Source organism: Peromyscus maniculatus, chromosome 17, assembly GCF_049852395.1.
Source record: "Peromyscus maniculatus bairdii isolate BWxNUB_F1_BW_parent chromosome 17, HU_Pman_BW_mat_3.1, whole genome shotgun sequence".
Classification (NCBI taxonomy): domain Eukaryota; kingdom Metazoa; phylum Chordata; class Mammalia; order Rodentia; family Cricetidae; genus Peromyscus; species Peromyscus maniculatus.
The window spans coordinates 44825026-44897114 of NC_134868.1; the positions used below are offsets into that span (position 1 = coordinate 44825026).

A 72089-nucleotide genomic window follows, 5' to 3' on the forward strand; every position below is an offset into this window, starting at 1 on the left:
GGATAGCAGTATCATGGCTGCATGGCTGTTCCTTAGACATAGCTGTGAAGAGCAAGGGGAAAACAGAATCAATGGAAGTGTTGTGAAGCCATTTAGATTCACAATACAGAATCAATCCTTTAGCACTTAATGCTTGTGGAGAGAAACGAGATGGCCAGTAATTGATAACAGAAATAATTTAGTTGGACATAAGGTAGAAACAGAACCATGTGGTAGCACAGAGTTTAGAAGCCAAAAATAATCCAAAAAAGCAGACTCTGCAAGATTATGTCATTCCCATACATGATAGCTCATCCTAAGATGCAGAGTGGGCCTGACAAAATGCTTATATAGTACTGATCTGGCTTCTGTCTGGAAGGTCCCTAGGGGCTCGTTTACTATATGCTTATTTCCTAGGACAGCCATGTTCAGAGCTAGAGCCATTAAAAGGTTCATGAATCACAAGGGCTCTAACCTTATCAATGGACTAACTCACTGTTCAGCTCATAGTATTAAGGGTTATTCACAGAAGGAGCCAGTTAGAGAAAATAGGTGACTGGTTATGACTGCAAGGGTTATATGTTGTCCCTAGCCCCTTCCTTTATCTCTGTTTCTTGACTAGCATGGGGTTAGCTGCTTTGTTTTCACACGAGTTCCCTTCCATGACGTTCTACCCCAGCATAAGAACATAACAATTGAGCCAAGTGACCACATCCTAGGAGCACTCAAAGCATGAGTCATAATAACCCTTCCCTGCCCCTCAGTTATTTCCCTAATATATTTTGTCACAAAGACAGAAGGATGACAGAGGAGCTACTACCAAGTACTATACCTGATGACTTCGAAAGCTGAATGCTCATGGAGAGAAAATAAGGTAACAGGACTCTCAACCTACCAGACTTGATAACAGCTTTGGTCAGTGTTAAGTAAGGCCACCCTTTTCTATCTTAAGACAAAGAGTGTCCCAAAGCAGGCTTCCCTTGCTTTCAGGACAGTCAGGTTTCTAGAATGAAGGTTGAATCCTGTAGCTGTGATTGGAATGACTTTAAGAAATAATGAAAGCCAGGTCTTCTTTTTGCTGTCAGGGCAACTCTGGGGAACAGCTTTCTGGTAGTGCTTCCATCCTGGCTCCAGGTACAAGCCACCGGGATACCTCTGCTGTTTGAAACTGCTGTTCACCTATAGATGGACCTCAAAATGCAGAATCCCCGAAAGAGAAGTCAATGCCCGCTTCTGCTGGGGACAGGCTCTTTGTATCCACTGGCGAGCTGCTGAGGATGTTAACAGTTTCATTTTTCCACTACTGTTTTAACTGCTGTGAAACATATTTAAAACATTCCTAACAATAAAAATAAATTGCTTAGGCCTATCAAACCGCCCCCCCAACTCTAATTATTTCCCAAAAGAAAGTGAGCGAGGGAGGAGGAAGGGAGGGAAGAAAAATGAAGCATACTCCTTTTTTCCTCCTCCCCATGTACTCTCTGGAACGGAGGTACTGAGGGGGTGAGGGGTAGATAGGTATTATTTTCTTAAAGGCAGTGATGGTTATCTTCAGTCCTGTGGTCATGTGGGACATCTGTTTAGTGTTCCTTTATGTGCAAAACTGCCTGCTTCCTGGCTGACTTCATGCTGCAAGGGTTAACATGCAGGCAGGCAAAGTTAACAAGGGACAAGCCATAAATGGCTCCAGCTGTGTATAATTAACTGTAATACTGCAGAGTAAATGACTTTTATTGGCCACCATGTCATAACTTCATTAAAAGTCATATTTACAGCCCTCTCCTATGAAATGAGTCCTCCTGTATTCTGGAATTTAATGAGCATTCATTTTCACCTTGTTCAATTATCTTCAAATGCCCCCCACCTCCCTTCCTCTCCCCAGTGTAGGAAACAAGAAGGCAAAACACAATAGGAACGCAATTAGCACCTGGCAAAGGGTTCCTCTTCCAGGGAGCATTTCCCAAACCTCAGTATAAAAAAAAAAAAGAAAGAAAGAAAAAAAGTTTCTCCTTGTTTTCAATTATAAATAGGTAACTTCCTTACACAAAACCACTAAGTAACAATCATAAAACACCAGGTTGATTTCATAGAGAGCTCACAGAGATGAATCCTGTGAAAAGAGGTCATGTCTGAGTCAATGAAGAACAAAGTCCAAATCTGTCAAGTGTGGATGCAGCCTGAATGGTGATTACAGAGGAGAGGAAGAAAAGCAAGAAGCAGCCGAGTAAAGCGTGGATTTTTAATCAAGCCTGTAGCCCTCATTATCTTTAAGTACACATCTTATGCTTTTCCTCCTTGTGTGATGTATCTAATTAAAAGTCTTCCTCCCAATTTCCTCTCTCTCTCTCTCTCTCTCTCTCTCTCTCTCTCTCTCTCTCTCTCTCCCACTCTCTCTCTCTCATATCACGTCAATCTTAGTTCCAGAGGGAATGCTTGCCTGACCTAGCAGGTAATCTAGAAAAGTTCTCATTAATGCCTCTCCCTTCTGTTTCTGTTCACTTTCAGATGCCTCCTTGGGCTTCTGGGTGCTCCAGTAAAGAGGCATTCTGAGTGTAGGGGTACAATAGCAAGTGCTGCTGCTCATCATCTGTGGCGATTTCTGTGATTCGGCGTGTGATCTGCCTGTGTGAGTATCAGGGGAAGGGCATGCTCCAGCTGAAGTGATTCTGAGCCCTTTCTACCCACTCACGTCACTACATCAGGAAATGTAGGTCAGCCCCCGAAAGGCCCCTTTCATACACGTAAGATCAAGTACCATCTCTTCTAATGGGATGTTAGAAGCAATAAAATATTTTTGACTTCATGTTCTAATGAGGAGGCATCCAAATGCTTTTATGTGCTATAACTCTCTACTTCTCTCCCTTTATTCTTCACCGTGCTTCCTTCTGTCTGGGAGTTTATCATTCCCCCTGCATGTTATTGTTATCTAGAGTATTTAACATTATTTTGAGCTCTAGATGAAATGAGGACTATTCTTGACAAAGGGTGCGTGATGGCTGACAAGCCAGAATCTGTAAAGCATGTTTGACTAAAATGAAAAGGATGTCATGAAAAGTAATGGTGCCTAACTCAGTCTGGTGGTGAGAAAATTAATAGCCATGGCTGGCTTGGAACATGAGGTCATCGCTCCTCCCAGGAACCCCACTGGTCTCAGGGCCTGGGCAGGGTGATAGGAAGGGGACCAGTGCCCAGGAGCCATACAAGCAGAGCCAGCAGTTACATTTGTGGAGTAGAGTATCCTTGAAAGTTGGTGTCATTTTAGACATAATGCACTTGCCAGGCATCACTTTCTGCTGCCAGGCTTGCCTCCTCAGCAAATTCCACTGCACATTCTTGCTGCTCTCTCTGCCCCGCTGTGTTATCTGATTCCAACCTGACCCTTTCTAATTAGCACTTGGGGCTGCAGGTATTGTTAGAGAACAGTTTCCATCACTCACGTAGGGTTTTAATGAAGCTCAGAAATACCAGGCGCCGGAACAACTTCTAAGAGAATTTTCTTTCTTTTTCTAAAATTTTAATTGAGGATCAAGACTTGTAATTGAGTTCTAACTGGTTTGCAACCAGAATTTCCACATTTAAAAAAAAAGGGGTTGAAAAGAGAACAAAACACTGTAAACTGAAAAAGAAAATGAAGTATAGTAATAAAGGAAAGGATAAATTCATGAAATAGTGTATGCATACTGTGGGCATGCATACGTATGGGTGCATGCATAATGCTGTGAAATATGTACATACAAATCTGTTCCATATCCAAACTGGACAGCACCAGTCTTCAGGGAGATGGTCATACCCAACATCAATGACTTACTGTACTCTAGTCTTCTAATTGTTCTTATTTCATTTGCTCATCAGTGCAAGGAGCCCCCTGTAGCTAGAGTTTTCCTGCCTTGCCCACTGTCAGGACAAATCTCTGTCACCCACCAGTCCCACAGCCACTCAGACCCAACCAAGTAAACACAGAGACTTATATTGCTTACAAACTGTATGGCCGTGGCAGGCTTCTTGCTAACTGTTCTTACAGCTTAAATTAATCCATTTCCATAAATCTATACCTTGCCACATGGCTCGTGGCTTACAGGCATCTTCACATGGTGCTTGTCCTGGCAGCAGCTGGCAGTGAGTCCTTCTGCCTTCCTGTTCTTTCTTTTCTCCTCTCTGTTAGTCCCGCCTATACTTCCTGCCTAGCCACTGGCCAGTGTTTTATTTTTATTGACCAATCAGAGCAACACATTTGCCATACAGAACATCCCACAGCAACCCCCCCCCACCTCCCGTGACCAGAGCAGTGGTACAAAATGTTTGAAAAAATTAACAAAGCTGGGCAGCAGGAGGATTCTAATTGAATCCAGAAGGGAACGGTCCAGTTGTTACCCACCTGTGCTTCTGCAGTTAATCAGCCACAACCTCCAAGGTAGAAAGCCCCATCCTTTGACTTATCAAGTTCAATACAAATCTCAAATACAATAACTTGCATTTAGTGAGCTGATCTGTGTGTTCCTGGGATACTTAGGCAGCAGTGTGCAGTGTGGCATTTAGTCGCTGTTTTACCAAGTATTCCTGTATGGCTCATTCCAACTGAGAACCTTCAGGAGAGTTCCACGGTGCATGTCAGCACACACACACACACATGTGCTGGCTCAGCACTGGCCTCCCGTTCATGTAAGGGGACAAGCAACAAGCAATACCAAGGAAATGGAAAACTTGAGGAATATTTTCAGAAGTCTCCACAGAAGAGTTCCAACCCTGATAGTCTCCAGATCAGACAGATTTTTTTTATCCTGTCCCATATCTTTGATCTTACACATACACACTTGCTTTCTGACTTCTACCATACCCTCTCCAAGAAGCTGAATATTAGACTGAGTCCCCTTCCCTTTTCTGACTGATACTTCCTGGGCATTCTTTTCATATACCTAATCTGGATCTGAAGCGGCAATGATGGGATGGTTTCACATCCAGACAGATGATTAGACAAGACAGCAGGATCAGATCTGCCCCCATCTCTGGCCAACCAAGCAGAGAGAATGTGCTCTGGAATCTGGGGCAGGTCTGAGGATCCCTGTGACTTTCTACCATACACGAGTTTCCTCCCTTGTCTCTTTGTTCTTTTCTGCTTGACTTATTCATGCTCTAGTGCCAGTTTGGGGAATAAGAAGTGAGAGAAAATAATAGGCCTTTCTAATGTTATTAAAATAAATAGAATGGGGAATAATCAAAAGCAAAAACAGAGAAATCCAAGGGGGTGTGGCAGATGAGAGAGAAAGTCCAAAGATAGAAATCCTCTTTAAAGGCCAGTACTTTCTCCTTCCCGGTTTACAATTACTTTTTTTAAACAACACAGACAATGCAAGGGAATACCCAGTGACCTGGAGATGAAAACACACTAATAAAACAACTCATGACAGCAGCGAGAAACTGCCAAGATATTCTGAAGAATGTAGAGAGGACCTTGTCCTGTACCACCTCTCTTCACATGTGGTTATTTGAGGCTTTGGTCTTTGCAACCTCCCTCCCCAGGCATCACCTTGTAAGACCACCCACAGCTCCCCAAGTTCTCTCTTCTTCGGCATTTTCAAAAGTTCTAACTAGAGATGACAGATGTCTGTTTCATAACTAGGGAAATTGCCTCTGCCACATTCATTAAACACTTTAAGAATTCTTTGAAAACATTAGTGTTGTGTCACTGTGGACTGAGAGAAGGTGAGCTTGCCTTTTATGGGAACATTGACTCACATGTATCAACTATTACAAAGTTTCCACAAGTCTGTAAAAGACTAGCTCTGCTGAAAGGGTCTGTGTGCTGTTACTGGGTACTCCACATTTCTCTTATTGTTTACCCTAAAGTGATAGTAATGATATTTATGCATACTGTTATTATGAGGATGGAATCAGTTCATTCATGCAGCATACCTATAACAGTGCAGAGCATACTTTCAATAGTTAGCTATTACATCATGAGGGGAAAATCCAACAGAGACAGGCAGTGGCAAACATTATGAAACCTAAAACATATGTAAATTTCTGCATCTTTCCTATAAGACAATTCATGTGTAAACTCGGGTTTTCTTGGGAAAAGGATAACGAATTAGAAACAAGAGTTGGGAAAGCAATGTGCTAATTAATTTTATGTACCAACTGGAGATGATGTCCAGTTTTAAGCCAAGCACCAGTCTAGAAGCAGATGTGATATTTCTTTTGGATGTGATGAACACAGAAATATATTGTCTGTGAGGAAAAATTACTAACTTCTACAATTTCAGGGAGGCCAATTCCAATCAAGTGAAACTCTCAAGAGAAAAACAAAACAAGAATCATTTTAAGTACCCCCCTAAGCAATGAGTTTTATTTTTAGATTGCCTATGGATTCAAGACCACAACATGTATTCCTTCCTCCAGAATGCTGGCTTGCTCTGATATTGGACTTTCCAGTCCCCATATCATATATAACAATTCTGTCTCTCTGTCCCTGTGTCTCTTTGTGTGTCTCTCCCTCCTCTATACCCCTCCTCTCTCTCTCTCTCTCTCTCTCTCTCTCTCTCTCTCTCTCTCTCTCTCTCTCTCTCTCTCTCTCCCTACCTTTCTCTTTCCCTCTCTCTCTCTGTTTTGTCTCTTGGAAGAACCTTGATGGATACAACTTCCAAAGCTTATAACTGATCCCAGATTATGGAATGATCAACCCACTTAGAGCTCAATTTTTAACTGATATTGAACTGTGATTGCTGTGTGAGCTCCCTTTGTCCTGTTTTGAAGGGAACTATCCACAGTATCTCATACCTACTCCACCATTGTTTGGTTACTTAGTATGTCAGTAAGAAGAGTTCACAAATTTTCTCTAGCAAAGAAAGTACCTAACATACTTGAGAAGTTTCATGGTTACCTGAACTTGATGTAGATGACATATCCTAGTCTTGGGACTACAAGTTCAAAAAGATCTGAGATCTCCACTGAGGGAAGAATGATATTTTCCATGCATCAAAACATACAGATATTCCATGGAATGTTTCAACTTATGATTTTTTCTTTCTTTTTTTAATTTTATAAAATATGTCATACCTTTATATAGAAATGATGTTGTTGGTGACATTTAAATATTCATATGAAATTCTGATGGTTATACCATATTTATTCATGAACAAATTTATATCATAGAAACTTCAGTTTCTGAGATAATGTGTACATTCAATGAAAGTTTAATTTTTAGATTACATTTATTTATCTATCTATTTATTTTTGTTCCTACTCTTTTTTAATTTTATAATTTAATTCAATTTTACATATCAGTTGCATATTCCCCTGTCCTCCCTCCTCCCGCCTCCCCCAATTCACCCCCTATTCCTATATCCTCCGGGGCAAGGACTCCCCTGGGGATTCAGCTCAGTCTGGTAGATTCAGTCAATACAGGTCCAGTCCCCTCCTCTATTCACCCAGGCTGAGCAAAGTGTCCTAGCATAGGCCCCAGGCTCAAAAAAGCCAGCTCATGCACTAAAGACAGGTCCTGGTCCCACTGCCTGGGCACCTCCCAAACAATTCAAGCTAAATGACTGTCTCACTTATCCAGTTCCAGTTCCATGGGGGGGTCTGTGGTGATATTTTATTTGTACTGAAATGTTATTTTAATTTTATATTAATAAATAAAGTTGCCCTGGGGTCAGAGCTATCAGAGCCATAGCAAGAGCGTGGTGGTTAGAAGAGCTAGGTAGATTTCTGTGTGTTCAGGGATACAGCCAGTATTGGAGACATACGCCTTTAAGACCTGGAGGGCGGTACTTACAGGCAGTGATGAGGCAGTCATGTGGTTGGGTTTACAACCAATGAGAAGGCAGAACAGAAAGATTATTTAAACAGAGACACAGGAAGTACCTCCCTCTCTCGGGGAAGCTAGGAGCACTGCAGGAGGTAAGATTTTATCTCTGAGCTCTGACCTCTGGGCTTTCTCTTTTACATTGGCTCTGTGTTTCTTATTTTAAAAAGACGATTGGTTACATCTACATCTGGCGCCCAACGTGACAAGAATCCATTAAAAACTGCTTGGGGCCGGCTCCCTAGCCGGAGCAGCCGGCTCCCTAGCCCCGGCCCAGGTCTGCTTGGGCTCAGGCTGGACTGTGAGCTGCTTGCTTAAAGCCAGTGCTACAAACAGCTCAGGCCTGCCCTGCTAAACAGGGCCCCTGCCTGTAAAGCCAAGCCTTGACTCGGCTCAAGAGGGAACAAGTGGCTGGCTTTAAGCTTTAGCCGGCTACCCCTTCACTTTCACTTTCACTTTCGCTTTCGCTTTTGCTTTCTCTCTTGCTTTCTCTCTGTCTCTCTGTTTCTGTCTCTCTCTCTCTCTCTGGATTCACACCTAGGACACTAGGTGGCTTTTTTGAAATTCGCTCGGATTTCTACTGTTCTACACAGATTTGGTAAGTCATAAAGGAAAAAATAGGTTTTCTGTGTACATTGGAAGAAAATTGGGTTTTGTTTGAAATTTTAGGCAGTCTGACAATGGAACAACTATATGAAAAGATGAGTATTATGGGAATTATGCAGTTTATCACCATGCTTATTCTCATTTTAGTATTTAAAAAGATAGTCGATTTAAGTGCCAGGATAACAGCTTTAGAAAAACCTGTTAATTTTAACAGTGAAGTTGGTTCAAGTTTGGATCATAAGGTTACAGAAAGAAAGCCTGTTTTCACACAGTCATCCTTAATTTATCCTGTAACTGTACAGCAGATGCCTGATCAAATGGCTACACAAAATATCTGGGCTCCAATTGAACTGATGGATTTTAAAAGGTTTAAGGAGGCAATAGTATCTTATGGCATGCATTCCCCATATGTAAAGCAAATGTTAAACTCTTGGTCAACATATAATAGGATTATACCACAGGACTGGCGGGACCTTGCACAAGCTGTTCTGGAACCCAGCCAGAGAATTCAATTTCTAACGTGGTATAAGGAGGAAGCTAGAAACGTAGAAACACAATGGAGGGATAAAGGAATACAAGTTTGTCAGGATCAGCTTATTGGAGAAGGCCAATATGCTTCAATACAAACACAATGTTTATATGATGTTCAAACCGTAATTTTATGTCGAATGGCAGCCTTGAATGCATGGGACAGAGTTGATGAACCAGGAAAAAAACCTGAGTCATTCACAAAGGTTATGCAAGGCCCAAAAGAATCTTTCACAGATTTTTTAGAAAGACTGGCTTCAGCAGTAAACAGAATGGTCTCAGGATCAGAAGCTAATAAGGCAATAATTGAAGCTTTGGCATTTGAGAATGCGAATGCAGCATGTAAAAGAATAATCAGGCCGTTAAGGGCAAGATCTGCACCTTTGGAAGATTGGATTAGAGAAACAATTAATGTTGAGGCTGATGAGCATGATGATACGTGGGTAGGAGAAGTAATTTCAAAAGGTTTGAGGAGTGTTAGATGTTTTGGGTGTGGAAAGCAAGGACATTTTAAAAGGGACTGTAAACAGGTCATTCCTAGAAGCAATGTTTCTTCAAGGAACAATGGCAACAGAATGCCCCTTCCTTCTGGAGTATGCAGAAGGTGTGGTAAGGGAAAACATTGGACCAACGAATGTAGATCAACAAAGGACAGACAGGGTAATCCTTTGCCTCAGTTTTCGGGAAACTCCCGGAGGGGCCTCATGCAGGCCCCCATAGCAAAACCAGTTCAAACCTTTCCTGCAGCTGTAGAGGAAATCCCTGCTCTGAGCGATTAAATAACCAAATGACTATTGGAATAAATCATGCTGGTCAGGATGATGAAAAAGAGAGAATAGAAAATTCAGGAGAAAACATAAAGAAAATTTTTTGGCAAACTTCTATTAATGAACAGAGACCAAAATTAACGATAAAAATAAATGGTGTTTTGTTGTCTGGTCTGGTAGACACAGGTGCGGACATTACCATAATTGCACCAGAATTTTGGCATCCAGCTTGGCCTCTTCAAGAGGTAAACGTTCAACTGTTAGAAATTGGGACATTATCTGGAGTGAAACAGAGTGCAAGATGGCTGGAATGTATAGGTCCAGAAGGACAGAGAGGAAAATTAAAACCATATGTCGCTAACATAGCTATGAACCTGTGGGGTCGAGACTTGTTGCAACAATGGAATACTCAGATTAAAATCCCTCCAATCTCAGAAACAAATCATAAACTAGCACATGTTTCTGAGAGAAATATTAGAAGGCATTATTTTGAGTGGTCACCAGCCATCCATATTATACAAGAACAGGGCACAACAACTGATAATCCTCCAAAAATACCAACAGCTCTACCTTTAAAATGGTTAACAGACAAGCCTGTATGGGTTCAGCAATGGCCTTTAACAACAGAGAAACTCCAGGCTTTAGAAGAGCTGGTAGAAGAACAGTTAAATGCTCAGCATATTGAACAGTCAACCAGCCCTTGGAATTCTCCTGTATTTGTTATTAAAAAGAAATCTGGTAAATGGAGAATGGTAACAGACCTTAGAGCAATTAACAAAGTAATTCAGCCGATGGGCTCTCTACAATCTGGAATTCCTTTGCCTACTCTGTTACCAAAAGGATGGCCTCTCATAGTTATTGATTTAAAAGACTGTTTCTTTTCAATACCCTTACAAGAAAAAGACAAAGAAAGATTTGCTTTCACAGTGCCTACTTATAATAATTCTCAACCGGTTAAAAGATTTCAATGGAGGGTCCTCCCACAGGGAATGTTAAATAGCCCAATTCTGTGCCAATATTTTGTACAACAGCCATTGGAAGTGATACGTAAAAAATTTCCTAAATCTATAATTTATCATTATATGGATGATATTTTACTAGCTGACTCAAATGCAGATACTTTAGAAAGAATGTTTGAAGAAGTAAAGAAAATTTTGCCTTGCTGGGGATTACAAATTGCTCCTGAAAAAATACAAAGAGGAGATTCTATTAATTATTTAGGATATAAAATAGAGCTACAAAAAATTAGACCCCAAAAGGTGCAAATTAGGAGAGATAGACTACAGACTCTTAATGACTTTCAAAGATTATTTGGAGATATTTCTCATCTACGAACTATTGTTGGGGTAAAAAATGATGAACTGACTAATTTGTTCAAAACCTTAGAAGGTGACAAGGACTTAAATAGTCCGAGAGAATTATCACCTGAAGCTGAGAAAGAATTGGCCTTGGTAGAAAAGAAAGTACATGAAGGGCACGTGGATCGTATTGATCCAAAGCTGGATTGCATTTTGGTTATTTTACCTTCTAGGCATTCCCCTACTGGAATATTAATGCAGAGGGAAGATATTATATTGGAATGGATATTTTTACCAAATAAACCAAATAAAAAATTAAAAACTTATGGGGAAAAAATCTCTGACTTGATTTGGAAAGGAAAATTGAGACTTCGTCAATTAGCAGGAATAGACCCAGCAGAAATTGTCGTACCTTTAACTAAGGAGGACATTGAAAAATTATGGACAGAAAGTGAACCTTGGCAAAGAGCTTGCAGTAATTTTTTGGGAGAAATTAACAGCAAATATCCCAAAAGCAACAGGATTGATTTTATAAAGAGAGCTGATTGGATCTTGCCTCGAATTGTACGGCAAAAACCCATATCTGGAGTTTGTACATTTTATACAGATGCCAACAAACAAGGAAAGGCAGGTTACAAATCAGAAAATTTAAGTAAAGTGGTACAAAGTCCTTATAATTCAGTGCAAAAATCAGAATTGTATGCTATTCTGTTGGTATTAATGGATTTTTCAGAACCTCTCAACATAGTAACTGACTCTCAGTATGCTGAAAGAGTGGTGTTACATATTGAGACTGCAGAATTTATCCCTGATGCTTCAGAATTAACTTCACTATTTATTCAATTACAAGATACAATCAGGAAAAGGAGTCATCCTTTATATATAACTCACATCCGATCTCATACTGGTCTGCCAGGCCCTCTAGCACAAGGCAATGATGAGATTGATAAATTATTGATAGGAAATGTGCTGGAGGCCTCAGACTTTCATAAAAAAACATCACGTCAATAGTAAAGGTTTAAAAAAGGATTTTTCCATAACCTGGCAACAAGCCAAAGAAATAGTAAAGAAATGTCCTACTTGTTCTTTCTATAATCAAACGCCATTACCAGCAGGATGTAACCCAAAGGGTACTCAGAGGAATGAAATTTGGCAGATGGATGTGTTTCACTTTGCAGAATTTGGAAAATTGAAATATGTACACCACACCATTGATACTTATTCAGGATTTCAATGGGCAACTGCTTTGAGTTCTGAAAAGGCTGATTCTGTAATCACTCATTTGCTAGAAGTTATGGCCATCATGGGTATACCTGCACAAATTAAAACTGACAATGCTCCATCATATGTCTCTGTTAAAATGAAACAGTTTTTTGCTTATTACAATATAAAGCATATTACAGGTATACCACATAATCCTACAGGTCAAGCAGTTATAGAAAGGTCAAACAGAACTCTAAAGGATATGCTAAATAAACAGAAAGGAGTAACAAAAACCCCCAGAAATAGACTGCATAATGCTCTATTAACTTTGAATTTTCTGAATGCCAATGAGAAAAGAACAACAGCTGCAGAGAGACATTGGGTAATAGAAAAAACTACAGAATTAAATCAACCTATATACTTTAAGGATGTGCTGACCTCAGAATGGAAGCCAGGGTATGTATTACGTTGGGGACGAGGTTTTGCTTTTGTTTCTACAGGAGAAGATAAGCTGTGGGTACCATCAAAATTGATAAAGGTTCGATTTGAACAAGAGAAACCTCTTAATTAGAGGAGGTGATAGTTCATCAACCAGCATGAACATCCAATTTAAACTAACTTGTACCTATAACACATGTCTTTTCATTTAATCAGATAATAACTTGCCAAAAAGGAACATCCCCAAAATTAGTCTTGGGGGAAGGTTTTTGTTTTTGTCTTTTAGGAGAATGAAGGTTAAGGAATCTAAAGAACACAAGACAAATGAGACAACTGAAGAAAAGGGACAAATCATCTATCCCAGGAAACAGAGTGAAATGGTGTATGGGTATATATTATCTAAAAAATTTTATGTCTTCTTAAATGTTTGTTTCTGCTTTTCTCTAAAGATTTAACACTATTGGTTTTCTAATAGTCCCAGTTCAATTAAAATTTAAAGCTGACTTTGGAGTTGGAGAATGGCTCTCTCCTTCTTTAAACTCAAGCATGTTGTTAAAAGGAAAATGCAAACTCCCTGTATCATGCCAGAAAGAGCCATTTTCTGCTATGGGACAGGACAAAAGCCAAATTAATTAAGGGACTATTCTATTACTAATCTCAACTCTTTGATTCTATTCTGATTCTTTAAACTTTTCTTAAAGTATAAATTTTATATCAAAATTTACAAGATTTATATATATATATATATATATATATATATATATATATATATATATATATACATTTTAAACTTTGTTAAGATATGAATGGTCATATAGAGTACTAACTAATTCTAGAAAAAAGGCTTCAATTAGCTGCATATATATGTCTTTGTGTTCGAGTCTCTTATCAGTTTTCTGCAGGAAATCATGGCCAGGCCTAACATCAACTGAAGTCTCCAGGAAGAAAATGGGGCCCCACAACAACAACAACAACAACAACAATTCCACGTGGACAATAATAATATCACTGAACTGACAAACATCATCTATAGATCAGCTTTGAACTACAAGGTGCTCAGAGCAATTTTGAGATGACTAGCTGAGATGATCCAGTCTCAAAGACTACTTGAATAAGGACTTGAGATAAACCCTGAACTTTGGCATTATACACAGACTGGATAATAATGAAGGATATAGTTACCTTTCCTAGAATTTGACAATTAACTTAAATTTTTCTTTCAGGATAAAGATAACTTCGCCCATACCCAGCAGGAAGCAATTTTAAGAATAAGGCCCACATTCCCAAAGAGGTGGTGTGGGGCGGGTGGTTTTTTTTTGGTTCTTTTAATGGGTTTTGGGTCTGGGATAATTTTCATTATTTAGGGGGGTAGGTTACAAGTTGTCAAGGGTTAGGAAAAAGGCTAAGCAAAGGAGATTAGATTTAAGGTTCTTGTTTAAAAAAAAAAAAAAAGAAAAAGACAATTACTAGTTTTAAATACTTTACATTATTACCAACTATTAGGATATAAAGAAATGAAAGTTAGTAGTTAGACATTACAATAGAAATTGTAGTCATATTAGATATGTTTTAAAAATTGAGCAGATGTATTTTAGACAGGTCATCTTCAAACCCTTCAGAGATCTACAGAATATGGCATTTAAAATGTTTTAATAACTTAGAAATTTTTCTTTTTTGAGACATGTCGGCTACTGGCAGTACCAATCTACTTCAGAGAAAATATGGGCATTGAAGAAACTGCATATGTAGTTAATTTTCATTGTGGCAAAAGTTAGCCACTGGACAACAAAGTATCCTCAAATCAACAGAAAAAATGGACAGACAGAACACGAAACAAAGGACTACCAATTCCTGCCAAAACAAGTGTGGTTATGGCTTTATCAAAAGGCATCTTCTGAGGCCAGGACAATATGGCACCATCCCTGAAGTGGACTTCACAATCCGGAAAAGGTACAGTGTCCTTTTCTTAGAAGGCAGCTGAACAGGCAGTGGGCCGATGGCTTCTGTTGTGCAATGGAACAGCAACTGAAAGCTCACGCCTCTCAATAGTAGACTGGCATTTAATAGAGGGATGTGGAGAAGAAGGGGATGCTGAGATGAAGCCATATATACACAGCCAAGAAGAATGGACAGCTGAATTCAAAAACCATCAACAATTTCCAGAATTTAAAATCCTGAATCATGACATGACACTAGTGGAATTCAGGTGTTTCTGGTACATGGACTGCTCTCACCCAATGTGAGGTTGAACTGTTGACCTTGTGTACAACCTACTTCACAAATGAGTCTGTCAGATACGATAAGCCTATAGGCTAAAGATGATGCCCCAACACTGTGGAGAAACCTCAGGTGACTGTCCAGGCAGCTGGCTGTTTCTGGCAACTCACAAAATTTTTGGAAGTTGCTTTTGTGCACTTCTTGTTTTTATTTTTGTTAGCTAATATTATTTCCTTCTTGGGTCTCTGAGGGAGTTGAAGATTAGTTAGTTATAGTTGAAGATTAATTAGGATAGAAAGTGAATTAGATACATTTTGAACTTACTAAAATAGGATAGATAAGGGAATTATTTTCTCTGATTTGTCAAATACAAATGGACTAGACATCGTTTAGGTATTTGTTACTTGTATATATTGTATATAGTTATTGTACTTTTGTATATAGTTTTTCTTTTGTTAGTTATAACCTTTTGCCTTTTTTCTTTTTATTAAAATAGAAAAGGGGAAATGTGGTGATATTTTATTTGTACTGAAATGTTATTTTAATTTTATATTAATAAATAAAGTTGCCCTGGGGTCAGAGCTATCAGAGCCATAGCAAGAGCGTGGTGGTTAGAAGAGCTAGGTAGATTTCTGTGTGTTCAGGGATACAGCCAGTATTGGAGACATACGCCTTTAAGACCTGGAGGGCGGTACTTACAGGCAGTGATGAGGCAGTCATGTGGTTGGGTTTACAACCAATGAGAAGGCAGAACAGAAAGATTATTTAAACAGAGACACAGGAAGTACCTCCCTCTCTCGGGGAAGCTAGGAGCACTGCAGGAGGTAAGATTTTATCTCTGAGCTCTGACCTCTCGGCTTTCTCTTTTACATTGGCTCTGTGTTTCTTATTTTAAAAAGACGATTGGTTACATCTACAGGGGTCCTCAGCTATTGGTTCATAGTTCATGTGTTTCCACTAGTTTGGCTATTTGTCCCTGTGCTTTTTCCAATCTTGGACTCAACATCTCTCACTCATACAATCCCTGTTCTTTCTCGCTGATTGGACTCCCAGAGTTCCACCTGGGGCCTGGCCGTGGATCTCTGAATCCATTTCCATCAGTCATTGGATGAGAGTTCTACCAAGACAGTTAGGGTATTTGGCCATCCATTCACCAGAGTAGGTCAGTTCAGGCTTTCTCTCAACCTTTGCTAGTAGTCTATTGTGGAGGTATCTTTGTGGATTTCTGGGGACCTCTCTAGCACTTTGCTTCTTCCTATTCCCATGGGGTCTTCATTTATCATGGTCTCTCTTTCCTTGTTCTCCATCTCTGTTCTTGTTCTGGCTGAGATCTCCCACTCCCCTAAGCTCTCTTTCCCCCAAACCATGCCCTTCATTACCCCCCACCTCACATCCATTTCTCTGTCATTGGGTGATCCCTGTGTCTTTCTTAGGGTCCTCTTTACTAGGTAGCCTCCCTGGTGTTGTGAGTAGCAGTCCAGTCATCCTTGTTCCACATCTAGTATCCACCTGTGAGTGAGTACATACCATGTTTGTCTTTCTGAGTCTGGGTTACTTCACTCACGATGATTTTTTCTAGATCCATCCATTTGCCTGCAAACCTCAGGATGTCATTGTTTTTCTCTGCTGAGTAGTATTCCATTGTGTATATGTACCACATTATTTATCCATTCTTCAGTTGAAGGGCATTTAGGTTGTCTCCAGGTTCTAGCTATTACAAACAATGCTTCTATGAACATAGCTGAGCATGTGCCTTTGTGGTATGATTGAGCATTCCTTGGGAATATGCCCAAGAGTGGTATAGCTGGGTCTTGGGGGAGATTGATTCCCAATTTTCTAAGAAAGCACCATATTGATTTTCAAAGTGGGTAAGGAAATAGAATCAGTCATTAAAAATCTCCCAACCAAAAAAAGCCCAGGACCAGATGGTTTCAGTGCAGAATTCTACCAGATCTTCAAAGAAGAGTTAATACCAATACTCTTAAAATTGTTCCACACAATAGAAACAGAAGGAACATTACCAAACTCCTTCTATGAGGCTACAATTACCCTGATTCCTAAGTCAAACAAAGATGCAACGCAACAAAGAAAGAGAACTACAGACCGATCTCCCTCATTAACATTGATGCAAAAATACTCAATAAAATACTGGCAAGAAAAACTCCAAGAACACATCAAAACAATTATCCACCATGATCAAGTAGGCTTAATCCCAGGGATGCAAGGGTAGTTCAACATATGAAAGTCTGTCAATGTAATACACCATATAAACAAACTGAAAAACCCACATGATCATCTCACTAGATGCTGAAAAGGCATCTGACAAAATCCAACACCCCTTCATGATAAAGGTCATGGAGAGATCAGGAATACAGGGAACATACTTAAACATAATAAAGGCAATTTACAGCAAGCCAACAGCAAACATCAAATTAAATGGAGAGAAACTCAAAGCGATTCCACTAAAATCAGGAACAAGGCAAGGCTGTCCATTGTGGTGGTATTGTGTTCCCCAAAATATTGTGCACCCTAATAAACCTATCTGAGGGTGAGAGAACAGAACAGCCACAATATTAAACATAGATGCTAGGCAGTGGTGGCACATGCCTTTAATCCTAGCATTCCAGAGGCAGAGATCCACCTGGATCTCTGTGAGTTTAAAGCCATACTGGAAACAGTTAAGCATGGTGACTCACACCTTTAATCCCACGAAGTGAGCCTTTACTCCCAGGAAGTGATGGCAGAAAGCAGGAAGGTATATAAGGCATAAGGACCAGGAACTAGAGACTGGTTAAGCATTTAGGCTTTTGAGCAGCAGTTCAGCTGAGATTCATTCTGGATGAGGACTTAGAAGGTTCCAATCTGAAGAAACAGAATCAGCTGAGGAATTAGCAAGGTGAGATTAGCTGTGGCCTGTTCTGTCTCTCTGATCTTCCAGTGTTCACCACAATACTTGACTCCAGGTTTGTTTTATTAATAATACTCTTTAAGATTCATGCTACAGTCTGCTCTCCCCATACTTATTCAATATAGTACTTGAAGTTCTAGCCAGAGCAATAAGACAACATAAGGAGATCAAGGAGATGCAAACTGGAAAGGAAGAAGTCAAGCTTTCGCTATTTGCAGATGACATAATAGTATACATGAGTGACCCCAAAAAATTGACCAAGGAACTCATACAGCCTATAAACACCTTCAGCAATGTAGCAGGATACAAGATTAACTCAAAATCAGTAGCCTTCCTATATACAATTGACAAACAGGCTGAGAAGGAAATCAGAGATACATCACCCTTTACAGTAGCCACAAATGATAGAAAATACCTTGGGGTAATTCTAACTAAGCAAGTGAAGGACCTGTATGACAAGAACTTTTTCTTTCTTTATAATGGTATGAAGGAAATATGTGTTCAGTAGGAACCAGATTTCAAATATTGAATTGACCTTGATTCATGCTGTCAATATGCAGTGTGATACTCCTTAGCAACTGTTGGCAGTAAGGATGAAGTGAGGTTCCCACTCGGGCTCATGAGAAGGGACAAGGGAAAAACAATGGTGTACTGCTTTACAAAGTTACAACATTCAGTAGCTTAGGTCATTAAAGTGTGCTTTCCATTTTCAGAGTGTCTGTTGAGACTTAACCTGATCTTTAGCCAGGGACCTTTCATAATTATAATGGAGATTGCTATTTTAGGATCTTTTTCAGAAGGATACAAATTCTTGGCATTCTTCATTTGAAAGTTAGATACCCTGTTCCTCTCAGAATCCTAGACTTATTAGACCCCTAGGATATAGTAGGGACTCAACTATATGGCCAACAAGAATGGCTCACAGCAGGAAATGGAATTTCTGTTTACTTGACTCAGAAAACCAACACGTGACTTCTCAGGTTACGGTATAGAAAAATCCAACCATCCTGAGGCCGCCAAGTTGTGAGAAAGCCACACTCCACCAACAGCCCAGAGTCTAGCCTGCTGTCCATTTCCCTCACAATCTCTTGGCAAAAATATCAGATATATAACTAATAGAGCTTTCAGGTGATTCCAGCTTCCAGTCATTCACCTTCTAGCTGTCAAATGTGAGAAGAACTAAACTGATGACTACTTCATTTTATCTGAGCCTTGAATTTCCAGCAGGTAGCAATGATGGAGAAAGCCTCTGAACTTTTGCTTTCCAAGAAACAACAAAGCACAAAGCACCATTCTGCTCCCTCATAGTCTATGAAAACAAAATAAAACAAAAGATAATTGATCCTCTCCAGAGAGTCCCATAGAAAGCATCCATCCCTTCTCTGTCTTCCTACCTCTCAAAATTCAGGTCCCCTTTCTTCTCTCTGCAGGAGTTGCCATTAAAATATGTTCTTATGATTGATAAATCCTGAATGAATGCATGCCATTCATTGTCTTCATTCATTCCCTCCATCATCACTTTCACACTCTGTATTCCTAGAATCTGAGAGTAAGAACATGGCTACTGGGTTAAGTTTTGAAGCACTTTGTTCAGCTACAAAAATAGTAAGTACAGAGCTTGGAGGCTTCTTTATGCTTTGAAGGAAAAAAAAGTTTCTCTAGGTTTAATGTGGGAGATAGTCTTCTATTTATATTGGCACATGTACTTCAGGAAAAGTTTTAATTTTCAGGATTGTGATTTAATTCAGTGTCAGGGAGACTTTGTCTATATCATTTTAAATTACTGCTTCCATTCAATTTGTTCTCATCCTTACAAACATCAGCTGTCTATTTGTAAGGATGTTATTCTTTCTCTTCAATATAAATCACCCCATTTTTATTTTATTTTGGGGGGAATTCTGAAATATTTTCAAGTTTGCCTCCCCATCCCACTGATTTAATGTGTTCAAATAGTCTCTTTGAGGATGACATTAAATCTGCTGTTATAATTGTAGCTTTTAAAAATTCTTCTTTAATTTTCCATTTTCAAAATTACATGTACTTCTCAGCAAGCCTCCTTTTCGTTTGAAACATCAGTCTTATGCTTTATTATCTCTTGTTCTGTGGAGACTGCATCTCCTTAAATTTTAGGAAGAATGTAATATATTTTTAAATTTGTTTTTCTGCAGTATTTCTTGAACATATTTTAAATTTATAATTTCAGTGTATCTCCTCCTTCCTATCTGTCTTCTCACCCACCCACCCCCATTATCAGATGCTCACTATGTAGCTAAAGTTGACCTTGTACTGATGACCTTCCTGCATTGGTATTATAAATATGTATGTGGAGACCACCATGCCTGCCTTTTCCTCCTCCTCCCTGTCTTCTTCTCCTCCTCCTTCTTCCTTCTTCTTACTCTTTTTAGTTCCATGATGTTTCTCCCCACAGTTTTCTAATCACTAAATAACATATCAACAAAGCACTTGCAGACCTAGAATATTAATCTGTTGTTCACCTGGTCACTGATAACATTCTTTTCCCAAGTCTAAAGCTTCAGGCAATGATTTCATCTAAAACCATTCTGCTGCTGTTTTGCTGTCTTTTGTATTTTTCTTGTTTTATTTTATTGTCTTGAAGTATTGACCATCAAACTTAAGGCCTTTCACACAGTAAGCAAGTGTTCTACTACCAAGCTACAATCTGAGGCCCCATAATCCATTATTTGAGGTAAACATGCAGACATGAGGTACAATCATCTATTCAAAGCACATAAAGTTTTCTGCGCATTATGGAGTTTTTTTCTGAGTAATATTGAGGTCATTTTACTTTTTCTTCAGACTATTTGTCTTTCTGTCATCATCAATCATCATCATCCCCATCATCAATAGCCACTCACAAGCTATAATTCATGGCAAAGGTACAGCCTTCAACAGCCTATTTAATAAGTCTAAGCTGTTTGGATCTGCTAACTAAAATTGTTTTCATGGAGTGATTCATTCCATACTTCTTTCAGAAAAGGATCTCTGATTTACAGCACCAACCTTGATCACATGTTTGTAGCTTAGCTATTGACCCTTTTGAGTGGGCAGGCCCTGCTGCACATTTATGTTTCTCTATCAGAACCTAAACATAAGGCTTGACAATACTGAAGTTCTTGTCTTCCATTCTATTATCTAGTTTATGTCAAAGTTCATAGCCTAAAATACATGATGTTTTGTGAAAGCTTTGAGTAAAGACAAAATGGAAAGTGATAATTATTTACCGTTCTTAGGGAAAGTCACTAAAAAGCATTTTCTGCTGGGCTTCTGACTAAGACCCATCTCAGTAGCATTCTACCAGTGCCTTTTGAGAGGCAAAAACACATTCCTGAACATCAGACCTCCGGCTGATGTAGTCCTAAATCAGGAGCCCAGAAGTCTTCACCACTTGGTGAAGGGTACGTTTCATTTGCACTCCCACACAGAACCACAACTCGCACGCAGAACCACAACTGTTTGCAACTTGCACTGAGTGCACTTTAGTTGGCATTTGTGTCACTTACCCAGATTGCAGGGAAGGGTGTAGAGAGACTGAGCTCTCTCCAGGTTTATTTTGGTTTCTGAGTGAGTGTGGCACTGTTTCATCCCAGGCTAGCTGTGAAGTGTGAGCCAGCAGCATCCGCACTGCCTTAAAGTGTGCTTGCAATGCATAACCCAGACCTGTAACAGACCTTCTGTCCCCAAAGCCGCTTTGTTCACAAGCTCTTCTGGCTGTGGGTGTAGCTCTGTAGAACATTTGCCTGGTGTTCATGAAGGTGTGAGTTCAATTCCCAGTGCTGAAGAAAATACCAGCTCTTCGGGACCATTGAGTGCTCGTTAAAGGTGGAAATCTGTACTTTTTAATGTGCAGCTTCATGAGTTCTAGAAAGACACTGGGAATTCTATAAATTGTTTTGTGTGCCATCGCCACATATGACTGTGTACCTGGGATGCATTCTCCCAGATATATTTACATGCTTGTATTTATAAAGACTCTAGTTAATCATTGGCTCTAGCCCCGAAACAAAAGATTGAGTTTAGTCACTGGGTTTCACTGACAAGGCTACATAAGAAAAGAAGATCTGACAGGACAACTCTAACTCAGGTGAGCTGACGTCTACTGACAGGAGAAGTGAATATTCCCTCTGGCTGTCTCAAGAAGGATTTGTCAGGGGATTGTTTGCCCTAGTACAGGGTACAGAAGATCCTACTCATTACTGAGATCTTCCTGTTTCCTAGTGAGCAGCCACAGAATGGGCTGTCTTGAAAAAATAGATACCATAGATTTGCAAAATAATTCTATCAGTTACTACTTTTTCCTTAATAAAGAACAACAAGTTTGGCAGAGAGATGGCTTGGTGAGTGTAGGTACCTGCCTCCAAGCCTGATGATCTGACTTAGGTCCCTAGGGCTTAAACAGTGGAAGGAGAGAACAAACTCCCTCCCAAAAGTTGTTCTCAGACCCCAAGATATGTGGTATGGCATACACACACACACACACACACACACACACACACACACACACACACGCACACACGCACGCACACACGCGCACATGCACATGCACACGCGCGTGCATGTATGCACACTCACACACAATAAATAAATAAATGTAATTTAAACAAAAATAGCAACTCAGGATATTTCATTAACAATGTTTGACAAAAGATCTGATTTATTAAAGAAAAATCTTCTTACCCTTGACTCTAAGAAGATATCAATTATATTATCAGACAACAGCCTCAAATTTCATTCATTAAAATATTCAATTATGAGCCTTCTTGGACCAGACTTCGCTACAGAAGCTGTTTTCCTTCTCATTGTATCTGATTTTCTGTCCTCCACGCTCATTCACTCAAGGCCACTGAGTAACAAACAGTACCTCCAAGCCAATCCCATTGTATGGCCTCCCTTGCTTATATCTGTTCCCAGCCCTCTGTCTCCCAAAGCATTGGGAGGGTCGGTGGAAGAACAAGGTTTTCACATTTTGGCTGACTTTTCTCAGTCCTTGGAAAGGGAGAGCTCTGTGCTTCCCGTGTATATCTCAGTTTTGTTTTCTGCCTCTGGCTAAACTCTACACTGAATGATTTCAGCTGCTACAGGTTAATTTTCCTGTAATAGCCTCGCTGTGACGGAAGGTTTTGGAAATTACAAAAATTAGATGCACTACTAATTGGCCTGTCTTGTTTTCAAGCTGCTCCCTGGGTTAAAAACAGCCAGAGGAGGCTGCGGTGAGCCCAGTTCGGATTCCCCAACCAGCTCTCAGCAGGAAAACAGCTGTGAGGGAAGGATATGGATCCAAAAAGAATTCCATACAGTGTGAATTTGTCTTTTCTTTAATTGGCTGGGAGAAAGTTCTAGAGAGCTGCATTCTCTGTCTTTGGGACCCAAGGCAACATTTCAACAAATATTCTTAGGTATCCACTATGCTTACTTGTAAGTCAAGCCAGAAGTACCTGAAAAAACTCAGCATTACAGTTCTCAAGTCCAAGGGATTTTAGCTTGTTGAAGAGAACATAGCAACCCATGCAGTATATACTATGATTCCATGTTTGCTCAAGAAAAAACTAAAATGTAAAAGAAAATGATAGTAATGTCGTTTTATTCTACACAAGGGATTTTTTGTGACAAACCCCACCCTACTGGGATTTGGGTTTGCCAGATAAATAATTTTGTTATATTTCCTGAAACATGTAAATTCTCCCTTCAGGTTTCTTCCCCATTCTATGCAAAGTCATTTTCCCAAGTGTAACTGCTTTAGAAGTAACAGTGGATACTTAGTCTTTTAGATTTCACCCCGTTTTATTTCATCTCAGTGGTATCTTGATATTGGAGAGGAACTCAGTTTTCATGGAAGTTGAGGAGCAAAAGAAAGATCCCTACATTACCTAGATTTTTTCTATATCATTCCTGTGTCCACATGTGAGGTTACCAGGTCATTTTATTTTTCTCTTCTAGTACTATTCATGAACAAAGGGGTCTCCAAGCTCTGAAGTGGTTAGTGTTATTCTGCTGGCCTCTCTTGTGGTCTCACTCAGAACTGCATCTTTTCCTGAATAAGGCTTTGTCTTATCCATTCATTGCTCTCAATTTCTCTGCATCTCGTCTGGGAATAAAGAGGACCTTCCCATCACTTGTATGCCAAGTCTATTCTATAAGAAGCTTGAAACATGACTTACTTCTGCTATATTCTCCCTTTCCCCCTGAACCATCATTCCCATATTATGTGGAGTATAGCCCAGGGTTAAAGGCTTTTATTTTCCTATAGTCATGGAAAACTCCAAGATATGGCTATAGTAGCAACACACTAGCCTTGTTTCTCCATTCTTTATTGACATTGCTTAAATCTCTCTAGACATCAGTTCACTTCCAACAAAAGCAAAGTCTTTAGTATCTAACATCTTTCTTATTTTATATTTTCCCATAATTTATCTGGTTGAAAAGGAAGGATACCAGAATTTGAACTTCCTCTGAATTAGATTATTCCATGTAGGAAAATAAACCTCATGTCCATGTCACGGCTAACAAGATGACGATCTTCTCCAAACTGTACAAAACACTTTACATTTGATCCTTCATTTTGATTCATGATCTACTAAACAAAAGCTCACCTGTTAACATAAAGTGAAAATCAGACCTGTAACTTGTTACAAACTCCAATCTAGATATTGAGAACACAATGGAAACTCCTCTTATGAGGGGGAGTCACTAAACCGTGGGCTCTAAAGAAAGGCCATGCTACCCATGACTTGATTTATTACCTATGGGGGGTTATGTAAATACCTCTATATTCCTAAGTGTTCTCATTGGTAATAGGACATTAATATAGGCACCTACTTCATAGTGCTGCAGTTTAAATCATAAATAAATGCATAGAACATTGACTGGCACACAATGATCATAGAAATGGTGACCAGTTTAAGGTGTATTTCATCTGGGATAATCCTGGAAAGAAAAGGGTGAGGTGAATGTTTTGGGAAGGCAGAGGTTGGTATAGAGGACAATATCAGAAAATGTAAGAAAAGTTGAATAAATGTACTTACCTCTAAGGTATTATTTCCCTTAGAGTTACAGGAAATAGCTAAAAAAAATAATTAAAGACAATATAGAGTTAAGCACTAAATTTCCTTCTTCCTATTGAAAACATTTCCAATATTCAGACACAGAGATCTGAGATGACTTTTAGTAGTACTCTCTGTGTTCTCTTGGTGACTTGACTAGGAACAGAGAGGGAATGAAGACAGGACAGACACTGAAGAAAGGAAGACACATATACAGAAAAGCTAGGATCAGGCAGGGCATTCATGCTCTGACAGAGCCACTTCAGGTACAGCAACAACCCTCAACCTCAGCTGTTTATTATGCATAGTGCAGAGGAAGAGGCTAGCTAGTCTCAATAAGAGATCTCTATAGATGAGTGGTCTCAGTCTGTAAACATCTGAGAGGAAGAGCTTCAGTAGCTAGTTTTCATATACACTGCCAACATTCACATTAGGAAAAGAGGAAATATTCCCATTCCTGTGATCCTGACCTGAGAGGAAGGCTTTGCTAATTTCCCATGCATCTGAGGCATTACTGGTATTTAGTGTGGTTGTGCCAACAATACACATTCATTCAAGACTTCATTTACTTTTTGCACATTCACTCAGGGCATTATTAACTCTACACCTTCACTCAGAGCTTCCTTGTCTTCCTGCAACTTTCATGGCAATTTTTATAGAAGTCGGTTATGTGAAATGACCACTAGATAAATTGAGAGGGTGCATGCAATCTGAAAGATATAAATGGAAGGATTTCTGTCTCCCCAGGCAAGATGTGAGATGGAGTGGGCTTGCTTTATTTTGTCACTACTACCTTGAATTTTGTTCATTGAAGATGGTTCAATGAATTGAATGAAGATGAGATAGCTACATCTATGTAATCATGATAAAGTGATAATTGGTTGCCTAATAAAAGGGACCAGTTGATTGCCACATGTGATAACTATAGTTCTCCCACAAGCTGGTCCTATGAGGATGTGGCATCTTAGGAGACCTTTATCATGTCCTGTTACATGAAATAGAAGCTGAGGATGGGTGCTGCTCTGAGAACTTCACAATCATTCCACAAAGTAATCTCTCTCCTTCTCCTTTCCCTGAGGTTTCAACTTTGTCTTCTTCAAGACCAGAGGCTGGCACTGAAGACTCAGCTTTACCTGGGAGCATCCTTCAAGCTTCTATTTGACACAGAACTTCAAGTTCAGAATGACTTTTGAATGTTTTGCTAAGAAGAAGCCCATTACAGTAAGAATGTGGTATTACTCCTTTATGCCCTTAAGCCTCTAAAACTGGCAAGACCTGAGCTGTGCTTTGTCCAGCCAAAGATGGGAGATTAAAACCAACCAGAAGTTTTTTCTAGGACTAAATCAAAGCCTTGGGCAATTAGTGCCACTTTTCTTTTGCTTTCCAGAAACTGAAGAGAAGAAGAAAGCACAGAATGGTAGACTGTGTGTGTATATATATATCCTGATAACTCTACATTGGCCAATGATTTCTTGTTGTGGAATTTAAACTATGTAACAATAGTTCAAGCATTCATAACTAGTAATAAGTCTCCATGTCTTTATTTTGGGAGCTGGTTGGTGGCCTAAAAGAAAGCCTGCTACATTGGGCACTTAACATGCCCATATTTCCACATAGGACCTGAGATAGCTGGGGAAACAAAAGAAAGAAAGAAAAGAAAGATAAGATATGGCTCCTTTAAGAGGCTCTGCAATATAGCAAACACTTGAGTAGCCTGCAAGTTAAGTAGAAACAGCAAGCTTAGAAAAAAAAAGCCACAGTGTGGTCATCAGCTTCCTAGAGCTGGAGTGGTTAAATGCAGCTCCTGGTTAAACACTTAAACAGTCATAAGACTCATCTCTCATACATACCCAAGGAGGGGGCAGAGCCAGTTGCCAGAGCCACAGTGAGGGGCATAAATGTAGCTTAGCAGGTTAAGGTTTGGCTTACACAGTCAGAAAAGGCTAGAGACATTCAGTAAAGACAGGTTCAAGGGGGGGGGGACCTCTAAACAGGTTACAGTGTGTTTTAAAAAATGTGTGTAGGCTTAAGAAAGAAACAAAAATGCATATAGATGGTCATAGGAAAAAATAAGTAGTTTAAAAATAATAGTAATGTACTTAAAAAGAGTAAGGTATGTAAAGGGGGAAAAGGCCACATAAATATGGGAAATACACAGGGAGTCTGGATCCTGTATAGTGCTGTGTTGACTTTGAATTTTTTTGAATGCTGATGAATGAACAACAGCTGTTAAAAGACATGGGATTGTAAAAGGGACTGCTGAATTTAACCAGCCTAGATACTTTAGGGATGTCTTAACTTTAAAATGAAAGCCAGAAAAGGTATTGTGTCAGGAAAGAGGTAATGCTTTTGTTTCCATAGGATTCCTTCAAGGTTAATAGAAATCAGATTTGACCTGGGAGACCTCCTGAAAATCTTGGCTATAGACACAAAGAAATAAACTAGAACGACTAAAGGACCTGACACATATGTTGATACCTCTGCATGGAAACAGTTCTAAGACTGGACAACAAATATTACAACTAGTTATACCCAGTACTTGACCATTATCTCAATTTTCTCAGGGCCCCCTAAAGATGCCATTACCCTCAGACAACAGGAAGCAGTCTGGGGAACACAACATCCACAGTCCCAAGGGGTGAGGTGGATGGTTTTTGGTTATTTGGTAAGTAATGGATGTTTGTCATCACTTAGGAGGGTTGGTTGCAAATTCTTATTGGTCATGGTTAGGAAAAAACTAAGCAATGGAACTTTCTCTGAAAAGAAATAAAGGAATATAAGAATGAAAGGATAAAAGGGTAGATTGTTGAATCTACTTTAAACTAAAAAGTAACTATTCTCAAATATTTTACATGGGTATGGATTTTTATATATTGATAGAAATTTAAGGATTTTTGTTATAACATACTGTATATGTATATGTATGTATATATATATATATATATATATATATATATATATATATATTTCTACTCTTGTTTAAGGAATTGTACCTATGCAGTTCATTTAAAAAATGTAAGGCAAAAGTTTTAGTTCTCTAAAACTATTATTATAAATCATTTAGGATAATTAAGAAATGAAAGTTGGTAGTTAGGCATCTATAACAATCAAACTTGTAGTTATCTTAAGTATGTTTTCAAGATCAAACAGAGATATATTTTAGATAGATAGATAGATGGTCTTCAAACACTTCAAAGACCTACAGAATATGGCATTTAAAATGTTTTGTTAATATAGGGCTGTTCAGGACAGTGAGGCATGTCTGCTCCTGGCAGCACCAAGCTACTTCATAAAAGGATGGTGGGCAGCAAAGAACCCCCATATGGAGTTTGCTTTCATTGAGGCAAAGCTATCATTTGGGCAAGAAACTGTCTTTTCTTTGACTGCTGACAGTATACCATCCAAACTGGACACAAAGGAAAGCAACTGCCAAACTTTGCTAAGATAAAGCAGGACAGTCCTTCCAAATTACTGCTTCACAGAAATGTCTACCAGTTATTCTAGGTCTGTAGACTGAAGATGGTGCTCAATGCTTCAGAGAAACCTTGGGTGACTGTCCAGACAGCCAAATGTCTCTGTCATTTCTATAATTTTGGAAGTGGCTTACACAGCATTTCTTGTTTACTCAGGTAATATATTCTTCTGGTGTCTTTGATGGAGTTGAAGACTAGATAGTTATAGTAACAGTTTTCCTTAGTTATGATAGAAGGTAAATTAGATACAAAACTTTGGCCTCATCAAAATAGGATATATAATGGAGTATTTTCTCTGAATCTTTCAAATACAAATGGACTAGATATTGTAAATGTAATTCTTAATTGATTAATTGTTCTTATTGTGTTTAGTCTTACTATGTAAAAGTTAAAACCTTTCTTTTTATGTAGACAAAAAAGGGGAAATGTGGAATAGTACTTTAACTATGTTAAGATGTGTTACATTTCTTATGTTGCAGAATATTACTTTATGTAAAGGTGTGTTACATTTGTTTATGCTGCATTCATTTAATGATGTAAAAATGTGTTGCTTTGCCTGCCTAAGGCACCTGATTGGTCTAATAAAAACCTAAATGACCAATAGCTAGGCAGTAGAGGGATAGGTGGGGCTGGTAGACAGAGAAAATAAATAAGAGAGGAAATCTAGTCTCGAGAAGACAGAATGAGGGAAAAAGAGATGAAGATGCCCAGGGCCAGCCAACCAGGTAGCCACCAGTCTTACAGACACAAAAGAAGCAGGAAAAGTAGGACATAAAGAATCAAAGAAAGGTAAAAAGCCCTGAGACAAAATGTAGATAAAGAGAAAAAGGTTAAATTAGGTTATAAGAGCTAGTGGGACAGCATAAGATAAGGCTAGCATTCATAACTAATAATAGTCTCTGTCTTTATTTGGGAGCTAGTTGGTGGCCCAAAGAAAGCCTGCTACAATTCCTTATTATCAGTGTAGCCAGAGAAAATGTAGAGTATTACTTTCTACCCAGAGTTATGACAACTCACTTGGACTCTCATGAAGGAGGCCAGATAGTCCATGTCTGGGTACAAGTGAATGTTACCAGTTATACACTTTCTCCCTAAGTGGTCTGTGAATATTTGCAAGAGAAGGAAAAAGCCATGGAGTAACAAAGTTTATCAGCAGGAATTCTAATTGCATTTTAGACTTCTGTAGGAAACTGACATTGAAAAGGCATACTTCCCAACATGCCCTCGTGGTCTTGCCAAATTCCCAGCAAGTATCCAGAGAACATCCAGAGAAATGCTGGTTATTAGGCAGACTTTAATTTGTGAAAATCCATTAACAAAAATCTCTAATTAAAAAAATCAATGGATGCCTATGACATTAACCAGGAAAATCTAATAGAGAGCCATTAAATTTTTTTCTATTTAATTAACTTGAATACAACATGATGGACTCAAAAGATACTTTAATTAGATGCATATGAAAAGAAATTTTGTAAAATTAAACAGACCTTCTATGTGGTGCTCATATAAGAGAAATTGCAGTAAAGGATTTTCTCAAATCCCTAATGATGGGTAATTTCCTTGAGAGCAGTCTGAATTCTTAGACAACATCTTTACAAATCAATCCTCCCTGAAAAGGCTGTGTTTTTGTCAGGAGACAGCTCACTGCGATGCCTGCTTCATTCTATGCTTTTTTTTTTTCCTGGATAAGACAGTCATGTGGAAAGTACAAAAAGCAAGCTTCAAGGGAGTGTTTACAAAACTCACCTATTATAAGCTCCTCATAGTAAAAGTGGCTCAAAATAAATGGCTCTAATTTACAGGGTGAATATATGCTTATGATAGTCTCAGATATCGCCAGTTTATGCTTTTACCTTGGCATGGTTATTGATAGCACCCCTTTTTGCTCTAAATAGTGGCCTGGTTTGGACCGTAAGTTATATACTCATCCTACTAACGTACCAACCACCCTTACCACCTGTTTCACACTGCCAAGCTAGTCCTCTCAACTCCTGCTGAAAGCAGAAGCTGTCCCTGCTCAAAGGATATTAAAACTTGGGTAGTTGATGAGTATTACTCACTCACTAAGTTGTTCTTTTTACTTCCTGCCTCATCTCTATGTTACCCTTATTTCTAAAAAGATTTCATTTTTATGTTTTTAATTATGTGTATGGGTGGTATGTGTGTGTGCGTGTGCGTGCGCGCGCGTGCGTGCGTGCGTGCGTGCGTGCGTGTGTGTGTGTGTGTGTGTGTGTGTGTGTGTGTGTACTGGTACAGTACCTACAGAATCTAGAAGATAGTGTCAGGTCCCTGGAGTTGGAGTTACTAGACATTTTGAGCCATCCCATGTTGGCACTAGGAAGTGAACCCAGGATTTGTACAAAAGCATTATTAATCATTGATCCATCTCTCCAACACAATATTAGACTCCTTTTGTTGTTCACTTATTTATTAGTTGTCCTTGACACTCCCCAGTCTTATATTTAGATCAGTGGTAAACACTTTGGTGAGTTACACATAAAGTTGACTACAGAGGCTCTCAAAGTTTAGATGGTTCTGTTCCTTTAAAAGAGCATCATTATCCCCCTGAAATAATTTAATGACAACATACCATGTATCCATATCCTTGAAATAGGGAACAGTCTGAAATGTTTCATTATCATTTTATGTAGCTCGATTCCAAGATGGCCCTGCTTCCAGACACTCATACTCTTCTGTGGTACCTACCCTACCCATTGCTTTCTCATAAGTCTTTATGGCCAAGACATCAGACTTAACATTTCAAGATTAGGTAATGAAAGATCGATGCTACTATTTTGTGTGCCTTACTGCTTACCCAAGACCTCTATCTTTTTAAGATTACTTATCACAGAAAAAGGCATGTTGTGAGGATTATAGACGCTCACGTGGTATAAAGCTGAAGTCTGCTCAAACCAAAGCAGAAGCAGGAAACTGACCTATGCATAGTCACATGAACTAGAGGTTCAACCTCTAGCTCCATTTGAGACTTAGCAAAATTGCAGCTTTGTCCAACTTCCCTGACCCTTGGCATAAAACCCTAAGCCTTTGCCATACACATTCACTTTCATAAACTTATTTGTTCACTCAGAGTTTAACATATATAATCTCTCTCACATATATATATATATATATATATATATATATATATATATATAATGTACTTTGATCACATCCCTCTTATCTTTTTCTTTGCCTTTCCTCTTCCCACTGAGCCCCTACTTCCCAATGAGCCACTCTCAGAAAGGCCACAAAGGGTTGTAACACTGCGAAACTATGAGATAACAAATGTTCGCTGTGGAATACAATGGGAGGTAATTGACAGAAGTCAAAGCCTTCTCTTCCTGGGACATACAGTTCTGTAAGATTAGTATGGCAGCCAAGAAATCCAGGATCAGTCATCTTGGAACAAATGGGGAGAATATGAGCACATTATCCATTCATGTGCTCCTTTAACATTTATTGAGACTGAACTAGATACAGTGAAGCATGCCTATAATTATGGCCAGCATTCAGGAAGCTGAGGCAGGAGGATGGCAATTTCTATGCTAGCCTGGGCTATGAAACAGCAAACAAAAATAACAACTACAACCTCAGCTCAATGTTGCAAGTGTTGTCCTACACAATGCACTAGTGAAGACAGAGGGATACAAGGGACACAGGTCATTTGCCTTCATGGTATCTTTAGTCTTAAAGAACCTGAAGAAAACAAGAACATGATTGGTTTCATTTCCGAATATATTTCTTTTGGGAAGCACAGGTATATGAGAATAGACAGAAGGCTAATACACACTGAACATTTAAGAATTCTTATTTCCAATGCTTGACTTATGCATCCAAGTACATACTGCTGAAAACTTAATGATTCATCTACTTTGATGATCAGAAGATTTGACCATAGTTAGTTAATTGTATCCTCCTGTTTCATGATTTTTAACACAGTTAACTTTGCCTGTAAATTGAAAGGCACTCACTGAGTACTGAAGCCAGGAGGATACAGTGTAAATGGCATTGGTGAACACGAGATTAGCCAAAAAAGTAGAGAAGTGGGTGGCAGAGAGGGGAACTAGCCCTGAAATTTTAGTCCAGCTTCTTAATCAGATGGTAAAAATAGCAGTTGTGATGACTTAATCTTAAAGTTCAGGTCCAACACTGACTTCTTCGATGATTTGAATGAGGCAATTACTGCCTCACATTCCTACCCTTTAGCATATATTAAATGGAAATGTTACTTAGATAGTAACATCACGAAGCCTTCAAAAATAAATTGCAGAGTACTGGATAAGACTTACACAAAAGGGACTTACAGTACATAGGTAAGAAATTCCTACACTGGGTCATCTCAGTGTTAAGGAAACTTGGAGCCATGCTTGTGTGAGCCACACTTAGCAAGTGGTAACGTTTCCTACTTTCCAAATCAGGCTGATTTTCCTGGGGAGCGAGGTCATTCCTTGGACATGCAGAGACACATATGCCCTTACTCCTCCCACTAATGAAGAACCAGGGCTGACAAGTCCAAAGAAATCCCATTCTTTTCATCTTCCCTTTTCTCTGGAAAGCTTAAACTAAAAATAATAACCATTTGAAAGCTTTCTCGTGGGAAACCTGGGCATGACTGGAAGGGAAATCAATTGTTCTTAGGACAGCTATTATTGCAAGAATTAATCACTGCTATTTGCAATTACTGTACTGTACAATTACCACTAATATTTATGCTGCTCTGACTACAGCTGGAGATGGCATAGCTCTGGCTGCTGTTGCCCTGCAACTGAGAAGCAGGATGGGAAAAATAAATGACACCAACGTGGAGAGATGACAGGTGGAGGGGACCCGATTCTCCTACTGTCAGGCCAGGGCATACTAACAAGCCACAGCCTTCTCCTGTCACAGCAGCCACCTACTTGGTTGGAAGTTTTCCCTTTGAAAGGAAAGACAATCACTTGAACAGTTAGGAAAGGATGCACATAGCAGCCGATCTTGCAGTTCAAAATGTTTAGGAGCTTACATAACTAACGTATTTGAAAGCATGACTATTGTATATATAATGTATCATACATAAAGTGAATCTGTAATAAAAGGAAACATATATATATATATGAATGAAAATAAAAGCTCAGATGGTCACTCCTCAGTTTGAACTGACCTCCATGGTCACTTGCCATCTGCCAGGATGTCTGCCACACTGAGAACAATAAAAATGAAAACATCATGCAATATAAAAAAAAAGAAGCCTATTTTTCTCACCAATTTGTCTAACACAAATTTATAATTCAAAGACATTTAAATTTTTTTATATTTTTTTTTAGAATAATGGTACATTCACAGGAAGGTTAAAATGTTACACACAAAATATTTCCTGTGACTTTCAGCCAGATTTTTCCAAATCAGAGCAGGTATGAAAATCAGGAAATGGATGTTAAAATCATCTAATCCACAGTCTTCAAACTTTACTAATTTCCAGCCACTATATTTGTTTCTGGTTTGGGATTAGATCCAAGATGAAGGTTTTGTTTTTGTTGCTGTTGTTGGTTTTCTTTCTTAGACAACGCATAGTTGTCCTGAACAACCTTAATCTCCTTCAGTTCTCTGTATCTCCAAACTACAGGGACCACCACCAGGATGCTGGCATTTGATACAGCCAAGACACGGAACATTCTGTGAATCCAAGCACCTCTGCCTTGGCCCTCTTATACCCGTACCATCCTGCCCATCTATATCTTAACCAACATAAATGTGCTTACAGTTTATATGATTTTGTCAACTCAATAATGTTTTCCCTGGGCTTTAAAGAATCAAACTGACATGAACGTCCTTATAAAAGTTCTGCTGTGTGCATCCATTGGTACGTATACAAAAGAAGTGCCCCAAGTGGAAAAGCACTTGCACCAAACTGCTTCTCAAAGTGGCTGCACCATTCCACATTCTGACACATATACTAGGAGAGAGCCTGCATCTCCAGCTATTCACCAGCATCTTCCATTCTGACCATTTTTTTTTTTTATTTTAGTGGCTGGCATGTGATAATAGCTCTTTGTATGTTTAAGTTGCTCTATGGGACCTGTGAGATGGCTGAGCAGGTAAAGGTGTTTGCTGTACAAGCCTGGCACCCTACACATAATCTCCCCAGAAACTAGCCCAAAGTGGAAGAAGAGAAGAAACTTCATAAAGGTTTCCTCTAACTTCCACATGTGTGACATAGGACACATGTGCCCACACTCACAACAACAAATAAATAAGATTAAACTTTACCAGTTGGTGATTTTCATCTTTTTAAGTGTTGTTTTTCTCTTTGTGTTTTGCTTGCTTATTTGTTTTGCATATCAAGGCTCTCACCTACAGCCTTACATTTACCAGGCAAATATCCTATGGCTGAGCTGTACACCAAGTCCTCCAAGACTAATTTGTCATGAGTACGTTCTTTTCAGTAAGATGTCTGTTCATGTCTTTTGCCTATGTCCTATTAAGAGTAAAATTAGTACAAATATATATATATATGAATATATATATGAATATATATATATATATATATATATATGAATATATATGACAGGATCTAGCTGTGTAGCCCAGTCTGGACTTCTATTCACCATATAGCTTGAATTCACAATCTACCTGTCTCAGCCTCCAGAATACTGTGAGTATGGAAATGTGTATGTATTCAACTGAAACCCACAAGTCATTTGGGGTTAACAGGTTGTCTATGGGATAATACCAGATTGACATTAATTCTTTGTCATTCTGTCTCTTTTGGGGAAGGATATCTTTCTGTCATTAAATTGCTTTTTCACATTAGTCAAAAATCAGTTGCCCACTGTAGTGTAAGGGTAGTCCTGAGCCCTCCATTTTATCCTTTTGATGGCTGTATATCCCTCATCAACATGTATAGTTTTTGCTCCTACTGCTGTTTCTAATGCTCTTTCAAAATAGCTTTATCTATCTCATTCTCTTTGGATCTCCATATGAAGTCTAGAACAGTCAAGTTTAAATCTACTAAGTACTTTGCTAGTGTCCTGATAGGCATTGTAGTAAACTTGGATATTAGTTTGGGGGATAAGAGGAAGCTTCATAACGTTGAGACTTTCAACATATATCTTTTCGCTTAATTCATCAACACTGCAGGTTGTCAGCATACAAATTGCAGACTTAGTTTATTGCAAACTTTCCCTATTTTATTTGCTTCTTGAGCTTATAGATTTAAATGGGCTTTTAGCCAGGGTGTTCACAGGCTTAGTGCTAGCATATTGACCTCTTATTGATTTACTTCTATATGTTTATCATGCTCCCTGTGATGTACTGAACTCATTAGTGGTTCTTTATTTGTGTTTATTTTGCAGACTCCTTAGATGTTGTATGCAGACATCCATGTTATCTGAAGACTTCCTGTCTCTTCCTTTGATGGTATTACATCACTGTGCATCTCTGATATTGACTGGAATTTGAAGAAATGGGCCACACGAGATTAGCAAAAATACTTCATTAAAAAAAAAAATCTTTGCTAAATTTACTTTGTAAGTTTCAAACTCTGGTGCCATGGTCATTTTCTCCTGACAACCAGCCTGTATACCAAGCTTAACTGGGAGTTCTCATGGATTCAACAGCTATTTAAAAGAAAAACAAGGGTAATGTACTTTGTGCAAACAACAGCAATCAAATCTGAATGTCGAACAAAAGATTCCTCCAGCACTTTGTTTCTTTAAGAGTTTCAGAAGCTATATGGCATCATGTAAGTTATTCTCTCTCTCTCTCTCTCTCTCTCTCTCTCTCTCTCTCTCTCTCTCTCATATATATATATGTGTGTGTGTGTGTGTGTCTGTATGTGTCTGTGTGTGTGTCTGTGCGTGTGTTTGTGTGTGTATGTATGTGTGTGTTTATATGCATATTTATATACATACATGCATGTATATATGTATATGTGTGTGTGTGTCCATAAATGTAGGGGGAAATGGATATGTTTTATTTATGCGGGAAGAGTCCAGAAGCACAAGAGCAGGTAAAGTTTTAAAGAAGCCACCCAAATGTTTCTCCAAGTGGCTACACTGTTTTAAGCTCTGACAAGTCATGTAGGAGTGAGCCCCTCTTCCACATATTTGCTACCATTTGATTTACTCAGTTTGACATTTCCATTACAATGTAACAGAGTTTGTTCACAAAACCTCACAGCACAATACAGTCAGGTTTGAAAAACTGTTTGCTCCTCTGATAGATGACACTTTGAATATAATTTTGATTTTCATTTATGCAATTAAAAGTGATGTGTAATATACACTTACATACTTAGGGCTAGCTATCTTTTATTTTGTGAATGATCTGTTAATGCATTCCCTCATTTTTCTATCAAGGTTTTGGTCCTTTTGCTTCTGGTTGTAAGAGTTCTATAAACCTACATGCCATTCGGGTGAACACCACAAAGGAATAAGTTTAAATACTCCCAGTTTCCTGGGGCACTTTTCAGTTTGTGAATAATGAAATTTAGAATCTCGCTTTCAAATATAGTGCACAATCACATTCACCACTCTTATGTTATCTTTAAATTTCTGATCACATTTAAGTAGCTTTTTTTCTATGATATTATTAAAAAGAAAACACCCGAAGATGGCGGAGACAAGCAGACGCAGGTAGGCCTGTGGCAGCGGCCCGCGGAGGTAGACGGGTCCGGCGGCAGTGGCTGACAGGGACATTTAGGCCCAGCGGCGGTCCACAGAGGTGGACAGGCCCTGCGGCAGAGATAAGCAGACGGAGGTGGACAGGACCGGTGGCGGCGGCCGACAGAGACATTCAGGCCTGGCGGCGGCCCACAGAGGTGGACAGGCCACGCGGTAGAGACAGACAGACGCAGGTCGGCAACTCGCAGAGGTGGAAGGGCCCGGTGGCAGTGGCCAACAGGGACATACAGGCCCAGCGGCAACCGGCAGAGACATACAGGCCCCGTGGCAGTTCGCAGAGGTGGATGGGCCCGGCAGCAGTGACAAGCAGAGGTAGGTAGGCCCTCGGCGGCAGCCGGCAGAGACATACAGGCCCACTGGCTGCCCGCAGAGGTAGACAGACCCAGCGGCAGCTGACAGGGACATACAGGCCCAGCGGTGGAGACAAGTGGATGCAGGTGGGCCTGTGGCGGTGGGCCACAGGGGTGGACAGGCCCGGGGATGGAGAGGGGCGGACACAGCTTGGAACGGGGACACCCCTAGCCCCAACACCTGGGGAAGAGGCTATCTCCATGAGTCGGAACCAGGGCGAGTCTGGACACTCCGTCTGGGGACAACCCAGGGCCCAACTGCTGATCCTGTGAAACCCAACAACTTGGAGGTGTTGGTGAGACTACCCTGCTCAGCTGAAACCCATCTGGGAGAGGATTCAGATGCCTACAGTTTGAAGTCTGAAGAAACAAGATCAGCTGAGGAGTTGACAAATGAACAAAACGTGACTTGGGAACACAGAAGAAGGCGCTACCCAGTCACCAAACCAGGTCACGAGAATCATAAGGATATAATTCACCGACTGAAATCAGCTGTCCCTGAAGAAACAGCCCAATAGCACCAATTTAACCAAGAACCCCTACTAAACCAAGACTAAAAATTAGAACAAGAGAGGCACTCTCAGACACAGACACCACCTGCACCGCACAGAGGAAAAGATGAGTAGACGCCAGTGCAAAAATACAGGCAACAACATAAAGACCTATATGGCAACATCAGAACCTAGTGATTCTACACCTACAAGACCTAAACATACCATGACAGAAGAAACAGAAGAGATCAACCCTAAAAATGACTTTAAGAAGATGATAGAGGCCCTTAAAGAAGAAATAAAACATTCCCTCAATGAGGAAATAAAAACTTTCCTTAAAGAGGAAATGAAAAACTACCTTAAAGAGGAAATAAAAACTTTCCTTAAAGAGGAAATGAAAAACTCTCTTAAAGAGGAAATAAAAACTTCCCTTAAAGAGGAAATGAAAAACTCCATTAGAGAGGAAATTAAAAACTCCCTTAAAGAAATGGAAGAAAAAACGAACAAAAAATGGGAAGAAATCAAATCAAGCCAAGAAAAAGCAATTAAACAGCTGAAAGAAACATTCCAAGATCTGAAAAATGAATTTGAGACAATAAAGAAAACACATGCTGAGGGAATGCTGGAAATAGAAATCCTGACTAAACGAACAGGAACTACAGAAACAAGCATAACCAACCGATTGCAAGAGATGGAACAGAGAATCTCTGACACTGAAGACATGATAGAGAAAATAGATTCGTCAGTCAAAGAAAACACTAAAGACAAAAAAGTCATAACACAAAACGTCCAGGAAATTTGGGACACCATGAAAAGACCAAACCTAAGAATAATAGGGATAGAAGAAGGAGAAGGCACAGAAAATATATTCAACAAAATTATAGAAGAAAACTTTCCTAACCTAAAGAAAGAAATACCTATGAAGATACAAGAAGCTTACAGAACACCAAATAGGCTGGATCCAAAAAAAAAGTCCCCTCGCCACATAATAATCAAAACACTAAACACACAGAACAAAGAAAAAATATTAAGAGCCGCAAAGGAAAAAGACCAAGTAACATATAAAGGTAAACCCATCAGAATAACACCAGACTACTCAATAGAGACTATGAAAGCTAGAAGATCATGGACAAATCTCATGCAGACACTAAGAGACCATGGATGCCAACCCAGTCTGTTATACCCAGCAAAACTCTTAATCACCATAGGCGGAGTAAACAAAATATTCCAGGATAAAACCAGATTTAATCAATACCTGTCTACAAACCCAGCCCTACAGAAAGCACTAGAAGGGAAAATTCAACCCAAAGAAGCTAAATACATCCATGAAAAATCAAGCAATAGATAATCCCACACCAACATACACCACAGAAGAAACAAGCTGGTGTAGCTATCCTAATATCTAGAGAAAAAGGATGTTTCAAAAGAGAAGAAGTCTTGTGGCAATGCCTCAGTGGTCCAGGTAACTACCAGAACTCGGAAAAGTTGGTTGAATTTGGGATTGACTGGGAGGCCAAAGATTTAAAAAGCAGAAGATTTTCTCAAGACACAAGTTGTGTGATAATAGTGTGTTTTGTGTGTGTGAATGAGAATTTGTAAATGTTGAATTCTAGGCTTCGACAATCATTGTCAGTTCAGATTAAGCTTCAAGTATGTATGCTTTAAAACTTAAATTATAAAGCTAGTTACGTCTTTCTAACAACTAGTTTTAATGTTTATGAGCATATTTTACCTACATTACCTTTTCAGGATGTTGAGAAAGATGCATCACAAGCAAAGACTGGAGGCTGGGGGCTAGATGGTTTTGAGGAAGAGGTCTTGGTGGACTCTTTCATAGAGCAAAGGGAAGCAATGCCTTCTGGGAAATGAGCTGAGTTTTAATCTAGTCTTTAGGATTAGAAGTCAAAAACAAAAATATTAAGGAAAGGAAAACCTAATTGATCTTTGAAGTATTGTTATATGGAATTGAGTGGGACTTTTGAGGCCTTTCTTCCAGAAAACAAGGACTTGGTTGTCAGGCCTATATTAGGCCTAAACCTTGGTGCCATGTAGTTGTACTTAAATCATTTCAATGGAAAGTGTCTTAGTGATTGGAACCTCTAGTGCAGTTTGGAGTTCTTCCATTTGAAAAATGTGATATTTGCATGGGATTGTTTGAATCTTGTTTTCTAGTCCCTCCCCATCACCACCCTCATAGTCTGAAGGTAGATTTTTCTCTTGATAAAGGAACAAAAAAGGTGAACATCTTGTTTGTAAATAGGTATCTAGTAACTAGTGGTAAACTTGAAATGGTAGAATTCTTTAAAGCCTAATTCTAGATAGCCTTAAGAAAATATATTTTAATTACTTTTGAACCTGTATTCACCTTGTTTTTTTCAAATATCTTAAGTTATATTTTCTTTTTCAGAGCTGCTTCTTATTTGGGGCTACTTTTTTTTTTTTTAATTGAGGCGTAATTCATAAAAGGGTATATTGTTTTGATGAGACTTTTTACAACTGTGGCTGGATGTCTTTCTTTAGTCTTCCAAGAAGGGCCATTTTACTTTTTTAGAGTTACTTTTTAAAGTCATGAGGTCAACAACTTGGACTACTATGCATGTAAGTGCTAATGCAAATTAAAGCCCAAGTTGACCTCCAGCAGCAGTTCATTCTATGTTGACAGTGAGAGAACACTTTGCCTGTTAGGATACTGTTACTCGTGGACTAAAATGCTGAAGAAACCCCTCCCCCTATTTTGTTTTTTTTGCAAAAATCAAGGTATATTCCAGGGTTTCCTGGTTGACCTCAACAGATAAACTGACATGATAGTCTTAGTTCAGAAATGATCTGAATGTAGATTTACAGTCTACGTGTACAGCTGGCTAAGTGAGATCGCTTTCACAGTTCTGCATGTATCCCATCGGCTCCCCATTAGTCACTGAACTCTTAAAACTGGTATTGTAACATTATTACAATGTTTTGCGCCAATTTTATAAACTTTACAGTACAATATGTGTTCCTTTTCTGAGGCAAACCAAAGGTATATTTCTCAAGGTTCTGCTGCTATCAGCAGTGTTGATGGAGCATTTTTTATACATTTGTAATAGATAGAAATAAACCAGAAAAAAAGAAGAAAAAAAAAGTGGTGGAGGAAAAGGTGAACACTGCAAGAATACTCAAAAGGGCTGAGAGTTGCAAACGCCAAGATTGGCTTTGCATAGTAAATGGAATAGAACAGCTCTGAACTATAGCTTACTTTTCCTGGTTTGGTCTGACAGAATGATTGAATGCTTTTGTACAAAAATCAGAGCCTTAAAAACAAGGATTTGGTGAGATTGTAAAATGGTGTGCCACTTTGGCAAAACAGTCTGGTGGTTGGTCAAAATGCAAAACATTGTTACTCTGTTACTCAACAATTCTACCCTTAGGAATATAACCTCAAACTACTGAAAATGTGCACCTATGAAACATGTACATGAAGGTTTACAGCAGTGTGTTGCTAATAGTAAAAAAGTTAAAACAACTCAAATAGCTATCAAATACTGGAGAGAAATAAAATGTGGCTTATTCATACAATAGAATATTATTAAGACATAAAAATGAATGAGAAACTGACAGATTAAATGACTTTGGTGAACCTTCATAATTTCATTTGTAGATCTTTCCATTTCTAATTTATAAATACATTTGGGGTTATAAATTATAAATGTACTGCCTCCTGTCAACATTGTATACTTCTATTTGATGATTTCTGTGTCAAATATTATATGGAAATGTTTCCAAGTATTTTCTGTATTAACTGTGAATGAATAGAACAAAATAAATTGCCTGTGATGGAAAAAAAAAAAAAAAAAAAGAAAACACCCATGTTTTACAACAGTATTTATATAATCATGCATCTAACTTTTAGATATGCAATCCACTTAAAATTTGTTCTCTAATGTGAACCTAGGTCTTATCTTTCTCCAAATGACTACTCATTTTTCTGCCACTATTTATGAATAAATAGGTCCTTTCTCATTTGAAATAAGAGCCCGCAATTGTCATATGCAAAAGTCATACATGCTATACAGCCTGATGATGGGGTCTTAATTTTATTGTTCTATGTCTATTCCATACCTCAGTGTCATGCTATTAAACATCTCTTTATCAATGCTAATGCTCTGTGTCTCACATCCTTGATAGATAATATAGACACAGGATAGCCTTCCCAAAATATGGCAACTTTCTGAAAGGGCAGACATCTTGGGGAGATTTTTCTCACCTTTCTTGGCATGAAACATAGTCTCCTCAGCTCCTAAAGTTTAGTGGTGTATTATTGTTGCCACCATTACCCTTACTAATGGCACAGCAATGCCTGAGACCATTTGTAATCATGGAGAGATGAGTCATGCTCCTGATGAGTGTATAACTTGAGCAGGGGACTCTGCCCTCTTGAGTCTTTTATTTCTTATTCTGAAATTGAGATAATTTTAACTATGCCAGCAGGTTATAAGTATTACCTTAATGCATATAAAGTGCTTGGCAACAGGATTTGGTTAAAGATAAATAGTTATCCTAATCCACCTAGGCTTATCATTATAAGAACTTTTAGAATGAAAGAATATTCCATTACCAGAGACTCAAAAATTATTAAAAATCTCTTCTGTTTAGACATCATAATCAAAGAGATAACCACTTCAGGGAAATTAGGTACTCACTTTCACTACACATGGATACATATGTATATATGGGTATATGCATGTAGTTTTCTTTCTAAGGCAGCCCTTTAATCTTTTTTTTTTTTAATTTGGTAGAATTCAGGCACAGCACTCATTTCTGTTGTCCTGATTATGTGGCATTCTCTGCTGGTCAGCTCGGTGCTCGACTCAATTGTACAGGAAGCATTCAGAGGACTTCATTCTTCAGGACAGCTGCATGCCTTTAGTTTTGAAAACCTCTGTGGTGTGTGGTAAGTCCGTTTTCACTTTCTGTGTCCTAGAGACTGCTACTAGCCTTTCTGGGGCTTTTTTACAGGAAAGCACTTCATTGCAGAGCAGTTTTGCCTGCTGTCACTGTCAGATGGCTCTTTTCTGCACAGGGTTAATTTTGAGGGAAATAAAACAAAACTAAGTGTTTGTTTCTTAATTAGCTGTGCAGTGCGCACACAACTTTGCTGATATTGACTGTTTCTCAAAAACATGAATCTATTGTGGGCTAAATCCGTGCAGAGAATTCTCAACTATATTTCTTCCTTAGAAATGTGAGAATTCGAGTGCTACATTCCTATCCTTCCTTCCTTTTCTCTAGCCCCATGCCCCTTTATTCTACTTGACTGTACACAGAAAATGTTTTATTGGCATCTTTTTCTCTGATCTCATGAAACTTCTTCTTTATTAATACCCCTTGGCACCCAACAACTTCAAGTTGATAGTAAAATGCAAAGCATATTAATGATTTATGCATGAATAATTAACCAGACCAGAATAGTTCATTTCCTTTTACTTCGTACTCTGTCCTAGCAGCATGGGTGAATTGCCTGTTCCAAACAAGATGAGGTAAGGCTAAAGAGAGATCCATGAACCAAGAAAGAGGTCCAGCAGGGCTTGCTGAAACCCTTCTGTACCAAAAGAGAGAAAAAAAAACTTTTCATAAAGATGCTCAAGGATAGTAAGGGATCTAAATGAATATCTAACTTCCCTCTTATTCATATGGGAAAGGTGAAGCTCACTGAAATAAGGTAATTGATCCAAGATGACACATGGGCCAGACAGGTGGTCCAAAATTTCCCTGAGACATCAGGGTTATTTAAAAGGAGAACTAAGAAATACCATGTTTCTTGAAATTAAGATTTTTATACAGGTTAATGTTTAGTAGAATGTCCAGATTTAATATTAACATTTAATACTACCAGTGAGGGGAACAGTGTAAAAACACTTAGAAATACTTGCACAACACTCCTCTCTAGACTGAAATAGTTTTCACCTTAACTCTTGGGCATGTGTGATATATGGATCTCATGGATCAACAGAATCCCTCAAACCCACCCTGCATTCTCACTCCTTCTTTTCTGTGCTCGATTAATGGTGCATTTCCTATTCAATATTCTGGAATTTCTCACATATGACTTCAACAAAATTAACTTGTACTTGATTTTCACAAGAATCAGCTCAAATGGGGCTGGAGAGATGGTTCAGCCATTAAGAGCACTTGTTGCTCTTCCAAAGGACCCAAGTTCAATTCCCAGAACCCATATGGTGGTTCATAATTGTTCATAACACTATTTTCTGGGGATCTGATACCTTCTTCTGGTGTCCACGTGCACAAGGCACATATGCAGTGCACAGATGTACATGGGAAAGAGCCATACACACACAAAATTTACAAAGGGAACCTCTTAACTAAAGCACATTGTCAACAGGCACTATGTGTTTCTCTCTAGATCTTCAGAGACAAATTTTTGTTCATATCCTAATCAATGCTCAATATGTACATTTTAGTATAGATATTTTCATGAGTATCTGTCATTGATATGCTGGTCTTCACTCTGAATTACTTCGGAAAAATGTAATTCACTTGTCTGAGAAAGCTGAAGAAATAAACATGAATGAAATCCTTGATGAATACATGTTTAACCATCTTCTTTTTTGTAGTGTTTTTGTTTTTTAATTTTTTTCATGCAATACATTTTAATAATACTTTCTTCTCTATCAATTCCTTCCACAAACTGGCTCTTCCTAGTTGCCCAAACTCATTTTCTTTCTGCCTCATAAGAACAAGACAAAAAAAAATCAAATAGCACAAAAACCATGCAGTATGTTTTCTTTTGGCCAATTACCCCTGAGCATGAAGTCTACCATGGAGTGTGGCCAGCGCCACTCCATTATGGGAAAAAATGGATTTTCCCTCTCTCAGCAACTATCAGTATGAATAGCTTCTTGGCAAGGGGTGGTATTCTGTGCCTACTTTCCCTTCCCCGTTCTCAGTACTTGTCTGGCTTGGACTTGGGTGGGTTTTGAATATGCTGTCCCAGTCTCTATGAGTTCATATATGCATCAGCTTGGTGGTGTCAGGAAAAATGCTGTTTCCTTGGACACATTTACCACCTATTGTGTTAGTATTAACAGTAAGTTCATCCAACTTGTACGTTATCCTCTTAAAAACCCTTAGGTTTCCTCTTGTATTATCTCCAGATTTGAAAAATTCTTCTAAGCTTACAATTATGCCTTTCTCAAATAAGTTACAAGATTGCATGTCAAGACATAGCTTATTTTCATTATCAATTTCTGAAATTTTCATATTCTATTAGAGGAGGCTGCTAATGCATGGCATCTGAGCTGCTGAATAAGTTCATGCCAAGTGACAGATCTGTATTCTGACAGTATAGGGAATCCTATAATGCATTAAAATGTTTCCAATAAGGACTAATGAATGCATCACAGTTAAAAATAATTCAATCTGCATGATGATTGATTGGAGCCCGAAGATAGGCACAGGCAGCTAAGTTCCTTTACTCTGTCACCCAAGCGTTTTCTACGTGATAGAGATTAATTCGTTTTATTATGTTGATGAAATAATAATAGAGTCATAAAACAAAATAAACCAAGGGGAAGTTGACAAAGTATGTGTGTGATTAATTGCCTTAATAGAATATAGGTGCTGACTGTGGTGGTTTTTGTTTCCCACTGCTCATTTTTCAAAGTTTTCACACACACACACACACACACACACACACACACACACACACACACGCACTCAACTCTATGAAAAAACCTACACTTTAAAGACATGCATTATAATTAATTTTGATTTTCAAACTGATTGGCTAAAACTCCCTCAGGCATTAGCGAGGCATATTACTCAGGTGTGGGTATTTCCGGAGAGAACTGAAAGAATAAGCCCCACCCTGAATGTGGATGGTACCACACCATGGGCTGAGTTCCCATGCTGAATATAAAGAGGACAGAAGAAAAGCTGAGCACCATGATTCATCTTTCTTTCTCTCTGGTTCCTGATCCACCCAGAGGTGAAAGCACAGCCTCAGATGCTTGTCATCATACCTCTGCCTCCATGGTGGACGGACCCCTCCCAAACTTGTCAGGGGTTGTCTTACAACCACGAGAAAAGTGATGAACACTGCAAGTGACAGAAGTAAGTACATAAAGAATTTTTTTAAAAAAAAATCTAGTTTGCATTTGAAGTCCGCAGGTACAGTACGACAGTTGGGTTGAGTCTGACACTAAAGTGATGTGGTCGCAAAGACCGTCAGAGTATCCATCTTAGTCTGACCTGGTTCCTAACTTTTGGAGGGAAGGAGGCCCAGATTTTGAGGAAAAAACACGAGGACCCTTCTAGTGATACTTGTCCACATACTTTCCTTTGCCCCCTATGAATTTCACATTTTTATTCTCACTGAAACTGGCTAGAGAAACAGCCTGTGGCATCTTGGTGGGGAAGGTAGAGAAGCCAGGCCTAGCATTGATGTAGGAATTGGCTTGACTTCCCACTGATGCATCCTCTCCTGCCTATTAGTAGGTTAAATAAATATATTGACTTGACATGATACTTTTACATATTACATGCATTAATTGTTTGCCTGTGGTACTTATTGCAAATATTTCATTTACCTACAAATTTTAGAAAGAATATTTGATGTCGCTAGCAGTATCAGAGACTCCCAAGTCAAAGAGCAAACGGAAGGAGTAGAAGAGTATCTTCCTCCGTGTAACAGAGCACACTGAACATGGGCTTCATTTGGAAAACGAAAGCACAGAGAATTTAGAATTGTTCTGAACGGAGTTCAAGGACAGCAAAAGGGAAGTGGTGTCTCCCCCAGATCCAGAAGTAACATTCTGTAAAGCAAGCAGGCCGGACTACGTGTGCTGGCTTCTTAAGATCAGGCATGGCTGGGACAGCAAATGCTGAGCACAAAGCAGTAATTAATCTTTAAACAATTAATTATTAAACCATCTTTACTATAGTAGACGCTTTCTGGCCTACAGCTTTAACTGTGCATATCTCCTCCCTAGAGCCATAAACAGTAAAGAAATCCAAAAAAGATGTTTTAAGTTTAATATCTGATTGAAAGTCGGTGGCAAAGCAAGAGATAGAGAGAAAGAAAAAGGCAAATTTTGAAAGTACTTGTGAGGCTGAGGAATTAAGAAAATATCCTGTGATTAAGATTGAGTGGGAGAAAGAGACCCCCATGCCTGCCTGGGACAGCGTAGCCTACCTGGTGCCTTGTGGCACCCAGTGGTCAGGTACAATTATGGTGAGCAAATATATAATTGGGTATAGCAGAGAGAGAGAAACAGAATGGTTCATGTCCTGTGGAAAGAGGCAGATCTGAAGAGGTGAGGGTGGTGAGGAGGTAGGCGGAGGTTGGTGGACTGCTTGTTATCTGGGGCCATGGTGATGTTCCAGCCTGGGATGCCACCAAGGCTCAGGTCTGGGTCCATGGCCCTAACATCTGTGGCTCTTGTTACTATTGAAGGCCAAGAGGATAGGACTGCAAAATTGGCCCCACCCCTTACTGCCCCAGCACTAGGGAGACATGACCCTGCCCCTCACTGGCTACAGCACTCAGAAGAAAGGATCCTACACCTTTCTTGGGCAGGACAATAGAGCTGACCCTATTCCCAGGGCATAGGTAAGCTGGTCCTGAGGGCGTGAGAATGGGAGAGTTGGCCTGCTCCCCTGGTCTGCCATGTGGTGGCAAGGGCAAGGGAAAGATGCCCCCTTGCCCCTTGCCACCTGCGGCAGGCAAGAGAGCTGACTTTCTCCTTTACCAGCTACAGGGAAAGTGGTACTTCACCTCACCTGGGCAACACAGTAGAGCTGACTCTGTCAATAGGGGTGTGGGTGTGGGTGAGCCAAACCCTGAGAACATGAACATGGGAGATCTCACCCTGCCCTTCATCTGCCATAAGGTGGTATGGACGAAGAAGAAAAGCCTCCTCATCCTGTCCCTCACCACCTGTGGCAGGTAGGAGAGCTGGCACTGAGGCCATGAGAGTGGAAGATCTATCCCTGACCTCACCAGCTGCAGCACTCAGGAGAGCTGGCCCTGGTGGTGTAGGTATAGATGAGCCTGTCCTGAGGGTATGAAAATAGGAGAACAGGCCCCACCCCTTGCTCATCGCTGCAAGGGGAAAACTAGCTGGGGCAATGTGGGAGAGCTCGCCCTGACAGAAGACAAGAGAGAGCTGGCATGCTGACCAACCCTGCAACTATCTAGGCTCAGAACCAGGGTTATAAGTTGACCCACCCCAACATTCACCCCCTCTCTGATCTGCTGGATCTTGTGAAGGGGCCAGTCCTGCAGATCCAAAGCTGCAGGATCTCTATGACACAGGACAACAACGGGATATCCAAGAGGAGTCCGGGTGAGGGCCCAGTATCAATAGTGTATCAGAAGCCAGAGGCCTCAAACCAGACCAATGACTCTTTGCAATGAACACTTGCAGGTGAAGATATACAGACTAAAGAGTACACTCTGTGACTCACAGTGTCACACTACAGCTTCCATGATGAGATTTTTCTTTTGTTCTCTCTTTTGCTGTGGATGATTGATTGATAAAGAAAGTGCTGATTGGCCAGTAGACAGGCAGGAAGTATAGGCAGGATAAGGAGAGAGGAGAATTCTGGGAAGTGGAAGGCTGAGGCAGAGATATGCTGCCAGCCACCACAAGGAGAAGCATGATGTAAGATACCGGTAAACCACAAGCCACGTGGCAAGGTATAGATTTATAGAAATGGGTTAATTTAAGATATAAGAACAGATAGCAAGCTGAGTGCCTGGGCTCAGCCTAGATCCCATCCTGGGCCACCAGCCACTCCGGGGAAGACCTGCCCAACTTGGCCCCAGGTTCTGGCCACTGAGCAGGATCCCTTCTACTCCCACCCCTACCAGGAAGACTCTCCTCCTCCAATATACCTGGCAGACCCTGCAATCTCCAATCCTGCCCCCACGCCCATCATCGCCTGAGACCCCAGCCACTTCCTGAGACTTAGAGACCAGCCCCCAGAGCCCATCCTGCTCCAGACTTCCCATCTAGAAAAGAGCTCCAATCCTGCCCTGGACTTCCCATCTGGACAAGAGAGCTCCCATCTGGACAAGAGACAGAGACTTCCTGAATCTGTCAGCTCTGTCTGGACCAAGTATGCTTATAAGACCAAGAACGAACCACAAGGAGATGGGCAGACATCAAGACAGAAGTACATACAACAAAATGAAGAGCAATACAGCATCACCAGAACCTAGCCCGCCTCCAACATCTAGACCTGAACATCAAAAATTGGAAAAAGCAGAAGAAAAGAGCCTTATGAATAACATCATGAAGAAGGTAGTGGCTTATATAGAGGAAAAGACAAACAAAAAATGGGAAGAATGCTATAAAAAACTAGAGGAAAGGACAAATAAAGTAGAAGAAAACAATAAATCCCTGAAAGAAAATCATGAAAATGCAATGAAACAGATGAAGGAAACAGTCCAAGACCTGAAAAGGGATATAGAAAAAATGAAGACACAAACAGAAAGAATGCTGGAAATAAAAAATCTGAGTAAATGAATGGGAACTTCAGTTGCAAGTATAACCAACAGAATGCAAGAGATGGAAGAGAGGATCTCTGGTGTTGAAGACACAGTAGAAGAAATAGATTCATCAGTAAAAGAAAACACTAAAGTCAACAAAATCATGAACCAAAATGTCCAAGAAATTTGGGACACCATGAAAAGACCAAACCTACAAATAATAGGGATAGAAGAAAATTTTATGCTGGAGAGAATATCGAGCTAGGGGAACTCTCCTCCACTGCTGGTGGGAATGCAAGCTGTACAACCACTTTGGAAATCAATATGGTGCTTTCTTATAAAATTGGAAATTAATCTCCCCCAAGATCCAGCTATATCACTCTTGGGCATATACCCAAGGAATGCTCAATCATACCACAAGGGCACTTGCTCAGCTATGTTCATATCAGCATAATATGCAGAGCCTGGAAACAACCTAGATACCCTTTAACTGAAGAATGGATAAATAAAATGTGGTACATATACACAATGGAATACTACTCAGCAGAGAAAAACACTGACATCATGAGGTTTGCAAGCAAATGGATGGATGTGTACTCACTCATAGGAGGATACTAGATGTGGAACAAGGATGACTGGACTGCTACTTACAACACCAGGGAGGCTAGCTGGAAAACAGGACCCCAAGAAAGACACGGGGATTGTCCAATGACAGAGAAATGGATGAGATCTACATGAACAGCATAGACTTGAGTGGGGATAATGAAGGGCAAGGGTTGAGGGAAAGAGAGCTTGGGGGAGCGGGAGATCCCAGCTGGATCAAGAACAGAGAGGGAGAACAAGGAACAGGAGACCATGGTAAATGAAGACCACATGAGAATAGGAAAAAGCAAAGTGCTAGAGAAGCCCACAGAAATCCACAAAGATGCCTCCACAATAGACTGCTGGCAATGGTTGAGAGACAGCCTGAACTGACCTACTCTGGTGATAGGATGGCCTATCACCCTAATAGTCATGCCAGAAACCCCATCAAATGACCAAGGAATCTGGATGCAGAGATCCACGGCTAGGCCCTGGGTGGAGCTCCGGGAATCCAATTGGTGAGAAAGAGGAGGGTGGTTTATATGAGCAAGAATTGTTGAGACCAAGGTTGGATAAAGCACAGGGACAAATAGCCAAATGAATGGAAACACATGAACTATGAACCAATGGCTGAGGGACCCCCCAACTGGATCAGGCCCTCTGGATAAGTGACACAGTTGAATCTGTTTGGGAGGCATCCAGGCAGTGGGACCAGGTCCTGTGCTCATTGCATGAGTTGGCTGTTTGAAACCTGGGGCTTATGCAGGGACACTTGGCTTAGCCTGGGAGGAGGGGACTGGACCTGCCTGGACTGAGTCTACCAGGTTTATCTCAATCCTCAGGGGAAGCTTTGCTCTGGAGGAGATGGGAATGGGGGGTGGGGTGGGGGGAAGGGGAGGGGGCGGTAGAGGGGAGAATAAGGGAATCCGTGGTTGATATGTAGAATTAAATTATATTGTAAAATAAAATTAAATTAAATTTAAAAAAAAAAGAACAGATAGCAAGCAGCCTGCCATGACTATACAGTTTATAAGTAATATAAGTCTCTGTGTTTACTTGGTTGGGTCTAAGTGGCTGTGGGACTGGTGGGTGAGAGAGATTTGTCCTAACCATGGGCCAGGCAGGACCAGGAAAACTCTAACTACACTCTTTTTTTTTCTTTTATCTTTCCTCTTAAACTTTATTTTATTTTGGGTGGGAGATTGCAAGGGCAGAGGGAGGTCACAAAGGGTGGGAGGGAGATAAATGGGATCAAGATGCATGATGTGAAAGCCAAAAAGAATAAATTAAAAATCTGGAAGAAAGAAAGAGGGGAATGAAAGGGGAGAAAAGAAAAGATCCTCTGTAGAACACATTGGTTTGGGAAAGAAGGGAGAGATCTATGGAGGCAACATGAGTGGTGGATCTGGCACACACTACCCCCCAAATAAGGCACCACTGCCATTTCCAATCGCTTAAGCTAAAGGAGCCTGAGAAAACAATGGGATCAAGTATACCTTTTCACCTTCCCCAAAGTTGTCTCCTCTGACGATGCTGATCAAACCTAGGATTGTCTGACCTGCTCCTGAAGTGAGTTAAAGTCACTTCATTGAGTGCCTGCTCCTTTTTCTGGAGAAAATAAATATCCTGTTCTCTAAAAACACAGGACAGCGAAGACTGAAAAAACAGACTGTGGTTCCCACATAGCTTGGTACCTTTGACTGTGTCCAACTGTATTTCTCCATGACTATCCCCTCCTCATCAAACTCCACATGAAAGCATACAATTTTAATTGTTACCTTGGGTGTTCATTTCCTCATGAGAGTTTCCTGTCACAAAAACATTCAATTGTGAAAATGAATGGGCCTGTTAGTTTGTTTTGTGGTGGGATCTATCTTTTTATATGTCTCATCCACAAGCATAGGATGAGTGAAGAAAAGATATTCCTGGTCCCGAACATTAGTAATGAACAAGCAGAGGGAGGGTATCCACCTGACCCCAGCCCAGTCTATGTCGCCCTTTCCTTAGTAGGCTAAATAACTAAGTAACATTACCAGACAAAGGAAAGCCTGCAAAACCAAAAGACCTAGCAAGAGGACTCTATGCTCTGTGCCCACAAGCTTGCTCCTCAGTGCAGGTACAAGCTGGTGACGCAGGCCAGCTGTGCCCCCAAGGCCTGGCACAGAAGCTGGTACAGTGCCAATAGGTAATCACCTTTGCCAGCTTTAGTGAAGGTGCCAATTGAGAAAGTTCTTACTGAAACCATGCTGTGCCACTAGATGGGGTTTCCTTTAATTTGATCTGAAATTTATTATGCTTAACCTATTAACCAATTTCCTGGAAGATATTGTCACAACAGTGTCTTTCTTTTCCAGATGCACTCTTGCATACAGAAGCAATTGTCTTTTGATGATGGGAACTTTTAAAGTCATTCTTATCTCTCTTTCTTATTTATTTGGATTTCCCCCAGGTATTTCAGTGTTAACCAAAAGAAACTGCCTTGGTTTCAGTAATTCTGTTCTATTAATATTATGGAAATTGCCTTTAGAGCTTAGTGCCTGCAAAATCAGAAAAGAAAATCTTACCTTCGTTGTCCCCAAATTAAATTTGCAAAGAGGGGTTTTTGTTTTTCTAGATGAACAATGACTTCTCCTCAATGTCTACTCTTAAAAAGGTGTTAAATCACTGAGCTATTTGAGAGTCTTGCTCTCCCATTTCCCCTCCTCCAGAAAGGTCACTGCCCATTCTTCTGCTCAACTTCATCTCAGCCATCTCACTTTCTGTCTTACACATTTTCAATACCACACTCCTATGTCACCACCACAGTGCCATGCAGCACTGCAGGATTCAACATAGCAGTGCTTGTTTTCGTTTACTAGTTTTTAATCAAACAACTAATTAGAATTCTCATTGGAAGCCAGATGCAAAGGAGAGCCAAAGACTCACACTCAGATGATTTCAGGTGATGAGTCTCATTTAAATGTCTTTGTCTGTCTGTTGTCTGTCTCTGTCATCCATCTGTCTGTCTGTGGTCTTTATCTGTCTGTGGTCTGTCTCTGTCTGTGGTCTGTCTCTCTCTGCGTGTCTCATTCTCTGTCTGTGTCTCTGTCTCTCTCTCTGTCCCTGTCATTGTCTGTCTCTGTCTCTCTGTCTCTGTCTCTGTCTCTCTCTGTCTCTCTCTCTCTCTCTCTCTGTGTGTGTGTGTGTGTGTGTGTGTGTGTGTGTGTGTGTACAGAATCTTGTGAGTACATGTGGGGAACTAAGTTAGGATGTCTTCCTCAAACACTTTCTACTTATTTTTGAGAATCTGGAACTCATCGAGCCTCTGGACTTGTCCTTTCTCTGCCCCCCAGCATCTATGCCCAATATATCCTTCCTCCCTGGCATTGGCATGGATGCTGGAGATCCAGATTCAGGCCATCATGTATGTGCAGCCAGCTCTTTGGTCACTGGATTATCTTAAGCCCGTCCTTATCATTTTAAATCTCACCTATTTTTAAGGAACATAATCATTTCCCAGTGGACTTCAGACTAATTACCAATTGTTATGGTTTGAGTGTGAAATGCCCCTCACAGCTCGTCTTTGAAACAGTTGGTACCTAAATTTGTGGTGCTGTGAAATCTTTAGGAGATGGAGCCTAGCTGGCAGGCATAGGTCATCAGGATGGTGACGCCAGCTTCCATTTTCACAGCAACTGGCCTTCCTGACCATCTATCTCCATGTTACTACTCTGCTCTCCCTTCCCACAGTGGACTCAATGTCTGGAGTCCTGAGCAAGCGGCCACCATTAAATTTTCTTCCCATAAGTTACTTCTGTCTAGTGTTTTGGTAAGTAACTATAATACACTCATGGTTAAGTCCTAACATACTTGAAAAGTTATCCACAGTTGTCACCTTTGGATTTCTGTGGTGTGGGTTCCTTTTTGATTCATCCTCCTTGAGTGTATTTTATTTTATTCTTCTTGGCCAGTCCTCAGAGAATTGTGTTTTAATAATCTTGTAGAAGAATCAGCTTCCACATACTGATCATATTTGTCTATTCAATAAATTTTATTGTATTTTCTATTATTGTCTTTATTCTGATTTGATGATTATTTTTTGATTCTCTTACATTCTTGCTTTTTTTTGTCTTAAGAATTGTTCCTGTAGCTCTGCACAACTCTTACACACTGCCTTTGCTGGGCTCCACAATGTGACTTTTTAACATGTTCATTATCACTTACTGGGAATAGTTCATTTCTTTAATGCTTCTTTTTAAACCTAAGGATTATTTAATAACTTCTTTCAATTTTAAACTTACTAGACTTTACAAAGCAAGGTTTCACATCTTATTGATTCTTTTAAGCTATTGAATTTTCCTTTGGGTGTCCATATGGCACCACTGTTTTCTGTCAGTGTATGTGCTTAAGGAAAATACTGCCATTATTAAATATAGATTATTAGTAGTCCCTTAGTCTTGACAATACCTTTTCTTGGTTAATGTCTTCAATTCTAGAAGCATTGTGAATGTAGCAGTTTCTATTATCTCTGTGACCATTGCTGCAAGCCAGGGTCTGTTGGACCTGGGAACTGTTTCCTGAGGCCCATGGGCACACACAGCACCCCTCTGTATCTGGTAGAAGTACTTAATCACTCAAAGAACATCTTTGAGTGATATGTTACTGTTTCTTGATGCTATTTAGTGAGCTATGGTGACAGCTTTCCTTCACTTTCATTTTCTTAAAAGAGTTCAGATCTCTTTATTCTTCAATAGTTTGGCTGTTTCCATTTTAATTTTCTCCTATCTCTGTCTTTAAGTGACATGTCTTAATCCATTTGTGATTATTCTAATTATTTGAAGGTAGAACTTTGTCCATGATACTATTTTTTGTTTTCCAATTTTCCCTCACTAATCATCTATTTTTTGAGTGAAAAAAAGGACAGAAAAGAAAACAAAACACTCAGGCTTCATCAAGGAGCAGTGTTATTTCCAAAGACTTTTTGAAGAGGGAGGGAGAAAGGATAGCTTCAATAGAGAGCATTCTCAGACCCTAACATCTAAATGTCTCAAAAATCAGGCAGAAACTGATTTCTCATTATTAAGAAGTAAACATAATTGCAAAGAACTCAGCCTGCCGAAATGGGACGAACGGGTAAAATGAAGGATAAGTGAGAAGTAAGTGTCTTTTTTAAAAGGTCAGCATTGTTAAAGGAGCCACAATAGACAGCTTCTTCCATACCTCAGTGCTGATGAGGCCAAAGGTCAAAGCTAAGAGTCTGAAAGAGAGGGAGGTGTGAGTAGAGTTAGGCAAATCAAGCTGTCAAATATTTTCTCTAGAATGAACAATAGATATACAGTTAATCATATTTTTATTCAAAAAAGAACAGCTTGATTCTGGACTTGTATCAAAAGGAGGAAATTTGTCATTTTTATCTGAGGCATATAGAAAAGAGGGGTTCTTTTGCATGAGCCATTTCCTGAGGAAAGAAAGAAAGAAAGAAAGAAAGAAAGAAAGAAAGAAAGAAAGAAAGAAAGAAAGAAAGAAGGAAGGAAGGAAGGAAGGAAGGAAGGAAGGAAGGAAGGAAGGAAGGAAGGAAGGAAGCAGGAGGGAGGAAGGAGGGAAGTTTTCTCATTCATTACTCTCTTACAGGAACATGGATCTACAGAACAACACAGCATTGTCTCCTGCTTTTCACTGGATAGATCATTGTCTCTTGAAGGCTGTATTTTATGGTGTGAGACTATTAAGTTCTAATCCTTTGTTAATTACCTAATGAATTAACAATTCATTTCAGAAGTCTAGACAAGAAGTTGTGGATCAGGACATGTTGAGATTGCCACTAAAACTACTTCGCAAGTAACAAAAAAAAATTGAAAACAACTCAAGGTTCCATGTAGATAAGTTTTGCTATATTCTCAGAACTTGATATTTTATAGTAGGAAGGATGTTAGCCATGACTACATATAACCAAATAGATTCTGCTTAGAAACTGAGTTAAATTTGCAAAATAAAAAGTTTCCTTAAGAGATGATGTACTGTGGCAGCTTAAATAGGTAGTATAGCGTGACTATTTTCATGTGTTCATAAATAAGCAAGATTCACTACCAGGTTAAAAAGGCAAAGAAGGACTGGGGAGATGGCTCCGCAGTTAAGAGAACTAGCTGCTCTTCCAGAGGACCCAGGTTTTATTCTCAGTATCCACATGGTAATTTACAAACCTCTGTAACTCCTGTTCCAGGGGATCTGATGTCCTCTTCTAGCCTTCATTGGTACCAAGCAGTACACAATCATACATGCAGCAAAAATACCCATATACATATAAGATAAAATAAAATGGCAAAGGAAAGAAAAGATTAATAACTATAATCTTCCTAACCAGAAAGCACCAAGCCCAAATAGGTACAGTCCAGCACATATGAAGGAGGAAATTGTGTCAGTTTTCTGTAATCTTTTTCAGAAAATAGAGGACAAAAAAACATTATTTAATTTTTCTACAAGGCCAGCATCATAATAATACCAAAATTAGTCAAAGACATTAAGAAATGAGGACACTGCAAATCAATAACTCATAAATATAGATGCAAGAACTCTTTAACGAAGCAAAATGTGAAAAGAATTCCTATTACGACCAAGTCGATCTTTACCAGGAAAGCAATGCTCATTCCACATTCCAACACTAAGGAATGGGGTCATCAGTCTAAAGAGGGACACTGACATCACCAAGCCCATTGACACTGAAAAATATTTAACAAAATGCACCAATCCTTAGTGTTTAAAAGCCTTTTACTAAAGTAGGACTGAGGTGAACTTTATCAGCTTGATAAACAAAGGTACTGAGGCTAATAACATACAAGAGTGTGGGAAACTCAAAGTTTTTTCACTGAGAATCGAGAAGTTCCTGGCAATATATCACTTGATGAACTTCCAGTTCAGGTTTGTTTAATAAAAGTATTCTCCTAAACCTCCTACTTAATAATCAGCAAATCTTTACAATTTCTAAATTTTACTTTAAAAGTATTGTATTTATGACCATTTTAATTCAATAATCACTTTTTATAAATATTTTTATTTTATAATTAATTGAATTTTACGTATCAGCCACAGATTCCCCTGTCCTCCCTCCTCCCACTCCCCAGCCTTTCCCCCCAATCCACCCCCCAATTCCCACCTCCTCCAAGGCAAGATCTCCCCTGGGGAGTCAGCCCAGCCTGGTAGATTCAGTTGAGGCAGGTCCAGTTGCCTCCTCCCTGCACCAAGGCTGGGAAAAGTGTCTCAGCATAGGCCCTAGGTTCCAAAATGCCAGCTCATGCACCAAGGATATTAAGATATAATGTGATTCAGAAGCTGCTTATATCTCAAAAACTAATTCTCAAAATTAACATACATATTTGTTACAAAATGGACCAAAGGCCTTAACAGACAACCAACTAAGCAAGATACATGGATGTAAAATAAACATATAAAGACACATGCAGTTTAATACATTAAATATACATTTATTAAAATGATGAGTTATAAGAACACTACTCACATACTCGAGTGGCCAAACTCAGAACACCAAAATCTAGTGGAAGTATGGACAACAGAAAGGCACATTCATTGCCAGTGAGCATTAAAAATTGCACAGCTACTTGTAAGACATGCGTGGCAGTTTCTTGTCAAACTAATGAAGATACACCGACTGTGCAACCCTATCACTGCTGTGGGATGGTCTGTATGTCAAATCTGTTGCTCTGATTGGTCAATAAATAAAACACTGATTGGCCAGTGGCCAGGCAGGAGGAAGTATAGGTGGGACAAAGAGGAGAAGAAATCTGGGAAGTGGAAGGCTGAGTCAAGGAAACTGCCAGCCGCCACCATGACAAGCTGCTTGTGAAGACACCAGTAAGCCACAAGCCACGTAGCAAGGTATAGATTTATGGAAATGGATTAATTTAAGCTATAAGAACAGTTAGCAAGAAGCCTGCCACGGCCATACAGTTTGTAAGCAATATAAGTCTCTGTGTTAACTTGATTGGGTCTGAGCGGTTGTGGGACTGGTGGGTGATAAAGATTTGTCCTGACTATGGACAAGGCAGGAAAACTCTAGCTACACTACCACCTTGTTTATTTCTCAGAAAGGTATATACAGCAGGTTTATCCATAGATTCAAAATCTAGAAGCTTTAAATGGATAAATAAACAGTGTCATGTACAGACATGGAATATAATTCAGTGCTGAAAAGTGATGAGTCACAAAGTCACAACAATCATGTATTATTAAGTAAAAGCAATGACTTTAAAAGCCTTAATATTGTATGATTATAACTACATGACATTCTAGAAAAGGTACAACCACACAAATGATCAAAATATGAGTAGCAATCAGAGGTTAGAGATAAGAAAGGGAGAAGGCAAGGCACAAAGGATATCGAGGTTAATGAAAGGATCCTAGGACCCTGGTAGTATTATACTAGTTATTTCATTATAAATCTGCTCAAATGCCTAAGAAGTATAAGACTGGACATTAGTGCACACTGTAGTTTTTGGCGATAATAATAGTCCTTGGACAGAATCAACTGTCTCTGGTGTAGTATATCGATAATTGTAGATGATATTGTATGCATGGGGTGGGGAACAGGAAATATACAGAAACGCTATAGAACTTTTCTCATCTATTTTTAAATCAAACATGCTTCTAAAACCTAAGGTTGATTTTTAATGGCAAGTGAATAGGGGATCTGGCATTTCATCAATCCTATGGAAGGCACAAGGCTGAAACAGGAACACTGGTCCATTGGAGTTATGTCTGCTACACATAGTGATATAACTCCCAATTTTGGGGTATGGTTTTACATCTTTGTATCAGAAAAAAAAAAGAAAGAAATCAATTCAAAAGAAGGGGAAGAAAAGCACTCTCATGATTTTCATGGATTGTTTTAAGGAAGATACATAGCTGAACCCAACTTGAAAGTTATCTCTATCCATCAAAATTTAAAATGTGGGTGTATGATTTCATGTGTGAGCATCCAGAACATCCAGTTTCTCTGTGTGTAGATGCATACCAGTGTGTAGCTAGAGTTTTCTCTCTAGGTCCTGCCAAGCCCCAACAGTCTGATAGCCCACTTATAAAATAAATACACAGCCACTTATATTATTTACAAACTCTATGGCCATGGCAGGCTTCTTGATAACTGTTCTTATATCTTAAATTAAACCATTTCTATAAATCTATACCTTGTCATGTGGCTCATGGCTTACTGGCATCTTCACGTGCTGCTTGTCCTGGCAGCAGCTGGCAGTGCCTCCCCCACTCAGCCTTCCATTTTCCAGAATTCTCCTCTCTCCTTGTCCTGCATACTTTCCTGCCTGGCCAGTGGCCAATCAGTGTTTTATTAATACAGAATGATATCCACAGCACCAGTGCATGAAAACAGAGAAAGAAGCCTGGTGGCGTGTAGTATGGTATTATTTGAACTGCAAGGTGAAATATATCACTTACCCATCAATAAAGAAAAGGTGAACTGACATACACCAAATTACTACAGAATGGTCTATCATTCTTAAAAAAAAAAAAAGATACTCTATAAATGTGCATAAAATTGCAAATAAAGAGAAGATAAAAGGTGAGGAAGATCATGGTAAGTGAAGGAGGAAGATTGTCTCATGTGGGTTCTCTCTGTGCTTTATACAACAAAATCTATGCTCTTCTATTGACTTGATGATTTTTAAACCATTCTTGTTGTTGACAAGAACCAGCTCATGAATGCATTAATTATACATAGCAACACCACCTACTATTAAAACTGCTCTGGGCCCTATAGTCAATTCTTTCCTACATTTTCAGAAAGTATGCTCGGGATGAGGAATATGCTAATATTACAGATAGCTTATCAGCTTATCCTACAATTCCTCTGAGAAAATTAAACTGCTCATATGTTCATGTTGTCCTCTTCCTAAAATTTCATTTTGATGGGCCCATTTGGGTTCAGTATCACAGGCCATGTACAAGTTCTAGATAGAGAACTCATCTGCTCATACAACCAGGTTTTCACATGGTCTTTTGCAGTCTAATTACCTTCTAGGGCCATATATTTAATTTTCACAGGGAGAATAAAGATCCTTCCTATAAAGATCCTTCCTACCTTGTGATGTGAGTAACCTTGTAGAATATGGGGTAGTTTTTTAATCAACTGCAAAATTTCTCTGGATTTTACCTGTCCTTCCCTAGAACTACCCAAGTGTTGGGCATCTCTTATCCCTTACCTGTTACCCTACCAACGACACTGCAGCAAGAATCATCTGTCTACAGAACGAATCAAGAAGCATCCTCCTTTTTCTTAGGAATAATCAATGGTCACCATATGGAGACTCTCCTATGAACCTAAACTTCTGCTACCTTTTTTGATACCCATTCATACCTTCCTTCCACCATCACTACCTAACCCACACATCTTCCTCAAACATTCTCTGACTCACTCTCTCTCTCCATAAGTGTTCTTCCCTGCCCATGATGGTTTGATGAAAACCACTTGGGTTTTTAGACCAATCATAAATGGGGCGAGAATGCAGCTCTAACCATTGCTGACTATATAATCTTTCACAAATTTTTCAACATAATTGATCTTTAATTGTTTTCATCTGTAAAATAAAAACTAATTGGCTCTCTGGAAAGATCAAATTAATCGTTTATTACAATGTCTATCCTAATAAGTGCTTACTCAATATTTGTTTAATCAATTCACACCATAGGAAGCAATAATTCAATATATTTACTCCATCAGCAACTCTCCATTCACTGTTCTTTTAAAGGAAATCAATCATCAAATCAATTAGTCACTGTGTTATTGGGTTGTATTATTGAGCTTTTCAAACATGTCATATATGTTTCATTGTCCCTCATGACTTTTAGGAGGCTATTAGGAAAAATGTTAATTAATTAACATCTAACTAAATACCTGTATAGTTTCAGCCTTCCCTGCTACAGATTGTACCCTCTTTTCCAACCCCTGTTACTGCTGATTTTAGTGTTGAGCATCATTTCATATAGATGTTTACTCTAATACATCAATAGATGTAATGAACAGAGTTTTAAAGTGTAGCACTTTACACTGTCCATCTAACAGAGAAGAAAGACTAGTTCTGATAAAATCTTACTTGGAGATCATGTTTCTTGCTAAGCATTCATTTAAAAACAACACACAAATTCCCCAAATACCAACTAACACTCCCCATACTGTTACCACACACAGCCGTTTATCCAATCTGCAGATAATTGCTAGCCTTGGGAATAAAGTGATTGACAAGGCAGCCTTGATTACTGACTGCTCTGGGTTCACAGTTTGGCACTGAAGATACACACTGAACAAGCAATTGCTACGAAAGATGGTAGGTGTTAAGACAAAGGGTCAGTGAGAACAGAGAGCCAGAGACACAGCTAAGAATAACATTTGGGACGGTAGCCCCTATTGTCATTCCCCAAAAGAAACCCCTCATAAAAACCTGCTCAATGCACTTAAGCTGTTCCAAATCCTGAAAAAGGAACGATGATTTTAAAAAATCCTTTAATCACTTGAAACACCATTTCCACCATTGAATTTTCCCTGGAGCTCCTGGTAATTATAGCACATTTTTCTCCCTCAGTTGTCAATGAGGAAAATCCTTTTGTGGTCCATCACTGTCCTATTGTTAAACCAGGACTTTTATTTTTTTTAAAAGAAATCAACCAAAACAAAAGCCTTGTTACAGCTCTAATGCCATCGAAGACAGTTGTTCCTAGCTCACACTAATGTGAAAAATCCTCCAAATCCATGCCAAAGACACAAGCTTCCTGTGGAGGTGGTGAGCAGCACTATCATGGGAAAGACTTCAGCCCTGATGCATGGACTTAGAATTAAGGGACATCAAAGAAGGATGGGTTTGTCACTGAATGCCAAGTTCAAAGTATAACTGGTCTCTCATAGCCACAATCTTGAAAATTTACATAGGACAGGAAAATACATTTGTAATTTATAATATGTACACATGGGACTTACAGAGACACTGGTAATTACAAGAATTTAGAGGGGCAAAAATGCTAATGTCTTTTTCATATTAGGGGAAATGGAGTGAGATCTTTGTAAAAGATGATATTTGAACTATATTTAATAGCATGAAAAAAACTTTCACTATTTGAATTTGTGCACAAAAGGTATTTAAGGGGAAGAGAATATCAGGTACTAGTCACAGGCAGGAAAGTACAGAGTATGTTTGGAAGCTTCTGATCTATAGCAAAGATGAATGAAGGATCTTTAATGAAATAAATACAAGGGAAAGTCAATTATGAAGTCTCCCAGTAAAGGCCAATAAATTGACATCAGTGTGCTCAATGTAGTCTTGACTAACTTTCTATGATGCTCTTTCATGATACTCTCAAGTCTGAAACTAAAAGAAACTCCTTCTATGCTGAAAAGTTAAATTTCTGTGTCAAAATGATTTCTTCATGAGACCAAGACTTGAACCATGTCTAGATTCATTTTGCATACATGAACACAAATCTCCTGATACACACAGGAATTTTGCCATGTTTACCTCTACTAAATAATCTTTATCAAGATCTTAAGACAGAACCATCTTTAATTCCTCTCTTTGATTGAAATTGCACTAGCTTAAAAGTGTCAGTTAGTAGTCAAAAATGACCACCACTCAGAAGGAAAAGCACCAAGAATTGAATCACAGAAAGAAAAGGAAAAAAGACAAAAGGTATAGATAAGTTAACAAAGAGTGAAACAACATGTAAAAAAAAATCAGGATCTCGATTCTTCATTTCTTTAGCCATGTTGTGTGGTGGGCTGCTTTTCTTCACACTCTGGAACCATTAATTCAATAAATAATTTTAATTCATATATATAATTATAATTCATGACCAATTCTAACTTCATCTTATGTTCCACTGTTTTCTCCAATGATGTTCTAGTTATGTTTATTTTAAATGCCAAATCCAACTTCTAGGAACATTTTCTTTGTGTTTAGATCAACACAGAACTTGAAGACCTCCCTTGAGAGAAGATTGAAAGTTATTCCTCACTCTTATAAAACTTGGCTCTTTTGCTACCTGAATATTTCAATTAGACAGTCACTTCTCCTGGTCTTGCTTGGAAAACCTGAATTTTTAAACTGAAATAATACCTATGAGATAAGATGCATGTGATCTTAACTTCAAACATATGCGATGTAAGAAAAATCCAAATTTATAAATAGCTGCTGAGCATGACACCTGTTGTGGTTTAGATGAGAAATGTCCCAAGGCTCATGTACTTGACAACGTGATCCCCAGGTACTGGTGATGTTTGGGAATATTTTGGAAATTTTAGAATGTGAAATCTTGCTGAAGGAAATATACCGCTGGAGACAGGCTTGGAGACCTTATAGTTTCTTCCAGATTACAGTTCACCCTCTCTGTCTTCTTTGTGTGTCTGAGACGTAATCTCTGAACTTCCTTCTCTGTCTTCTGCCTTGTGTCACCCACCAGTATGGACTCTCCCTCTAGAATTCTAAGTCCAACTGAACTACCTCTTTCTTAAGTTCCCTTTACTCTGAACATTTTATCATAGCAACAAAAGGTAACCAATATAAAAGTTGCTAACAGGTTTGGAGTATTTCTGCAAAGAACATGATGATGTTGCTTTTGTTGTTGTTGTTGTTTATTTGGATTTGTTTGGGTTTTTTTTTTTTGAAGGAGTGTAGAAGACTTTGGAACTTTGGACTAGAAAAGCAGTTGGACAGTGTCAACAGAGCTTCGTTGGCAATTCTAGTGGGCACCTGGAAGACAGCAGTATTGAAAGTAATGTGAACTCTGGAGGCCCATGTTTGTCTGAATTTTAGAGGAATGCAAAGACTCTATCAGCTCTTGGGATGGAAGCTATTCAGATGTTATTTTGCCAATTCTAGCTGTTATCTGACCATGTCCTGAGAATCATCATGGAGCTAAATTGAAAGGTAATGATCCTATGTTTTTGGTGAAAGAGAAAGATACATTGGACTGCATAACATTGAGTATGTGGTAAGGTTTCTATGTTTCTCTTATGTAGATGAAATGAAACAAAGGAAACAGAGTAGAATGAAATACAAAATATACAATCTGGAGAGGGAAAGAGCAGTAGGAAACTTAAAGTGACAGCCAAGGCATGTACTGACACAGAGGCTGCAATTTTTAAGGAATTTTCTGACATTAAGGAGAAGCATCCTGCTCTTCACCAGAACATTGGAAAGAGGGCCATTTAGAAAAGTCCTCTCCCAGGCAAGTTTCCAACTTGTGAAATGATAAAGTCTGATTGTTGAAGAATATTTGTTTAACTATGCAAAGATGTGTTGCATTTGTTTGACTATGTAAAGATGTGTTACATTTGTGTATATTGTGAAATATTTGCTTAACTATGTAAAGATGTATTGCATTTGTTTAATTCTGTAAAGATGTGTTGCTGCTTTACCTTGACTGCCTAAGTCATCTGATTGGTCTAATAAAAAGCTGAATGACTAATAGCAAGGGAGGAAGTATCAGTGGGACTTCTGGGCAAGGGGAGTAAGTAGGAAGAGGAATTTAGGCTGAGGGTGGGAAGAAAGAAAAAGAGACATCAGGGGCCAGACAGACAGAGACAGAGGAATCAGGAAAGTAGGACATACGGAATAAAAGAAAGATAAAAAGCCCCAAGGCAAAATGCAGATGAATAGAACCAGGTTAAATTAAATTAAAAGAGCTAGTGGGACAAGCCTAAGCTAAGGCCAAGCATTCATAATTAATAAAAAGTCTCCATGTCTTTATTGGGGAGCTGCTTGGTGGCCCAAAGAAAAAGTCAACTATACCTAACGAGTTGCTAGCTCCTAGAAAACAAATGCTTTAACATAGGAAAGTTCCTGGTAATGTAGTCAAAAGGGAAGATGATCCATCCCAGACAAACTTGTGAGTGTTATGCAGATGGTATTGGCTCTGGAGGCATGAAATGTAAGAGTGGGAGCATCATAGGTTCTTTTCCCTTGGTTTCTGAGACTTGATACAGCCAGGCCCTGTGTGGTAGTGTTGGAGTCATTATTAGAAAGCCATAATATGCCTCCATGGGAAGCTATGAAAGTGAAGCGTGGATTGCACACAGATCACAGGACAGTGATGATACCAGAGCCATGAGCCATATACCAAGGAGAACCGTACATGGGTAGTGGAATCAGATTAGGAGAGAGATGTACGTTACAGGCAACAAAGGTAAAGGGGATGAGTCATCTAAGCCTCTTGAACCCAGATAAGGGGAATCAAAGTTACATGACTTATTATTTGCCTTGCTAGGTTTTAGACTTTCTTTGGTCAATTATTTCTTCACTATGCCCACATTCCTCCCTTTTAGAAAGAGAATGAATATTTGTGTTATTGTGTGCTAAAAGCATGTGACTAAGTTTTTATTTAACAGGGTTCAAAGTTAATAGATTGCCTTAAATTTTATAGGAAACTGAGCTTTTGAATAGTGTTGAATCTGCTAAAGATTGTGGGGACTCTTAAAGTTGGACTAAGTGTAACTTGCAATATGGTATGGCCATGAGCCTATGGAGGCCAGGGATATTTGACTTGCAACTCCAGTTTCCTAGCAGTGTGTCTGACTCTGACCTTCATTTGATAGGTTAGAAATGGTTACAAATTAATAAAATGAAAATAGGTGTTGATTCCTCAGTTATATCCCAGAGTTAAATCTAGCGCTAGCCTGGGACATCAGCATGAAGGACAGAGGCCAATAAGAATGGTGAACTCAAATCTAAGGCTATGGAAAGGTTGACCAGACTCCCTTTCTTGGCAATGTCAGGTACCAAAGAATATTCTTGGTCTCTTTGAGACTTGAAAGAGAGACCAGATACAACAAAGATGAAGGTAAAAACTGAGGATGATAACTTAGGCTTGTTAAATGAAACAGAAAATAAGAGGTGACCTTAATCAGCCAATAGTTCTTCCTCATCTCATTTCATCTTCATAATCTTTTCCCTTATCACATCAGATAATATTCTGGGTTTCTCCCACTAATGACTTAAAGGACACGATGAGGGGTATACTTCAATTAATGCCTGTTGAAATCAAAGTAGAAAAAAAAACAAAGAAATTCCAATGATGAACTCAGTCTTGTGCTCTCATTTAAAAAAAGCGGGGGGAGGGAATAAGAAGAGAGAGAAATATATATACAACCTACCTTGAAAAAGAAAAGATTAGAGAGGAATCCTGTAAGAGAAATGGACAATAGTTAGGGACTCTGAAAGAAGAGGGAGTGAAAAAGAACCTCCCAGGAAATAGGAATAGCAGAAGTGGAATCCCAGAGAGAAGCCTATGCTGGGTAAATGTAAAACATGTCAATACGTGTGGTGGTATTGTGTTCCCCAAAATATTGTGCATGCTAATAAATTTATCTGGGGTCAGAGAACAGGACAGCCAATATATTAAACATTAGAGGATAGGAAGTGGTAGCACGTGCCTTTAATCCTAACATTCCAGAGGCAGAAATCCCTCTGGATTTCTGTGAGTTCAAAGCCACACTGGAAACAGCCAAGCATGGTGACACATGCCTTTAATCCCAAGAAGTAAGCTTTTAATCCCAGGGAGTGGTGGCAAAAACAGAAAGACATATAAGACGTGAAGACCAGAAACTAGAAGCTTTCGACTGGTTAAGCATTCAGGCTTTCGAGAAACAGTTCAGATGAGATTCATTTGGATGAGGACACAGAAGCTTCCAGTCTGAGGAAACAGGATCAGCTGAGGAACTGGCAAGGTGAGGTAGCTGTGGCTTGTTCTGCTTCTCTGATCTCCCAGCATTCACCCCAATACCTGGCTCAGGTTTGATTTTATTAATAAGTCCCTTTAAGATTCATGCTACAAATAAGGTCCTCATGTTTGGAGTAGAGAAAAGAAGAGGGGCGATGGTAGGAGCACAGGAGTCCTGATCTAATAGGGCTTCATGTGTAGCGATAGCTATGAGGTCCAAACACTAATGATGAAGAGTTATATGACGGGACATATGGGTTCATTCATCTTTCTCCATTTTGCTGGATCAGGAATTGAATCTCAAGCAAACTGGAAATTTTCCAAAGATTGTTGTCTCACCCTGGGATTGAACTCCAAACGTCTACCCTGCATTTTGAAAGGAAATGTATGGTGTAAAGTCTGCTCGTTTCCTGTGTGTATGAATCCACTAATGTAGGAAGTCCGTATATTAATGATTGTGCACCAGGAGCCTGAAGAATGATGGTGCCATCATAGGAACCTATCTGTAAGAGTTACACTCCAGGATGAAGCAAACAGCCAAGGGGGTTAGCTCTGCCCTCATCATATTCAGCCATACTATTGAATTCCTCCCAAACTGGCAATCTCGAAATGAACAGCATCTGACTTGGCTGCTCAAGTCTGCATTACAGAAAGGGCAAGCTATTTCTCAGTACTTACAGCTTAGTATTTCAAATAGTGGTAACTATAGTTTCCTGCACCCTGCAAGGAAGGAATTTCTAAAGTGCCTATCAAAAATACATATTCATTTAGTTACTGGAAATGTAAAAGCAATCCTTTCTCCTACCTGTGGGGAACATCACTTTTACAGCAGCAATTTGTTCATAAAGAGCAATATTTGTGCCAAGAATTCAAACGAAACAAATGCTCTTCTTGATGGGAAGTGTCCACACTAATTTGAAACTGTAAAGTAAGAATTTCAAATTCATCTTTCTGTGACTTGGCATTTGCAACGTCTACATAATTTGACTCATGTCGAGCTACATGAAAGAACTTGGTGCCTAGCACTACACGGTGAAATATCAGGCTGATGCTCTGAAATTTCCTCTGTACCTTTCAATGGTGCATTTTTCTATAGTGCGCTGTTAGGCATCCTATCATCATTCTTTCTCTGAAATGTCACCCTTGTTCTGTCAAAGGCTCCTGTTGGTGTGTCTGATGAGCTTTGCAAGTGTCTGACAGGAGACTGTCAGAAAAAAACATGATACAGGGAGATGCCTTTTGTCTCTAAGTGGGGGAGATGGTGGTTTTTGGACAGCACAGATCAGCTGAACAAATGCTAGGTGAGTTCACGAGTTTCTTGAGAGGCATGAAGATAATGCCAGGAGGTTGAGCAGTTTCCCTGTCTCACTGCCCTCCTGCTCTCCTCTCCTTTCTCCACACACATTCTCCATCGCGTGGCTTCTGATAAGCTCTTTAGATCACCTTATGGCTGACAGATTAATGTCCCCTCAACCACTGGTGTGCCTGACCACTCTAACTTCCTTCTCCATAACTATACAGGCAAAAAGGAAAGTGATGCCAATGAATGAAGCAGATGCTGAGCACAAAAAGCTTGATTTTTAGCAGGGAAAAAAAAAAGATCAGTTGGACTGTTTTCCATAACTTTGGATAGTAAGGACTTACTATTAGGTTGACAAATAGATGCCAAGATGGAATCAGTCATAATCCCTGTGTCCTCCATGGTTTTCTTCTCTCTAACTCCTGCTAAGTGCTTCATATATAGGAGTCAAAGCGCCACAGCCTTCAGGAGGTCAGAGGGGAAAAGACTCAGCGCAGCATCTGAGCCATAGTGCTGACCTAGCTGTTCTCGGGTTCTTACGATACCCTCTCCTCCCCTGTGTAACAGTTGTACTGTTTTTCACACAGAGCAGAAGAGTGGGGCTCAGCTCACATTGGGTCATATTGTCCTTCACATTAATAAGAAAATGATTCTTCAATTTAAACTAATTTAAACAGCTCGCACTTTCCCAAGGTAAGCCTATTCTAAGGTGGCTCTGGTATGCCTATCTTGGCTTTAGTATGAAATTCTTGTTAGAGGCACTCCCTTTAAGTATGTCAATCTTATACAGAAAAAGTGATTGCACAGATGTAATTGAGCTTACTCATCAGCTGACATTAAGTTAATGAGAAGGGACATATCCAAAAAGGCTTGGTCTAATATCAAGAGTCCTTTAAGTTAACATGAATTATATATGTCTGTACCTAGATGTCCAAGACACATAGGATAGACATTTATACTAGAAGGTATCGCCTACTGACCTTAAAAGAGCAAACTAGCACATTGAGGAGAAACATACGTCATAAACCTGTAAGTATCCCCAAGTAGATAACAATGACCTCCAAATAATAGCCAGCAAAATCATGGAATGTCACCTTTATAATCACATGGAGCTGAATTCTCCTAATAGCCTAATGAGATATAAATAAAACCCTGGGCTAGAGAGATGGTTCATCAGATAAAGGCACTTGCCGCCAAACCTTGCAACCTGAGTTTGATCTAAATCCAACCTGAGTTCAGTCTCTGGGATGCACCAGGTAGAAGGAGAGAAATGTCTCATGAAAGTCATTGTCTGACCTCCATGACACATGTGTGCTCTCCCAGCATAAATAAATTAACGTGATTTTTTAAAAAATTTACAATATAACTTTATGCCCAATGTGAGATTGCAGTTGTAGCCAACAGCTTGATTTTAGCTATAGTCTTAGTTTGGCCTTTTTTTGCTGTGATAAAACACTGACCGAAAGCAAATTAGAGGAAGGAAAGGGTTTATTTCATCTTACAACTCACAGATCACAGTCTACCACTAAAGGAAGTTAGGCCAGGAGCTGAAAAAAAGGCCATGAAGAAACACTGCTCAGTGGCTTGCTCAGTCTGCTTTTTTAGACCACCTGGGACCAGGGGAGAAACTACCCACAGTGAGTTGGGATCTCCTACATCAATCATTAATAGAGAAAATGTCCCTACAGGGTTGCCTACAAGCCAGTCTGATGGAAGCATTTTCTCAATTGGAGTTCCTCTTCTTCTGAGATGACCCTAGCTTATATGAAGTTGCCTGCCAAGCATAGCTGAAAGAGACTCTAAGTAGGAAAATGAGCTAAGCCAAGTCAAAATTTCTGACCTCCAGATATTATCAGATAACAAGTAATCATATTGTCTCTAAATGTGTGACCAATATACATAGAAACAAAATATTCATTTCTCCCTGTATTAGATTAATGGCCAGTCTAAGGAGCATTCTGCAGACTGTGCAGATAAGGTTTTGCGCTATTACAGGGAACTAGTAAGCTAAGCACTTAGTGAAGAGTGACATGCATCTCCTAAGAGAGGACTGTACTGAAGGATGATTTTATGTGTGGGGTCCTAAGAACAATTTGAATAGAACTCAAAAGAAGTACGAGGAACATTTGAGAATGAAATGACCACATACAAGTGAGCTACCACCAAACTGAGGCTATAGGTTTCCTTTCTCAACAAATTTTATGAATGAGTGGACTAGGAGTGATAATAACACCAGAAAGGGTATCATTACTGTGCCCTAGAAGTTTGCAGGATCAGAGAACTAGCCTGACCAGGGTGACAGGTAACATGGACATTAATTGATCAGTATAAATAAGACTTCGTCTGACAGCCTGCATGTGATTCAGGACATTTTTATAATAAAGAAATTTGAGTTTGTAAGTGGATGCAAATGATGTATTTAATTGCTGATTTAGTCATGGGTATGGGCTTGGACATGAATAATCCCAGTGCCTTGGTACTCAGAGATGCAGATAACACTGGGTACCATAGGCAAACCCACCTAACCCAAGTTGATCTCAGACTCATGTTCCTTCTATCTCAGCCTCCTAAATACTGAATCACTAAATATTAAGTCACCAAATTTGTACCAAATTTACATAACAAAAATGCTTTCTTCCTTTATTAGATTGATAGCCAGTTTAAGGTATATTCTTTTTTCTTTATTAAGAAATATTTTATTCATTTTACATACCAACCACAGATCCCCCTCTCTTCCCTTCTTCGGCTCCCCAACCCCCAGCCTCCCCCTCCTAGCCCACTTCCCCATTCCCTCTTTCAAAAAGTAAGGGCTCCCATGGGGAGTCAGCAAAGCCTGGTACATTCAGTAGAATGCATCAAAGCTGTGCGAGGTGTCCCACCATAGGTAATGGGCTCCAAAAATCCCATTCATGCACTAGGGATGGATCCTGATCCTACTGTCAGGGGGCCCCTTAAGCAGATCAAACTATACAGTTGTCTCACTTATGCAGTCCCATGCAGGCTCCACGGCTGTTGGTCTAAAATTCATGAGTTCCCACTAGCTTGGTTCAGTTGTCTCTGTAGGTATTCCCATTATGCTCTTGATGCCCCTAAAGTATATTCTTAAATCTTCACTTTTAAAATGTTATTTTTACCATTTTTTTAAAAAGCTAACATATACTAAACTGAGCACATAAAATACCTGGTCTCTCTTGACCATTTGCATTTCCAATTATTTCTGACTCACTGTCCCACTTCTTCTTGTTGTTAGTGTTGTTCTTGTTGTTTCCTTTTCCTTAACAGTGACCTTTAAAGGAAATTAACAAACAAATTAACAAAAGGAAATTAATACTCTTTCCTGAATATAGGAGATTGTAGTTCTTTAGTGAATGCCTGACAACTGATATCTGTTCATTAATTTAACCAATAGTATTATACTTTTGAAATGAGTTTAACTATGCGCTTATAAATTAGAGAATCTTGTTACTAAGAAAATTTCAACTTCTGCTCGTTGAACAGGAGGATGGGGCAGCAAAATCCTTTTGCTGAAGAACAGGGCTGGAGAGTTGAGAGCACATGTTGTTCTTACAGAGGACTGGGTTCAGTTCCCAGTACCCACATGGAGGCTCACAACCATCTCCAACTCCAGTCCCATTTAATCCTTTTCTGACTTCTCCTTGTACTAGGCATATACGTGGTGCACACATATACTCAAAGGCCAAAAGCATATATGCACAAAATAATAAAATAAATAAATCTTTAAAATATTTTTTTAAAAAAAGGATAAAGAAATTACCTGGGAGGACATACCAGGCAAAAGAAGAGCATTTGCAAAGTTCAAATAATTAGAAATAGACTGCAATTCCATTATGATTTTTTGTTTGTTTGTTTTTTTCCGAGACAAGGTTTCTCTATGTAGCTTTGTGCCTTTCCTGAATCTCGCTCTGTAGACCAGGCTGGCCTCAAACTCACAAAGATCCACCTGGCTCTGCCTCCCAAGTGCTGGGATTAAAGGCATGCGCCACCACTGCCAGGCCCATTATGATTTTAAAGCACAAGATAGGAGAAAATGTTATTATTAAATATGATGTCCTCATCTCTCCACATCAGCAAAACTATTTGAATTCAAGACCTAGGGTATGATTTTACCAGTGATCAGAAGTAACACCTGGCCTCAAGCTTCCCCCAGCAACCTTAGAGAAAACAAACAAAAAACCTTCCGGGAGTGATATGTAAATATGGCATTTCTAATT

The 72089-nt window shown here is 39.4% G+C and overlaps 1 long non-coding RNA gene across 1 annotated transcript; it reads left to right on the forward strand.

The window, feature by feature from the left end:
* Positions 1 to 2410: 2410 nt before the first annotated feature.
* LOC121823503 (uncharacterized) lies at positions 2411 to 35990 on the forward strand. The gene is made up of 3 exons (XR_006065005.2): positions 2411 to 2605; positions 25882 to 26024; positions 35608 to 35990. It is a non-coding gene; the product is annotated as an uncharacterized LOC121823503 (long non-coding RNA).
* Positions 35991 to 72089: the final 36099 nt, after the last annotated feature.